The 72,089-nt window shown below is 40.3% G+C and overlaps 1 protein-coding gene across 3 annotated transcripts; it reads left to right on the top strand.

Moving 5' to 3' along the window:
* The first annotated feature begins 31,191 nt into the window (after positions 1-31,191).
* Positions 31,192-53,203, top strand: LOC111146663 (mediator complex subunit 30). Of its 3 annotated transcripts, none has more exons than XM_022502307.1 (4): positions 31,192-31,538; positions 40,421-40,579; positions 42,540-42,644; positions 52,820-53,203. In XM_022502307.1, the coding sequence occupies exons 1-4, from the start codon at positions 31,362-31,364 to the stop codon at positions 52,913-52,915; spliced, it is 537 nt and encodes a 178-aa protein (XP_022358015.1). In that variant the 5' UTR covers positions 31,192-31,361; the 3' UTR covers positions 52,916-53,203. The 3 variants fall into 3 exon arrangements, with proteins under 3 accessions (XP_022358015.1, XP_022358016.1, XP_022358017.1); XM_022502308.1 differs by lacking the exon at positions 52,820-53,203 and adding an exon at positions 51,931-51,974; XM_022502309.1 differs by lacking the exon at positions 42,540-42,644 and having other exon boundaries at positions 52,820-53,187.
* The last annotated feature ends 18,886 nt before the right edge of the window (positions 53,204-72,089 follow it).

Below are 72,089 nucleotides of genomic sequence, written 5' to 3'. Positions count from 1 at the left end.
TGGGCTTCCTGGCAGCTTTTCTGAACGACATTATTCAATGCTCTGTTGGTTTAATCTGCTGGGTGGGGTACATGCAGGAAGGGGAACTTTTTGATGGAAGGTAAATAGTAGGCAGAGGCTTTAAAGCTTAGACTCCAGCGGAGGGAGCTCTTACTCAAGTACGAACTTGGCCTTACTCTGAGGAGAAACACGCTCACACTTGTAAGGAAATGCCGGAGTCTGATTACCTATACTAAAGAAAAATATAGCAAGCACTAACCCAGAAGGTTACCCTAGCCTATGTTTATATATTGTTCGATATAGTACAAGATTTCACTATAAGGAAAAGGAGATTTGAGAGAACAAAGTGTAATTTCTCTCTCTCTCTCTCTCTCTCTCTCTCTCTAGTGTGTGTGTGTGTGTGTGTTTGTGTGTGGTCTCAATGAGGGCATATTTGACAAACGGTTAGTTTTTTTTTACTATGAATTATATGACTAATAATTAACTCTACAAATATTTATTATCGCAAGTGAAATCAAGAATTAACTCAATTATCCTGAGCGTGGAAGCATAATGAAATGACCGCATTCGCTTTGATGAGCTTGATTATTACAAGTGTTTCATTGTTTTAGGTTTAGAAGCAGTTTCACTCCTTTTTCCGTTCGAGAGTATTTTCAAGCCCTCTGGAAGTCAAACACTTTAAAGAGATTCTAAAGGAGCTGCAAAGAATAAATAACATTATTCTCTAAGGAACTTAAGAGTCCTTTATAGGCAATGTAGTACTTACAATACGCAGGTAGGAGCTCACTGTAATGAATTTCCCAAGACATGCAATTTGGTTGTAGTGGATCTGGTAGTAATGAAGGCTTTGATAGCAATGACTTTCCCCGTCCTCCGGAGCAGGGAGTGAAACAGCAGCTTTGCAGCAAACTAACAAGCAAGAGAAAAAAATGAGCCCCGAATGAAGCAGGGACAAAATGGGGCGTCTGATGCACACAGTCTCAGTCTCCTGCCGCTTCTCCTCCCAAGACCTAGTTAAGATTAATGTTTTGGATGTGCATGTTTAAGGGGAGAGGGGGAAGGAACAAGAAAATGTAAAAACTTAAATTATCCTCTTAAGAGCATCCAGCATCCTTTACTCCATCCTGTACATGGAACCTCAATGAAGTTTCTCTAAAACTTCTATTGTTAAGCTATACTTCTACAAAACAAAACAAAACAAAACCAAAAAGAAGGGATCCCAATTGCCCACAGGAGAAGGCATACATACTTCAGAGGAGCACTGAAGTCTCCCCACCTTTGACTCCAGCCCATTCTCCTATATCTCTCTTTCCTGCCTTACTTCCTTTCCTCACCCCACGAGCTCTCAGCCCCAGTGAGACTGAGTTCCAAAGGGCCGGCTGCCCAGGGGGCTGCACCCTGCACCTGCTCCAGAGTCCTCTCCTGCTCGAGGCCTCATTCAAGGTGGACAGCTTTTCTTGCCACTCACTCTCAGGATCCGAGCAGTATTCCTGGGGACAGAACGCATTGCCTTCAGAACCTGAAGAGGGCGAGCAGACACTTAAGAATTTTGAGAGCCGCCTCTGGGATGGGAGATGGATGCCAGCTGCCACAACTTACTTGGAAAGGGGTGACCCAGCAAACTGTGAGCCCCGGGACCCCTAAAATCTTCAGTGAACGGCAAGTCCATGAGTGTTTCAAGGATTTCTCTCTCACCCTCTGGAGTGTACGTGCCCTTCCCTGCGTGCCGGCCCCTTCTTGTTCCTCCAGCTTGATCCACATGGTGCCACCAGAGTGACGGACGGATCCGTGTGACTCTCTGCGGGATGTCCACAAACTCCAGAGCTCTCGGGCTGTGTCGGGACTGACAGTGACAGAGTTTTGTCTCGAGGCAAAACAGTAAAGAGTATTCTTTTTTCCGTGTGAAGGGAAATGGTTTCTGATACTTTTTCCCAATCTAAATAGAAAAATACAGTTGCCAAATCGGTAGCTCCGTGATGTACCTGAGCTCTTACTAACCTGCAGCAGCAACAAAGCCACATCACGCGCAGCAGCTAAGACCAGGGCAAAAACCTGGCTGATCTGGGCACGGTCTATAGTCATTCTCCAGGATCCACCTGCTTTGTGCAAGGGGCAAATGCGATTAATGTAGATATGACAGAAACTACCACCACTGAATCCTTTAGATTTTTAAGAGTAGCTGACTCTCTAGCATCTCCCGGGAAGCTGTTTTCTCTTGCCCATCCTGAACAAAGCGCGGAAGGCAGTTTGAGAAGCTCTCCACTCCGCTATGATAGCTGCCATCTCATAGAGCCAGCATACAGTGTGGGAGCTATTCCAGAAACCAGGCATGTTAATGGCCAATAAGCAACCACAGAATGGGGAAATGACCAGTGGGTGCACCCACAGACCTGCTGCCCAACCAGAGCTGGAACGTGGCCAGAGCCCTTTTTATTATTCTGACTCCCATGTACGCCCCGCTCTGACGGAGAAAGCACGGTAACACATCAGGTCGCTTGATATCAGTGTCAACAAATCCTGGGTCCAACAGGCCTCTGTGTGTTTGGGTATCACCTGTTTCCCAACACAGAGGCACTGGACTAGGCTGTTGGCTCTTTTGGAGAAGGACTGGGGGAACCATCACAGGGTATAATAGAGTCTTTTCCCCTGAGGATCCCAATCCTCTCGAGTCAGTGGATCCTAGTCTGCAAATTGGCTCAGATCCAGAAACTGGGCAGGAGAATGTGGCTTTGTGTAGGCAACAGACCTGACTCCTGTTCATCAATTCTGGTTTTCTTTTGATTGTGTTGGCAATTCATGTATTTTCCCGTGGGACAATATAATAACATTCTACAAACCATCTTCATAGTTCTCTGGGGGTTAGGCTCCCTTGGCTGCCACTCTGATCTTATCTGTGCTCCGGGAAGCAAAGATCTCCCAGGTCTGGTGTTAAGAACTATTTCCTGGCCTCTACTGTGTTAGAACCCAATTATCCCCGTTGCTATTACTAAGCTAGTTTCTCTGACAGTCTCTTCTACCTTTATCTCTGGTCCACAGAGAAGTGACAGCACCGAACACCATGGTGATACTGATGTTCTCTTCAGTGAATTCCTGGTGGCCTCGGTCAAAGTTTGATGTGGGGAACTCCCCCACACGGAACATAAGAACATCTGGTGATTCTTCTTGCTTCATGTAATATGACCATTCCAGCACACCTCCCTCACTCAGTCTTCTTTTCCATTCTCTCATGTGTATCACTAGGCACTGTTAAGTATTTCAACTTCACTCGGTGTGAACCATTGCCTTATCTAGGCTCTAGCAGCCATTCAGGCCACAAGTTTGCACCAACTCCTTGGGCCCTTGCCAGGATATTACCCCCAAACAAGCGTCCCAAATCAGTAAACTCTCTGATAAGCAGTCTTTTATGTTTGGACACCCTTGATCAAGCACCCTCGGCCTCCAGCACAGAGGTTCAGCCCAGCGCCTGCTGATCCCTGCTAGCAGGCTCTTGTAGCTCCTTTGGAGTGTGGTCCCTGTGTTCCCCTTTCTAAGGTAGCTCATCCCTAGCTGGGTTTTGCTATTACTTAACTCTGGTTGTAGGTCTGGAGTCAGGAAAACATGTGGGCAGCTTCTGAGGTGGGATCCCTCCTTTCACATCTTCTGGCTTGGCAGGGCATGGGAGTTGGGGAGGCGGACACTAGCTCTTGAGGGAGGAGTGGGGACAACTTCTTCAAGGCCAGAAGAGCAGATAAGTCTGGGAAATCAAACCTTCAAGCCAAATGTCCCCATCCTGTGTATAGGGTCCTAAGGTTTTCCAACTAGTCATGACTTTCACATAACAGATCTGCCTCATTTGAACATTCAGTCATCTTTGAAGTCAGCCACTCTATCATATCTTGTGCTTGATTTCAGCTTTTTCTGCTCCTCTACTGCCTAAGGTGCGGGCTTCTTTAAAAGTTAGCCAAGAGACTCAATGCAATTTAGTAATAATCATCCAATTCCATTGTCTTGACAATTATTTCATAGTACATTTTAAACCCTGAATGACTGCACTGGCCAGTATATGGTCCATCCCAGCTCAACCTCCCAGCCCACTGTGAGTGAGCACTGTAACGACTAGACCACCCCCTCGTACTAGGAGCTGTCTGTAAAGGATGGGATCCTCATTACTAGCCAGCCAGTGAGTGGCCCAATTCCAAAGCCCCATTTGACCACCTGCTTTTTCAGACCACTCCTGGTACAACTGTACCATTTTGGATTTGCCAGAAAGGAAGGGCTGAGTCGGACTTTGATGTGCAAGTAGTTTCTTAGAAAGTGAACTCCTGTAAAAGGAAAAGGAAGGAAGCAGATTGGGCAGGGGGAGCCAGTAGGCTGTGATGCAGATCTCACAAGTCTGTCTCGGCCAAAAGGAAAACTCCAGAGCAAGGACTGCTCACTGGGGGAGCCCTACACTGGGTAGAAATGGTCAGGCGTCATACAGCACCTTGCTCAGCCATTGGTCTGAGACCGCCCCGAGAATAGCAAGACCTTGTTTCAAAGGTCAAGGTGGGTCAGGAGGAAGCAAATGGTTGGAGACTGTCAGCTAACCACACCCTTTGTAGTGAGGCCAGGAACGCCTTCTGGAAAGGGGAATAAGCGGCACTTCTCCATGTCTGCTGTGTCCAGGCAAATGCCTTGGGGACTGGACAGGTCGAGCTCAAAATCACAAGGTGATTATTGTACTGTGTTTTCAGTAGAAACTAAAAAAAAATCTTTGACATTTTGATCAAAATGAGGAGCAAGAGAAGGAAGGTTGGGGCTATTTAATCGTAAGATGGTGTTTCTCAGCGAGGGCTCTCTGGAATCCTAGGGCTCTCAGATTTGTGGCTGGGGTTCCACAGCAGACTGTGACCAACACCCCCAACACACACCCACCCACCCACCCACCCACACACAAATACACATTTTAACTTATGTGCCTCTCAATGCTTACAGATTAAACAGCAACTGTCTCTGGTAGGTATACTTTGATAGCAGTCTTTCAGTCCTGTATGACAGGGCTTGGTAGGACCACGTTCATTTGCTTGAGCCAATTTTCAGTTTTTGTTGTAGGATTAAGGAGATCATTGATAACTGGTGAGAATTTTGCACAAAAGGAAGGACAAGAGTGTGCGACAGTGATACTGTCGGCTTACTACACCCAGCCTCCCATTGTGTACTACCAACTGATTGATGAGAAATTTCTATTCTAAAGAAGAAATTTTTCCATGCCATGGTTTAGCTGCCTGCCCCCCTGCCACTTAGCTGTTGCTTGTGAAGGTTGCAAAATATAAATTGTGTAAATTCAAACTCAATTGTGCTGAGAAGTTTTGATACTTTGGGTAATTTTCTCATTTAGTTCTTTTTTCTACGCTTATATTTTATAGGTTGTTAATGTTTGTGTGTTAGAAACACATCTAATGATACAATGTCGTAAGTTTCTAGGGCATGTATACGATGGAAAAGAAGGATTCTAGTCCTTGGCCTACAAACAAGTCTGATATGTTTACTGATGAGCTATAAGCCTCTCAGTCATTTCACTGTGCTAGTGAAACACACAGATACACACATAGTCTGGCACTACAGTGAAAGCTACTTATCAATGATTTTAAATGGGCTGGTAATCCAAATTCTCAGATTTTTTCTGCCTGCTCTATAGCCAGAAAATTAGAATTGCAGCAAAGTGAAAAAGTCACAACTACAAATCATATCCATTTGACAAATAAAAGGGACAATTATTTTAAAGGGCTACTGGAATTTCAAAACAGAATAAAGCTTTTATTTAAAAAGAAAAACAAAAACATAACATTCAGAGAAAAGGCTTAGAAGCCAAATTATTTAGCAGCAGAAATTACTGCCCAGAAAAGTAAAGGTAACACAATTGCTAAGACCCCAATAATGCCAGCATGTTATATTCAAGTGAGTAAAATGCTAGGATATATGCAGGACCAAACTTGAAAGGCTCTACTAGTTGTGTAACAAGTCAATATCTTAATGACACTATCAATAATTTTCACATCATGAAAACATCTATTCAAATCTATTTGCAACTTTCATTTAAACTAAATCTACCAAGCCAATCTTTGGTAGCCTACCAAACCCTTTTTTTGACTTTGTCATTTATTTGACAGAAATTTGTTATCTTTGCCTTAGGAGCTTTAAGATTTTGTTAGAAGTAAAGAAGGGAACAATTTCAAAAAATGTAAGCTGAGTTTACTTAACTACCTGGCTTTTTAGAATTTTTTAAAAATGTTTTTAGTAGCTCTTGACCAGATTTTTATTTTTCATGAAATATAATATACTAGAATATAATGGAAGAGAAAACACCCGAGTTTCATCATAAGGATGTTTGGCAAAAGCTGCATATTGCACTAACTGCAATGAATGGGGATAGAGAGGGATGTGATGAATACACTGAGTTGGTTAGGATTGGGTCATCTGAAGTTCTGTTACCTGGTCTATGACGATTGATTTGAATACCTGGCCATTTTTTTTTTTTTTAAAGTTTGGCTACAAAGATGTGGACATTCCTCAAAAAATTAAAAAAGAGAGCTACACTATGACCCAGCGATTGCTTTAAAGATACAGATGTAGTGAAAAGAAGGACCATACCCCAATGTTCACAGCAGCAATGTCCACAATAGCCAAACTGTGGAAAGAGCCAAGATGCTCTTCAACAGACGAATGGATAAAGAAGATGTGGTCCATATACACAGTGGAATATTATGCTTCCATCAGAAAGCATGAACACCCAACTTTTGCATCAACATGGATGGGACTGGAGGAGATTATGCTGAGTGAAATAAGTCAAACAGAGAAAGTCAATTATCGTATGGTTTCACTTACTTGTGGAACATAAGGAATAGAATGGAGGACATTAGGAGAAGGGAAAAATGGAGGGGGAGAAATCAGAGTGGGAGATGAACCATGAGAGACTATGGACTCTGGAAAACAAACAGAAGGTTTTAGAAGGGAGGGGGATGAGAGGATAGGTAAGCCTGGTGATGGGTATTAAGGAGGGCATGGATCACATGGAGCTCTGGGTGTTATACACAGACAATGAATCATGGAACACTACATCAAAAACTAATGATGTACTGTATGGTGACTAACACAAGACAATTTAAAAAAAAAGATGTTCTTAGTTTTAAGTAGGGACTAACACTATTCTTGTACATGTCATCTATCACATACTATAGATCCTTAGCAACTATGTGGTAGAAATTAGTGATCAAACCTACTTGGATGGGCTTTAAAAAAAGTCAAGCAAGAATTTAAAAACCAAAAGAACTGATGTTTCCTCCCCCTTCACTACTGACTAACATTAGCATGTGAGAAGGAAGAAACCTACAAAAAAGAGAATCTCAGAAGCTGGCCAAATACACTGATCTAGAGGAAAAAATCTTTTTACACGCAAAAGAGCACTGAGAGTTTAGTTGGATTATTATACTCAAAACTTACAAATTACACCAATGTATAGAGGACTAAAGATATAATAATGTCATGCAGGGATTTCCTGAGACCCGAAAATTATTTCAAGGGTTCTTCTGGGATAATAAGAGTAAGAAAGGCTGCTCTGAGGTCTCCCTCATCCTCCCTCCTTTCTGCCATATATAACTTCCAAATCAGGGCAAACATTTCTAAAAACTAAATTTTTTTTTAATGTCTTGGGAACAATTGTCTTGATTCTTAGCTGAAATAACAAACATCGTTCCTTCTTAACTATATTAGAGCTTAGTCTGAGACCCAAACCACTAACTCAAATACTAGGAAGATAAGAAATATGAATGGTTAAAATGGACAGTTCTCTAGTGAAAGAGACCAAAATATACTCAGGAGAAAGATCTTGGAATAAAATTAAAGTCTAAACTTGGAAAAATAAATTTGGAGGATTGCCATGGCTGATTTAGAGGCAAGCAAATTAAACTTAGTGAAATTCAAATTAATTTCACAGATGGTATCCAATTCTGGCGTGGCTGGCAGGGATCCAGGTTATATTGGAAACATAAAGAAAAAGCAAAAATCTTATTTCAATTTTCTTTGGGGATGTGAGATGCCTGATCTTTATAATTGTGTGTTTATATGCATGTTTGTGTGTGTTTGTGCATATCAGTATATGTGTTTTTGTGTGTATCTAGTCAACATGAGACAAAAATTAGTGAAGGGAAAAAAGTAACCCAGTCTACTAGATGGGTAGGAAATACATTCTCAGACACATGTCAAGGGAAATATCAAGTAAATATTTATTGGGTCTAGTTTTCAGAACTGCCAGATTCATCTTGTTATGACATTGAAAAAAACCTTGAACCTTACTTGAGGGGCAGGATTATATACTAGTGGTGTATATATTAGAGCTAAAGTCTTGAGCCCAAACTTCTTACATAAAAATGTTTAAAAACCCAGACACTTGAAATAGATATATAATGTCTTATATTTAATATGCAATATTTTATGTATACACATTTTACTATCCTAGGATATTATTTATCAATAGTTATGTATACGGAGAGTATTCACCTTCTGATAGGTTCTTGTCCTCTGAGACACTCCACTCTTTTTAGATATTAGCAAGCATGTCCATGTCTGTTATGAGACCTTCTTGGTCACCCAGCATTCTAAAGTTTGGAGGACCCCACCCGATATTATTTCAAACATATAAAAACACATTCATATCACATGTTAAGTATGACTTCCCTAAAATTTTTTGGAATTTTTAAAATAATTTTTATAAATATGAATTTTCTTAAAGATAATTTATTTTGTTCTTAGGATTTAAACTTACTGTGTTAACATTTAGGTAGAGTTGGATTGAACTGTGCTTAACTATTTGACATGATATTACATCCTACAGAAACTTATTTATACTTTTATTGATTCTAATTTTCCTGGAATAACTTTTTTTCTCATTTTTAAGCTTACAATTTTTTTTTCCCAGATCTTAAAAAAAAGCCTTTGGCAAACTCACCGACTAGTCTAGACGCTAAGCCTACAGGAGGCTAATAGATAAAACTGCTGTTTAGATATCACTAATAATGCAGTCTTCTCATTGTACTTGGTAGAAAACCAAGTTTTGTATTATGACCTATAATGCTCTGTGTGAATTTTTCTATGTCTTCTCTGGTCCCACTTCATGCACTATTCCCTTTTTACTATGTCCAAGTCATAAGCAATCTTTTTGTTCTAAGGACCCTTCATGCATTGAAAAGAAAAAGGATAGTAGTTTGAGAAAGTATCAGTTGTTGAGAGAAGGGCTTTAGGGTTTTCGTCTTTATTCCCATAAGATACGGATGACCTGACCATGCCTGTAGGGAGACAGCAAGTAACTTTGGAAACAACGACAACTAGTAAATAAGAAAGGGCCTCTGTCTTTTTTTTTAATCTGAACTACTGCCTAGCTTTGTACCTGGGTAACACATGGTAGGAGACCTGAAATAAACTTTTCTGGAAGGACAGTGGGATGCAGTGGATATCAAAGACAGCATGTTGGTTTTCGACTGCTGGGGAAGAATCATTTTTCCAAGCTCCCTTACATGGTTGCTGATAGGATTCCGTTCCTCATAGGCTACTGGGCTTAAGACCTCACTTCCTCACTGACAGTTTGCTACAAACCACCCTTGGTTTCTTGTCATGGGGGCCTCTCCAGAGGGCGACTCATAATAAGGCAGTCAGTGTCCCTCAGAGCAAGAGAGAGCTAATAGAAGGTGAGCGTCCAAGACAGAAACCAAAGTTATATGTAACTGAATTTTGGAAGGGACAACCCATTATTTGGGCCATACTATTCTTTAGAAGTGAGTCCCACACTCAAGGAGAGGAGCTACACAGGCATGAATGTGTGGAGGGTAAAACTCACTGGAAGCCTTCTTACAGCCAATTCACTATCTAGTAGATGATTTGGACACTAAACAAATAACAGCATAGGATCCTGAGGAATAATTTTAAAAGCAAATAACCCACAATATTTATCCCTATCTGGAGCAGAGAAGAAAATCTTCACAAAAAGTAACATTTGAACCAAGACTTGAAAAAGAATAGAGAAAAAAAACATGAGCAGAAGGACAGATGAATAGATGTTTACAGAATGTTTCTGGTACTTCAAGAATTTCTGTGAGCTTAGGAGTGCCTGGGTGGCTCAGCCAGTTGAGTGCCTACCTTTGGCTCAGGTCATGATCCCAAGGTCCTGGGACTGAGCCCCATATCAGGCTCCCCACTCAGTGCGGACTCTGCTTCTCCCCCTGCTCATGTTCTCTCTCTCTTTCTCTCTCTCTCAAATAAATATATTTAAAAATGTTTTTTAAAAATGAGAATTTCAGCAAGCTTGAAGGATGTGTTGGAGAACATGGCCATTGATGAGAGGGAAACAGGTAGACTACTATAGTGGGGTTTCTCATCTCTTATGCTGAAGAGTTTAGACTCCATCTTCTACTTCAGAATATTTCCAAAAGAGAAGAGGTAAAATTCTTATCTTGGAAAAGTAACTCTAGTAATACAGTGTAGAATGACTGAAAATAGGGGAAAAGGGAAGTCAAGCGGGCCATTCTGAAGCATGCTGTTCCAGCCTACACAAAGACAGGATGCACTAGCCTACAGCAGCAGCCATAGATGCGGAGAAGTGGCAACATGATTTGACAGATACGACAGGGGTTGTTTAAAGAGAGCAAAGAAAGGGTGGCTTCAAAGTTCCTTGCTTACATGATTAGGCAGATGTTAACCACATGAATCATGGATGGATGGATGAAGGAGGATGAGTTCTAAGTAAACCACAGGACATCGTAGATACAATACACCTAGGCTTTACTTCACAGACAGGAAAAGAGGAAGGAAATAAAGAACAATCATTATTCAGACAGAGACTAGCAAGATCAAGTTCAGTTTCACCAACATTTGCTGAACCTACTATACTCTTGGCACCATAATAAATGTGGTACCATAATGAGTTATGCCTGAGTACTAATACATAGATTATATTTTAAAGAAAACGTAAAAGATCTTATGAATCAGTAAGTCATTAAGTTCAGATTCACCGTTCCAAGTATACTATTCCCAGAGTACAAATTCTGGACTTCCAGAATAAACGCAGAGATCAAGGGGCACATGAAGAAGAAAGTGCACAAAGTCCGTGCACACCAAGCAACTAGATTTCAATCACACATATCGTTTCCCAGAGTTTGCCTTTTATTGATATTTATTTTCTCTCGATCCAATTAGAGGTTTAGCCTGTAATTTTGGAGCAATTTTACATTTTATGCAGCTGAGTTTCACAGAAACCATTAATAAAATGTAGGAAAGGACAATACTCAATGAATCTCTTAGGTATTAACTTGATTACTAGAATTAAGTTGGCTAGCTCCATTCTGTTTAACATATAATGCTGATGTAGCTTTGAACAGCTTGCATTTCACAGCTTGTTAATTAAAGTTTGTTGTTGTTAAAATTGTAATTGCACAGTGCCGTGACTGGGGGTCTTTTAAAAATCAAATTATTATTTACCCAAGTGACGCTGATTTTTAATGTGTGTGTGTATGTGTGTGTAGGGGTGTGTGTGTGTGTATGTGTGTGTGCACACACACTTGTGGGCATGTTTTTAACCATACAATATCTAAGACTTTTTGTTCTTCATTAATATGTTTTTGAAAAAATGTATTTGCTATAGCTATTTAATTTTGGTGACAGGCTTGTGTGTTCTGTTCCCAGATGTTCCCCTAATTTACTTTTTCTCACTTCTAACAAGCATAGCTATAGGGTTTTTGCTTATTTTTAGGTATCACATGTTTTCAAATGTATCTATCTTTTGATTGACTTATCGATTGATCCAGATACAAAGACAGATAGATAGATAAAAAGAGAAAACACCTTAAACTATGTGAAGTGGGATAACTATAGAATGGCAGGGGAAGATGAATTCAAACACTTCCCAAAGTTTCATACTTTATCCAAAGCAATTATGAAAATGTGTACCTTTTCTTATGTTTAGACCTGAAAAATAGAATAATAGTCTTAAAAATGCATTTATTTGGGGTGCCTGGGTGGCTCAGTGGGTTAAAGCCTCTGCCTTCGGCTCAGGTCATGATCCCAGGGTTCTGGGATCGAGTCCTGAATCGGGCTGGGCTCTCTGCTCAGTGGGGATCCTGCTCCCCCCGCCGCCTGCCTCTCTGCCTACTTGTGATATCTGTCAGATAAATAAACAAAATCTTTTAAAAAAATTTTTAAATGCATTTATTTAACTAGTTTTACTTTTACCTTTCTTATTTAGTTGACATTTTCACTTAGTTGGCTTTTTATAGAAATGTACTTGTAAGTAAAGTTTGCTTCCCTAAGATTCTCTATGAATGCTTGAAACACACCAGTATATATTATCATTTAGAGTCAACCTGATCAAAACTTTGTAGAAGTCAAAGGCTTTCATGAAGAAATGCAAGCACATCAATAGAGGAATTTCTCAACATTAGAAGAATCTTGTCTATTTTATTCCCCAATATATACCTTGGACATAACAAAAGGCCTGGCTCCTAGAAGGCACTTGAAAACATATAAATGAAGGGTGGGTGAGTGAGTGAATGAATGAGTGAATGAATGAATGAATGAATGAGCTGCACCAGTGAAACATGACTCCGTATTCAAAACATGAGAGTGGAGGAAGGGAGAGTAGACAGATGCTGAATTAGACCTATGGAAGGCATGACATTGGACACATAGAGAGGCAGGGCAAAATGAAGAGATTAAGTGTTGAGATGTTAAGTAATTTACCCAGGGTCCTACAGCTAGTGAGTATTTCTTATGTGACTCTGCACATTCTTTCATGGGTTAAGGACTTAGGAAAAGACTTGGAACTCTCTTGCTTTTGTGAGAGAGACCTTATGAGAAAAGTTGGAAAGAGAGGTACGAGGCTGACAATGAAGACTTTCTAGTAGTTAATGGTGTCCTTCTAGCTAGAAATCGCCATAGACCCGGCAGGTAGATTCTTACAACAGGGCCAGCAGCTTGAGGATGCACCAAGAAAGCCTGGAGTTTTATTTGCATGGCCCCATCTGCAAGTTGAGAATCATGGTTTTGAACCGATGGATACTTCAAACTCACTTTGCTTTGTCATCAATGCTTTAATAAAAATGAAGACTAGGAAAGAGAAGTCCAAAATCAAATGATTTGGGTTCTATTAATGTCTTAAATAGTTCACTTTCTTATCGCCTGAAAGTTAACTAGTTAACCCATGCTGACATGAACTGTAACATACTGTTCTTATCTCTTTTCTGTCTCAAACTGAAAGAACTGTGTTGGTTTCCTTGACTCTGAATGTCAGTGCTCAAGTAAAGTGGGACCTTGCCCTTAGGTCCCCCACTCAGAGGTACTTGTCCTTTCTTACCCACTGGCATTGCAACCAGTCTTACATTTGCTTTTCACATCTTGGAGTGTCTTCCAAGAGATCCTGATGCCGCTTGGGTTTTCAGGTTCGATTCCCCATTCTTGTGCAAGAGACACGAGTCAGCAGCTTCTCTCAAATCGTGTCTCTCAAATATCAGCTTCTCTTCCCACCAACAATCTCAAAGTCTAAGAAATATGAAAAACATTTCTATATCTCAAAGGACCAATGACTTTAAACTAGGTTGTCTGATGTTTAAGTGGTACTCATCCCCAAAAGTTTTATTTTCATCAGCTGCCTGCTGACCATCTGTTCTCTTGTGTTTGCACGTTCATCTGTCCCCAGGAAGTAAGGAGTTCTGAGGAGTGATGTCTTCAGACAACTGAAATGTATTTCCTAAAGTGTTAAAACACTTACTTGAATTACATGTAACTTAATTATTTCCCTATCTTAATAGAGGATATTGAAAATAAGTTAATCTTTTGGGCAACTCAGAAGCATGATTTGATATTTCACTACTAGTAACGATATATAAGAGATTATATTAGATTTGAGTCAGGAAACCTGGATTTCCAATCTGGTTCTACCACCTATGGCTCTGTAACCTTAGATAAGTTACTTAATTGCTTTGAGGTATCAATTTCTTCACCAGCAAAATGGGTCACAGCCCTGTACAACTCATGATTGTCATGATGGTTGGAAGAAATAATGTGAAAGACTACAATTCATGATTTCCTATTACTATATGCTTACTTGGTAATATACTATTTATTGATATAATTTGCTTTCATAGAGAGATAGTCCATTTAAAATACTGTGTTTACCAACTGGGATGATACCTTTTTAAATAACCAAGTAACATAACATAGTGAGCTAAGGACAGGATGATTAGATGGAAACCTTGAGTTCTGGCATCAGTTCTACCAACAAGTAGCTACTAACTTCCTGGCCTTAGTTTTCCCATCTTGAGAAATGAGACACTGAACAAGCTAACCCCTTCCAGCCTTTCTTTTCTTCTCAGTAAAATCAAGAATTTTTATTGTGCCCTTATGTCAGATGCCAACATCATTTTAATTTTTTTTTCATCTTCCCTTACATCAACCAAAAGTTTTGGCAACTGGAAGACAAAGGCCAGATGCACCTGTATATCTGCCAAGGGTGTCAGTCTTCCTTCCTCTTTGCTCTGGAGGAGCTGTCCATCCTCGCATCTAAGAGCAGCCCTTCCTTGGGGCACTAGCCTCCGTCCCCTTCCTGCTTTTGTCAGCATTTCTCCCCATTGTCTCCTGCATCATCACTTCTTCCTCTTTATTGGATCACTTCCAGGAGCACCCAAACAATCATCTGGCAATATCTCCCATCTTACTAAATTACAAAAAAAAAAAAAAAAAAAAAAAAGAGACAAAAGTTCTTAACCCTGTACCTGCTTCTAGCTACCCCCAGTTTCTCTGCCTCTCTTTTAGGGGGAAATTCTTAAATAGCCTTCTCTACACTCACTGTTTACAGTTCCTCTCTCCCAGTTAACTCTGAAATATTTTTGCAACCAGTCTTTTGGCCCTTTTGCCCTTTTGCTCTAATAAAACTGTTTTTAATGTGGTCACGACCTCCAGTGACCTCCACATTGTTATTCCTCAACTTACTTGACCTGTTAGCCACAGCTGAGGTATTGATTGCTCCCTGCTCTGAAATATTTTTTTAAAGATTTTATTTATTTGAAAGAGAGAAAGTGAGTGAGAAGGAGAGCATGAGCAGGGGAGAGGGGAGAAGGAGACTCCCCTGCTGAGCAGGGAGCCCGATGCGGGGTTCGATCCCAGGACCCTGCGATCATGACCTGAGCCGAAGGCAGACTCTTAACTGATGAGCCACCGAGGTGCCCCCCTGAAATATTTTCTTAATTTGAGTTCCAGGACAAGCTACACCCCCAGTGTGCCTCCTACCTCACCGACCCATACCTTCCCATCTCTTGTTCCTATTGTCCTTCATCTCCTGGATCTCTTAATTTTATAGCACTGCAAGGATCAGTTGTAATCTTGATGATATTCATGGTATTAACTATTATCCATATTCTGACAACTCACAATCATGTTTCTAGCCCAACCTGTCCCCTAAACTCTGTTTAGGGACATGTAAATCTATATTCTTATTCTTTTGCAACATACCCTTCTCAAGGCCTGCTCTCCCCCAGTTCATGACAACCACGTTGTTCCTGGTGCTCCGGTCACCAGTTGGCATTCATCCTTGACTTCCTCTTTTCTCTCATTCCACTCAGCAAACCCTGTTGGCTCTGTCTTCAAAATGTACCTAGAGTGTGACCACTTCTCTCCTCTTCCCCGTCACTACCCTGACCCAATCCTTTAGGATCTTGTCTCTGAATTACTTTCATTGTCTCTACTATTTTGTTCCTTTGATCTTGGTCTCCGAGAGTCCATTCTATTCAGAGAAACCTGTTAAAACAAAAGACCATCACTCTCCACTGCTCAAGCCAACCTTCCACTCCCATGTCTTCCTCAGAAACAACGGTCCATGTGACGTAGCGACCTCAGTCTCCCTGCGCCCCCCCCAACTCCCTTGCGTGCAGTGAGCTGGCCCCACTAACCTACAGCCTACTTGCTGTGCCTTGAATGTGCCAGGTAGCTCCTTTTTGGGGGCCGTCCTACACAGAGCCCTCAAACCATTGCTATGTAAGAAAGATAACAAACCATTAAAGACTCTCAAGCTGTCTGGCCTGCTCTGTACTCAGTAACCCAGAGTGGGATCCCGCATCTCCTTCAGGTTTGGGCACGAGGATTATCTACCATTCTCGGTCTTATTTAAAACAGCACCATCTCCTTCTCTTACTTGTTTTTCTCCACAGCCCTTATCACCACTGGCATAGTATATATTTCACATTTCTGTTTGTTATTTTATTAATTTATTAGTCTATCATCTGCCCCCCGACTAGAAGATTGAAGCTCCTGTCGCCAGCAATGTTTTTCTTCTCTTTTCTTTCTTTTGTTCTTTTTTATTTTTTAATTTTCTTCACTACTTTAGCCTCAGGGCTTAGAACAGTGTCTGGCACATGCTAGCTACTAAATAAATGTTGGTGAAATGAACACTGACTGAGTCATAGGGAAAAAAAAAATCCCTACCCTTTCCAGAAATAACCAAGTCCAAAGACATAAACAGAACTATAATGTTATAGATAGAAAAGAATTTATGAGTAACACCCCTGTGTTTTTTTTAACTCTGAAAGATATTAAGAAATGCTGAGAAACTTCTTAGGAATGTATAAAACTTCTCCGATTTTAGTATGTACATCCATTAGTCCTCATCTCTTCTTTTGAGAAGCAGAGCAAGGGAAAAAAATCTTGTAAGTGAAAGCAGACAATTGATCATACAAGACAGAGAACAGGCTGTTAATGAGTTTCAAGTTGTTACAATGTATGTGTTAAGTACAACCAAAGGTACTATTAGATCTTTTAAATTCTATATGATTTTGAACTGTCATCGTTATTTCACTGATTCACTTGATCTCACTAAACACTTTCCCAAGGACTCAATTCATTTCAACAAGCATTTATTGAAGGCTTTTGTGAGCAAATACCTGGAGTGTACTTTTTGATAAAGAAGGGAACTATCTAGAGAAATGAGACTGGGCTTCCCTTTGTAATGCAAATAGAATTCTTCTTCTTCAGTCCCCGGTTTTTGTGCAGATCTGGAAACATTCTGCATAGGTGGTAATACTTTGGGGAGGGATCGTCAGTCTCCTAAGTCAATAAAAGTAAACAGTGCCTATGTCAAAATAATATGGAGAGGCAGAGAGACACTGGCATAGAATTCGAGCCCAAGACGTAGAGCAATAAAGGAGGAGGACCTGAGTGCCCAGCTCCACAGCTTATGAACTATGTGACATTGCATGTGGTGTTTAACCTTCCCGAGACCCACATGGTGTTATAAGAAAGTGATGGATCTCTAACTTCTACCCCTGAAATTAATAATAAAATATATGTTAGCTAACTTGAATTTAAATAAAATACAATAAAATAAAATAATTATATGGTAGGTAGAGTTTCGCTTCCCAGCAAGATGGTATAACTCCTTTCCAGACAATCCTCCCACTCGTAACAACAACAGACCCTAGAAAAGAATCCAAAGGATTTTGAAGAGTAAACGAAAGCAGGCAGATTCTGCAGGGAAGTAGAAATTTGTAGGAGCAACCAGCAATGGGGGTAAGTTTTGTGTTTTCCTGTGGTTTTTGCCCCACAGCTGGCCCGCAGCTACAGACCTCTACTGTGGCACAGGAAGCTATGAGAGAAGCGCCGCCATCCTTCTGGATGGAAGAGCCAAGGGAAGAGCCTGGGCAACCACAGCTGCCCCTGGAAAGTGAGAAGGAAAATCCCAGAAGGAAAAAGTAAAAGGAGTAAACCTCCTACTTCTTTGTATGAAAACTTAAAAAGGTTCCATTTGCTGTCTTAACCATATACAAGTGACAGATTTAAAACAATAAAACAAGAGTGTAAAGAGTTGAACTAAGATTTATAGCACTGCCCACAGAAAATAATAAAATGTTATAACTTATGTCATGCCTGGTTAATTGATGGTAAAAAAAAAAAGGAAACATCAACAAAATTCCTCAAAGAATATAACAGAATGTAGTCTATGCAACAAAATTTTCAGAATGAGCATGATAGAAAATTACTTAAAATATGAAGAACCAGAAGAATAGAATCCATCCTCAATGACCTAAAATTCTACCTCAAATGTAAATATTTAAAAATGATATCAAGCAATGGACTTGAATCCAAAATATATAAAGAACTCTTTATACAACTTGCCAGTTTACAAATGGACAAAAGATTTGACGGATGTTTCACTGAATAATATATACAAATGAATAATAAGCACATGGAAAAAAGTGTTCATCATTGGTCATCAAGAGAAAAAATTAAAGGTATACCTTTAAACACCCTTCAAAACAGCTAGAATTAAAAACACTGGCAAATACCAAGTATTGGGAGCAATGTGTCCTCATAAATTGTTGGGAATGTAAATGGTACAACCACTTTGGAGAACAGTTTAGCAGACTTGAAAAGTTGAACATACACCATCTATAACCCAGTGAGTCCATCATCTATAATCCTATTCCATTTGAAAACATATGTCCACATAAAGGCTTGTTCATAAACATTCGTAGTAATTTGTCATTTGTAATATTCTAAAACCGGAAATAACCCAAATGTCCATCAGCAGTAAATAAACAAGATATGGTATAATCCTACAATGGAATGGTATTCAACAGCCAGAAGGTACTTAATATATGGTAGTAATCTTGAAAGCCATGGAATGACTTCCAAAATTATCATATCAAAAAAAAAAAAAGAATTCAGGCAGTAAAAGTGTATATATTGTATGTTTGCATTTCTGTAAGTCTCTAAAGTGTCAAGTCTCTAAAATGTAAATTTGCTTATAATGCTAGAAACAGGTCAGTGGTCCCATGGCACAAGGAATGAAGTGACACGTGAACAGCACAAACATACTTTTGGATATGCTAGAAATGTTTGGTAGCCTGACTGCAGTCATACTTTAGGAGTATAAGTACATGTCGACAGTCATCAAATTGTATACTTTAAATATGTATCTTTTATTATATATAAATTTTATTTTATTTTTTTTTTTTAAAGATTTTATTTATTTATTTGACAGAGAGAGATCACAGTACACAGAGGCAGGCAGAGAGAGAGAGAAGGAAGCAGGCTCCCTGCTGAGCAGAGAGCCCGATGCGGGACTCGATCCCAGGATCCTGAGATCATGACCTGAGCCGAAGGCAGCAGCTTAACCCACTGAGCCACCCAGGTGCCCCTATAAATTTTATTTTAATAAGGAGTAAAACTAAAATAATAAAGACCATTTGTTTTTTAAAAAAAAGATAGGGTGTCTACTCTCAAAGATTTTTATAATCTAGATCTGGAGATGAGATACGGATGAAACAATAAAATAAAATAAAAATTAAGGCAGAATAGGACCAAAAAGTAGAGCTACGGACAGTAATTTTGAATTTAATGCTAGTCAATCTAAAATCTAATTTTTAGATGAATAAGCAGGGCCCATTTACCATTTAATGACTTTGTTCATGCAAAGTTAATCCTGAATCTGATTATTAGTACTCAAAGCACAAAGCAAGTATTAGTTGTCTAAGTTTTAACTGAAAAACATTTCAGAACTATGTTTGAAAGGGGACCTTAAAACTTCCCCAGTACTTACTCCAGAGTTCTGCACCTGAGGGCCTTTATTTCTCAATTATCAGAACAATGATGATAGAAAGCACAGCTTCTTCTCCTGAAAAAGCATTATTGTTAATAAAAGTAAGTCTACAACTTCAGCACACCCTGTATCTAAATCTTTGAGTGAAAGGAACTTTGTTTTAGGTGGTAAAGTATTTACTAAATTTTCTTAACAAGTCTGGTACTACACTAGGCACTTTGGGGAAGGAGGAGATAGGAGAAAGGCTTGAGCCACTGTCTCTGCCTTCACCAGTGCAAACATTAACCCCGCACACATAAAACAACTAAGGAATAACAGATAATATAATAATAAATGTCAAGTGTGCTTGTAGTGGTCAAACTATAAATGCAAAAGATTAGAAAAGAAATAAACAATGAGACAGATAAAGAAGTGAAGGACTTGAGAAATGTATATGGGAATGAGCAGAAACGAGGGAACCGTTTATTACCATTCATTCATTCATTCAATGGACAGTGAAAATCTACAATGTTGTAGGCACTGCACTAAGTGCTAAGAACACATTGGTGAACAAAAATGCGCATAATCCCTACCCGACATATTGCTTCCAGACTAGTGGAAAGAGCTATTGTCAAATAAACACACAAATAAAAGCATAATTGAGAAGTATGACTAATGCTAGGAGAGAATGGAACATGAAGTGTTAAGAATAAAACAGGGATAATATTTCAGATGGGAAGGTCCAAGGAAGTGGCCATTTCACCTGAGACTTAATTGACAGGAAGTGGCCAGGAAATTAACAGGGTTGAGAGCGAGTAGGACAAAGTAGAGCAACTCATACAGAAAGAGGAATAGGTATGAAAACACAGAGGAGGGAAAGAACTTGGTACCTTGGAAAAGCTTCCAGGACAATATGACAATGGGCAGCGCATGACTGGAAGAGAGGCAAGAGCTGAGAAAAGGCAGGATATGAACAAGACAGGCAGGACCCATTGGCCATGGTCAAGATTCCAGATTTTATGAGCAAATTTGTGACCAACTGGTGTAAAACAGCATTCCCTCTGAGCTCAAATAAATTAGTGTAGATAGATGGCACCCTAGGTTATATGTTCTGGAAAGGCAAGATCCCTCCACTCATCCCTCCTAAAACCACTGAGCTTCTCTGTCTCTGCTTCTCTTGGGGTTCACTTCTCTAGCTCCCAACCACCCTGTTCCCTTTGACTGTCACCTGATTCACTCTTTACCCCTTCAAAGTCCTGAGAAAGACTACCTGACTGACACAATCCATTACTTTCAGCCTTGTCTGAGCAGAGAGTTTTGTAAAAGGCTGTATGATTCATTGCTGGACAGCTTATGAATTGGTTGCCTTTGGGTCACACGTGCACCCCCAATCCAGTGAGCTGTGACCAGCAATTATATGGTACAGAAGCGATTCCCGGAGACTGTCACAGAAGTAGGAAGAGCAGTTTCCTTTAGGAAGGGCCGTGAGCGTGGCAAGCGCTGTGATTGATCTGCTCCCTACGGTGAGAAACAAGGCTGCTCAAGTAGAGTAGGAACAAAAAATGGGAAGCCTTGAAAAGTCAAAGAAATGGAGATTTTTTAACAGCAGTGAAATCATGTGAAGAAATAAACAAAAATTGACATGATAAAAGCAGTTTCAGAGAGACAGAAAGTTTATCTTAATTTTCTGCTTCTTCTCCCATTAGACCATCCATTGAGATTTAAAGGTCATATAATATTGCCTTTCTTTTAAACTCTCCGATCAAATGTGATAAGAAATATATACAGAACTCAGAGGGATGAAGATACAACACCGGTCTTCTTATTGATGAAGCTAGAACATAGAATACGGCTTAGCTTTGCCTTCCCCTAGAATTGCCTGCCAGTCCCAGACCCGGTGGGGGCATCGCCTGAGGGAGAAGACAAGGCACCACTCTGTGGCAGGGTTAACCTAAGACCAAGGGAGAGAAAGAGAGATTTTAAGTTGGGTCTCATCACACAATCACCTCTCTGACCTTGGGAAGGTGTGAGTGAGAGGTGGGAGCTGTTTGTCATAACCAGTACATTCTGAAAATTTGGTGAGTGGCAAGTAAGTTCTTTCCCCCAACATCATCTCCCTCCTGAACACTTAGGATTCCTCATCCCTGATTTTTCTGTTTTGTCTTCCGCTAACATACGTGATGCCTTCCTCTCCCACCTGACCATCGTTTGTTACCCCTTTCAAAAATATGCTCAAAATTCAATCTGTGTAGGATGTCCCCCTAAGAGAAATGTCTTGACTTAGCAGACTTTTATTATTTACCTCAGAATGTGTGTAAATAATTTACAACATAGGTCATTTCCACTTTATATCATCACCCTAACTCAACAAAATCAGTTATGATTCTCTCTGAAGCAATGACATTTTTTTTCTAACAGATGGTCTACTCTGTCTTTTAGATCAGAGGTTCTCAAGAGGATGAGGTGAGAGGAAGGAGAAAATTTTATTAGCATACAAATATATATTTATATATTGCATGAGGTTAGGGGAGGCTAAAGAAGAGTCTAAGGGAACGAGAGAGAATGGATACCATCTGAAATAGTTTTTCAGGCATCAGCCCATTAGATACCAAAGCAGGAGATTTTGTGTGGCTTGGAGCAGGAGAAGTAGGGGCAATATTGGCATTTTTGAACAAGTATCCAATCATTCTAATGTATTAAAAATTCTGAAGACTACTCTTCAGGGCATTAACAAAAATGCAGAAGATATCTCCATGTAGGGCTCTATGAGAAAGTTTGGGGAAAAAAAAAAACTTCAAGAGAAGTTTTAGCAGAGTAGGGGACTGGAAATTCTGGCATTGGCTTTATTTGCTTTTTTCTGCCTCGCTTACCACCCATCCTGAAGTGTCAGTAATCACAAAGGTCTTGTAATAATTTTAATTAGCTGGTTTGATGACTACAAAACCTGAAAAGGTGGAATTTTCTAGCACAACGTAGGTACATCCATTCCTGGGACATGTGTTGTGAGAATCAATCCCAAACAATACACAAATTCCTGTATAGCCTGATTCCTTTCATCTCACACTATGTTTCTTTAATTAAAGTCTCATGTTTTCATTAATGGTATTTACAGATGTCTCCCGATCCTGGCTGAGTGTTTCTGAATACTGGTCTTTGATGCCTAAATAGTCCAAAACAGTTTACCAGGGCCTACAAATTCTCCAGACTTGGGGGAGGAACCGTTCTTAAATGTGAAGTTGTGATTTAATTCATGCATTTCTTAAGTATGGTATTCTAAGTGAGCATTTGTGAAGCAAAGGAAACCTTTACTAATGAACCTTCAGGGACCAGTTAGCGCAGTTTGTTAAATTGGAATACTAATTAGGTGTAGGCAATAGTCTAAATCAACCTAAATGCTTGTTAGTTTGACCAATTATAGGTGCCCAATAAGTGTTTGCTTAAATCCACTAATCTATGTCCAGAGGGAATATCCCTGACATGCATGGCTGAATTGAAAAATATAGGCCATTAGTCATGAATAAATTGTGCATAAACTAGGGCATTTCAACATAGCTCCTGGAAGGCCAAGGTCATGGCAGTAATAGTTTACGCACATCCCGTTCCTCTGCAAGGTCCTGTGTAAAGATATTTCCAAATGTACCTACGTTATCCTGAAGCTTTTCCATGCTTGTGCAATATAGTGAAAAGTGCAAGAGTCTTAGGGACAAACCTGGATTATAAGGCAGTCAAAGACCACCCAGTTCTTTAAAGAAAAAGTAAGACTGGTACCCATGGCACCGACTTGAGAGAAGTCTTTCTTCCATTATGTCCCACTACATCTTTCTGTAGTCTTTATTTCTCCCTTTCCTACCCCAAAAGTCCCACACTGCTTTCCACTCAGTGTCTTCTCAAATATTGACTTTTTTAGGTTCAGACTAACAGCTGTGGCCTATAGCCTTTGATTCAACCACCACAGTGTTCTAACTCCACCAAACCAACCCAGAACGGTTCCCACCTCCCAGATGCCAGAAAACGGAAAGGACGGTATTTTCCATGACAGCATGAACAAAGCTAGCTCCAAAGCCACAATTACACAAAAGCCCAGGGCATGGCTGGGGATGGTAGACAGACTAGGTCAGAAGGGACTCCAGTTTGCCTTTGGGGTCTTTTAAAACAGAGGTGGTAAATCACTGTGTTAGGAGAACCTACTCTGCTGTGGTTTCAGAAAGAACCACATGAAATGTAGGGCAAGCTCCAAATTGTCACTTCAGCATGAGTACCAGATTCAGTTGCATGTGACAGAAAACCCCCAAACAGGATCTTATGGAGCTGCAGCCATGAAAACTACATCTCAGCTATTGGAAGAGGAACTGGAGGGTCTCCTTTTTTCCACAGATTTATTGAAACATAATTAGTTTACAAAAATTGCACATAATTAGTGTCTCCATGTGGTGAGTTTGGACATGTGTAAACACTCATTTTACCATCACTACAATCAAGGCAATAAATGTATCAATCACCCCCCAAAAGTTCCTTGTGTCCCTTTGGGGGTTTTTGTAGGCATGGGGGGTGGGGGGGGACAAGGACACTTAACATAAGATCAATCCTCTTGAGGAACCTTGGTGACACAGTCATTAAGCATCTGCCTTTGGCACAGGTCATGATCCCAGGGATCATGGGACGGAGTCCTGCATTGGGTTTCCTGCTCAGTGGGAAGCCTGCTTCTCCCTCTCCCACTCCCTCTGTTTGTGTACCCTCTCTTGCTGTCTCTCTCTCTCTCTCTCTCTGTGTTAAATAAATAAATAAATTCTTAAAAAAAAATCAATCCTCTTTAAAAATTTCTAGGTACACAATACCTCACTGCTAACTCTAGGCATTATATTGTACAGCAGATCTCTGGAACTTACCCATCTTGCATAACCCTAACCATTATCCATTAAACAACTCCCCAAATCTCCCCTCCCCCATCCCCAGTAACCAACATTCTATTGTCTACTTCTATACATTTGATTATTCATTCTACTATACATCTGACTATTTCAGATGCTTCATATAAAAAGAATCATGCAGTATTTGACTCTCCGTGACTTACTTCACTTAGCATAATGTCTTCCAGGTCCCTCACAAATGATAGGATTCCTTGTTTATTAAAGAATGAATACATACACACACCCCACACACATTTTCTTTATCCATTCATCTGTTGATTGATATCTGGGTTATTTCCATATCTTGGTTATTGTGAACAATGTTGCAGTGAACATCGGAGTGTAGATAACTCTTTGAAACCCTGATTTCTTTTTTTTTAATAGGGTAAATATGGGGGTACTGATTTATATGTTTTAACATGTAAATAAATTGAATCAAACACTTCTAATGACAAATACATAAAATAAAGTAAATGAGTGCAGTTACTCAGGTTGACTTCTGGTTAATCACTCCTGCCATCTGGGCCCAGCAGTGAGTCGCATCTCTGTAACTCCTTCCAACTATGAGATGTTGTACACTAACTATCAATCCCAGAGACAGCTTTAAGATTTCAATCCTTTTGGGTGTATCCTCAGAAGTGCTGGATAATATGGTAGTACTGTTTTTAATTTTTTGAGGAACCTCCATACCCTTCTCTATGGCAAAATTTTACATTCCCACCAACGGTGCACAAGCGTTCACTTTTATCCACATCCTTGCTAGTGCTAGTTATCTATCTTTTCGACAACAGCCATGCTAACATGTATGAGAGATATCTCAGCATGCTTTTGAGTCGCATTTCCCTGATGATCAGTGATGCTGAGCATCTTTTCATGTGTCGGTTAGCCATTTGTGTTTTCTTGGGGGAAAAATGTCTATTCAGATCCTCTGCCCATATTTTAATGGATTACTTGTCTTTTTGTTATTGAGTTACATGAGTTCCTTATATATTTTGGACACTAACCCCTTACCTGAAACATGATTTGCAGAAATTTTCTCCCATCCCATAGGTTTCCTCTCCATTTTGTTGATTGTTTCTTTTGCTGTACAGAGGCCTCCCTTCTTTTAAAGATAACTGCCCTTTGTCTCATATTACTCATACCTTGGCCCATTGGCTAGAACCTACTGAAGTGGCTTTGCCAACATGCAAAGAAGACAGAGATACACCTATGGGTGGCTTTCTAAAATAGCAGAAAACCAGATGCTCTTTCGCAAAAAAAAAAAAAAGAAGGCAGAGCAAAGACCAGCTAAAAATTATGGTCTCTGTTTCACTCTCTCACTATCTATGGGACTTTGGGCAAAAAATTTACTCTGATGAATATTCTCATTCTTTAAATTAAGATAATACTTGATTTGTGTGAACTATTTTGCTTTGCCTCTCTGCAGCATCTGACATGGCTTGCCACGAGCTTTTTCCTGAAACCATCCATGCTTCCTGAGACTTCCATGGAGTGACACTGTCTTGATTCTCCTCCAGTCTCCCTGGTTATTCTCCACTGTAGTTGCTATTATTGCCTCCTCTCCCTCTGTCTCTTAGTGTTCCTATTGGCTCTGTCCTGGGGCAACTTCATGCCTCACTTTCCACTTTACCCATTCTTCTCGTGGTCCCACCTGGTGAAAGAAAGTATAACACACATTCATTGAGTATCTACTAGATGCCGGGAACTGTAAGCACTTCATACATAGAATCTAGCTTAGTCCTATCAACAACCCCAAAAGTAGATGTCGCAGTTATTGCCATGCTTTACATGGAGGTCGATGGGATTTGTCCACACTTGGATTGTGCTGGGTATGCATTTTAGTCCAGGATATCTGTTTTTTGAGCTTACAACTACATCCTACCCATCAAAAACAAAACAAAACCCCATATTCCATGTATATACTCAATTGCTTACTGCACAGCTCTGCTTGGTCCCCTTGTAAGCATTTCAAACTCAGGATGGCCCAGAGTAAACTCACAGTTCCTTCAACTTACTGGGCGTCAGGTGCTGCTCTGGGTGCCGAATCTACCAATGTAACCTAAACAGTCTCTGACTTCATGAAATTTACTGTCTAGCTGGGGAGACAAAGAGTAAAACGAGCAGCATCTGTTGTGATCAGCACTGTAAAGAAAAATGAAGCAGAGTAAGTAGATGGAGAGAGACGGAGGGGGCCATGTGGTAGGAAGAATAATTGCCCCACAAAGATGTTGACCTCACCCACTAAACTCTAGAAGTGGCAAATATGTTTCACTATATGGGAAAAAGGGATTTTGCAGATGTGATTAAAGTTAAGGACCTTTAGATGGGTAGATTATCCAAGATTATGTAAATGGACCTAGTAAAACTACAGGTCCTAGTAAAATCACAGGTGAAAGAGGAAGACAGAATCATGAGTCAGAGAAATGTGACAATGACAATGGAAGAAGAGTCAGGAGAGATTCGAAGTGTGAGAAGGACTCAACCCACTATTGTTGGCTTTGAAGATGGAGGAAAGAGCCAGGATAAGGAATGTAGCAGTCCATAGAGGTTAGAAATGGCCTTCGTTTACAAGAAGCAGGAAAATGGGGACATCAGTCATACATCCACAAAGAACTAAAGTCTGACAACTTGAATGAATAGAAAACAGCTTCTCCCCCAGAGTCTCCAGAAAGAAACACAGCCTTGTCAGTACCTTGATGCTAGCCTGGCAAACCTGCACCCACTGACCTATACAACAAGCTAATAAATGTGTGTGTGTGTGTGTGTGTGTGTGTGTGTGTGTGTGTGTTTTAAGACTTTATTTATTTGACAGAGAGAGCACAGAGGGAGAGGGAGTGGGACAAATAGACTCCCTGCAGAGCAGATGCAGGGCTCAATTCCAGGACCCTGAGATCATGAACTGATCCGAAGGGAGAAGCTTAACCGACTGAGCCACCCATGCACCCAAATTTGTGTTGTTTTAAGGCACTAAATTCTGGTGATTTGTTATGGCAGCAATAGAAAACAAATGCAGGCTATTTTAAGTAGAGTGGTCAGGGAAAACCACTCTAGGCAGAGCCCTGCCGAGAACCCCGGGCGAGGGGAGGGAGACTTACTGGGCCAAAACGAATGACCCTGGAGTGAGACGACCTTAGAATATCTGAGGAACAGCAAAGAGACCGATGTGTCTGGAATAAAGGGAAAGAAGCAGGAGCTGAGATGGCAGGAGAGGCCAGGGGTCAGCACATGTGAAGCTCTGTGGGTCACAGAGATTTGGATTATATTCTAAGCATGATGGGAAGGCGCTTTGGCAGAGGAGGGACACAGGCTGACTTCTACCTTTAAAAAGCTGCCTGTGGGTATTGTAATGACAGTGTACTGATAGAGCAAGAGGAGAAGCAAGGAAGTTCACTGAGGGAGCATTTTTTTATTGCTATTCAACAATCTAAATAGGAGAAGAAGACAGCTTGGACTCAGGTGGAAGAGGAAAAGGCATGAGAAGTGATCACATCGAGGATATATGTGAAAGTTAGAGTCCACTGTATTTTCTGATGGTGAGGAAGTAGAGTGGCAAAGAGAAGTCAGAGGAGAAACTGAGCACAAGGTGGTGCCAGCTACTGAGATGCGACTAATCACAGAAGAAAGTTGGGGGGATCATGAGCTAGCTTTTGGACATGTTGAGTTCTGGATGCTAATTAGCTGTTCAAGTCACAATGTCAGATAACTGTTAGGTACCAGCGTCTGAAGACAGGGGAAGGGAGGGAAAACTGGGAAGAAATCAGAGAGGGAGAAAAACCATGAGAGACCCCTAAGTATAGGAAACAACCTGAGAGCTGCTGGAGGGGAGGTGAGTGGGAGGGATGGGGTAACTGTGGTCATTAAGGAGGGCACGTGATGTGATGAGCACTGGGTGTTACACAACTGATAAATTATTGAACACTACATCTGAAGCTAATGATGTACTATATATTGGCTAATTGAATTTAAATAATAAAAAAATGAAGTTCAGGGGCAATTTGGGCTAGAGGCATGTGGTATACAGAATAATGCCCTCCACCCTGAAGATGTTGATGTCCTGATCCCCAGAACCTGTGAGTATCTTATACTACATGCCAAGGGGGGATTAAAGCAGCCGACCAGCCTATTTTAAAACAAAAAGATATCCTGGATTATTTGGGTGGGTCCAAGGTAATCAAAAGTGTTCTTAAGGGATGCCTAAGTGGCTCAGTCTGTTAAGCATCTGCCCTCAGCTCAGGTCATGACCTTGGAGTCCTGGGATAGAGCCCCACATCAGGCTCCCGGGTCAGAGCGGAGCCTGCTTTTTCCTCTACCTCCGCACACCCACCCACCCCAGGCTCTCTGTTGCTCTCTTTTTCAAATAAATAAATAAAATCTTAAAAAAAAAAAGGCATTCTTAAATAGGATGAGAGAGGCAGAGGACTCAGAACCATAGAGAAAGCATCATGATAGATTTGAATGACCAGTATTGGCTTTGAAGAACGTGGAACGGACCACAAGACAAGGAATGCTGGAAGCCTCTAGAAACTGAAAAAGACAAAGAAAGAAATTCCTCCTGATAGCCTCCAGAAAGGAACACAGAGCTGATAACACCTAGATTTTAGCCCCGTGAGACTCATTTCTGACTTCTGATCTTACAGAACTGTAAAATAATAAACTTTGATTTTTTTTTTTTAAATCTTTCATTTATTTTTCTTACACAGAGAGAGAGAGACCACAAGAGGAAGTAGCAGAGGGAGAGCGAGAAACAGACTCCTTGCCAAGCAGGGAGCCAGATGTGGGACTGGACCTAGGACCCCTGGCTCACGACCTACGCAGAAGGCAGACACTTAACTGACTGAGCCACCCAGGCACCCGGAACATTGATGTTTCAAGTCACTAAGTTCACAGTAGGTAATTTGTTAGAGCAGCAATAGGAAACTAACATAAGTCATAATTTCACTGAAACATGTTTTTTTCTGCAGTGTACTCTATTGGTAAATGGCATAAACATCACCCATCTGTTCAAGGCAGAAACATGTTATCTTTAATTCTCTCCTCACTTTCACGTCCCAATCCAGCCAACATCAAGTTCTCTAGATCCTATGTATAAACATTTACTCAAAGTTACCCACTGTACTATTTCTCTAATACAGCTCATCATCATCAACACCATCTTTCTTTGGGAGGGAAGAAGGAGACAGAACATACCACCACTCTCCATTTAGCAAGCCAGAATAAGCCTTCCAGACTGAGTATTTCTGGTAATTATCCCTCTCTCCTGAAACTCTTCAATGGCTTGCTGTCTCACTCAGAATAAAGCCCAGCCTGTTTGACACGTCTTAGAACATCCTCCAAGGTTTGCCTTGGGTCCCCAGCCTTACTTCCTGACATTCAACCTCACACTAAACTTCAGACCCTAGAAAGCATTTGGAGGCCTCCTCACTTGCCACTGGCCTTCCCTGTCCCATGACCGCCTCATAGAAAAAGCTCCAGTGTTCAACGTCCTTCCCCATTCATCATCAGGGCCCAACTTATTCCCTTTAGATTGTTCCTGATCTACTAAATTGTTAGCACCTTGGTATGAGACCTTGAACATCTGCTTCAAAATACTCATCATAGCAATGAGTGCTGTGCTCCTCTCAAACAGGGCTTTGCCTTACTTGTCCACTACTGCTATCTCCATTCCCAGCATGCAGCATACAGCATACAGAATATTTGCCAAATAATATTTGTCAAATAACAATTGCTCACTAAGGAGCTGAAAATCACTATCTTTAAAATCTCGACAACGGTTCTTGTGTAATTTTTATAACCATTTCTTTTATAAAGTCCTTACTAATAGAATGTTCAGATACTTTTTAAAATGCAATCCTTTTGTGCCTATCACCATTTTTCACATTCTTGACTTGCCCCCTACTCCCACATTGGAAATGGGAAGTAAAAGATAGGTGGGAGAATGAGTTTATTTTAATTTTTCTTACATTTATGTCACTCAACATGTAGCTACTGAGCACCTTTTATATGCCAATCACTAAGCGCTGAGAATACGGGAAGTGAATAAAATACGCATAGTCTCTTTCTAAGGAATTTGCATTCTAGTATGTGTGTAAGGCGAAGGGAAATCAGAAAGTAAACAAACAGAAAATTATATAGAACGTGGACAGTAATAAGTACCAAAGTCAGAAAAGTAGGTAGGCAGGCGGGTGCGTGTGGGTGTGTGTGTTGCATTAATTCTACCCTTAGGGTAATCGGGAAAGCTATTCCAATAAACCTACCCTTAAGCAGGGACCAACAGCAAATGAGGAGTCCCTGCCGGGTCACAGGGAAGCAGGCAAGGCGAGGAATTTCCTTTTTTAAATTCAAACCGCAGCTTTACCAATTCCAAGCTGTATGCAACTAAACAAGTCAAACTAGCCCCTCTGAGTTGGCTTCCTGGCTGTAAAAGGATAATAATAGCGCAGACCTCACAGGCTTGTTATGAGGACTAGCTCAGCAAGCGAGCTAACACAGAACAAGAGCTCTCTCCGGTATTCCAAGCACAGACAGACTCTTGGAAAGCTCTCCGGAAAAGCCCATCCGCCTCACCGCACGAGCACCGCCCCCTGGCACAAGTGCTGGCGGGGATTGGCTACTCTACTCCTCCGTCCCGCCCCCACGGGGGCGTCCGGTCCAATCGCGGCCAGCTTTGTGCCGAGGTACGTTCCCAGGGGCTACCAAGTGGGCGGTCCCCGTGACGTTAGGATGACGCGTTACGTCACGGTGGGCGGAAGTCCCGGCCGCTGTTTTGAAATCAGGCCGCCGGAGTCTTTGAAGCACCTTTCATCCGGGAGGCCGGCGGCAGCCCAGCGCCGGGCGAGGCCCCTGACGCTTACTCTCAGGCTCCGCTGGCCTAAGGCCGCAGCGTCGCCATGTCCACCCCTCCGTTGGCGGCGTCGGGAATGGCGCCGGGGCCCTTCGGCGGGCCGCAGGCTCAGCAGGCCGCCCGGGAGGTCAACACGGCGTCTCTCTGCCGAATCGGGCAGGAGACGGTGCAGGACATCGTGTACCGCACCATGGAGATCTTCCAGCTCCTAAGGAACATGCAGGTGGGAAGGAAGGCGCGCGCGTTCCTGGCTGTGCGTGGAGAGAGCGGGATGCTTCTGGTTCAGTGGTTACGTGGGTCCCCTGGGCGCCCGCGGGGTTGTTCTGGGCAAAACTTAATTATAGGATCGCCTCATTTGCATTCAGAAGTGTTCCCCAGTGATGCGCCTGTCCCCACGATCTGTGATGTAAAGGTGTTTTCCAGAGAGGACTTCTCCAAGACTGAGGCCTCATTTTTTACATTCTCCCGGATTCTCTAGCTCCTAGGCAAACTCTTGTACCTTTCAGGGTAAAGGTGGGTTTCTCACCATTTAACCTCATTAGACTGCCTTAGCTTTCATCTTGTTCTCAAGCAAAATAGTTTCTGAGGGTCTCAGGATTCTGAAGAATTCAGATTCTGCTAATTTTTTTCTGCTAACATTTTTATTTCGGTATAAATGACATACAATTAAATATATTTACGTAGTTTTGACATATGTATATACTTAGGAAACCATCATCCACCACCACCACCCCAAAAAGTTTCCGCATGCCCCTTTGAAATCTTTACTTCTGGCCCTTCCATCCGCAGACAACTTCTGATTTGCTTTCTGGCACCATAAGTTCGTTTGTATTTTCTAGAGTTTTGTATAAATAGAATCACACACTATGTAGTTTTTGTTTTGTTTTGTTTTTTGGGTCTGGCTCTTTTGACACAGGATGTATCAGTAGTTCATTCCTCTTGATTGCTGAATAGTGTTCCACTGTGTGACTATGTCACAGTTTCTGTAACTGTTCATCTGTCGATAGGCATTTGGGCTGTGTCCCAATTTTGCAGCCATTATAAATAATGCTATGAATGTCTGCCTAACAAATGTTTGTGTGAACACGTTTCATTTTTCTAGAGTGCACAGATGCCTAGGAGTGGAACTCTTGGGTCATATGGCAAATAACTAACATTTTAAAGAACTTTTCCAAAGTGGTCGCACCATTCTAAATTCCCACCAGCAGTGTTTGAGGGGTCCAGATACTCCTTATCTTGACAACACTTGTTAGTGAATGTCTTTCTGCTTTGCGGATTCCTTCTCCCAGTCTGTGGGTTCTCATTCCCTTCACATGGCCTTTTGAAGAAAAGACATTTTAAATTTTAATGGAATTGAAATTATCGATTTATTCTTTTACAGATTTTACTTTTGGTGTCATACCTAAAAAATCGTTGCCTCACCCAAAGTGACAAACTTCTTCAATTTTTTTCTTCCGGATGTTTTATAGTGTTAGGTCTATAATGCACATTGACTTTATTTTCTTACAGATCCAAGTGCATTTTTTTTGCATTTGGATATCCACTTGTTCCAACACCATTTTGCTTATCTTATTACTTATCTTACTACTATGTGATGTGGATATCATTCTTGTGTTATGAGGGTTCTGCCAGAGAGAGGTACAGTGACTTGTCCAAAGCTACTCCGTGACGGGATAAATTTGAAACCAGGTCTTCAGATGCTTACAACTCTGATTTCAGTGGGTGCACTGTAAAAGTAATTCGGGTGCGTTGAAATCTTAACCGTATAAATATGCCAGTGTGAAACACAATACAAAGGGGATCCAAAGGAAGATATGAAATCTTTAGCAGTCATTTTTTAAATTAATAGATTAATATCTAAAAGTGACTAAAGTAGGATTAAATGATTTTTCAGAATTTAGTAAATATTTATTTTTACCCTGCTATATGCAAAGTACTGAATTAGGACTAGTAGATCTTACCGATAACATTTATCAAGTACTTTCCTTGGTCAGGCACACTGTTGTAAGAATGGTTCTAAGAAGTCTTTTTATCCTCATTTTACAGTTAAGGAAACGGGCTTAAAGAGAGAACTGAAGAGGAAGAAATAAGAGAGACAAACCATATAGACTCTTGACTCTGGGAAACAAACTGAGGGTTGCTGAAAGGGAGGTGTGTGAGGGGATGGGTTAACTCAGTTGGTGAGCATTTAGGAGGGCATGTGATGTGATGAGCACTGGGTGTTATAAGCAACTAATGAATCATTGAACATTATATCAAAAACTAATGATGTACTATACGTTGGCTAACTGAATTTAAATTTTTTTCTATTTAAATTTAGCAATACACATATAACTAGTGGTTCTTCCTACTCTCTTGTTTGGTTTGGTTTGGTTTGGTTTGGTTTAAAGATTTTATTTATTTATTTGACAGAGATCACAAGTAGGCAGAGAGTCAGACAGAGAGAGAGGGAAGCAGGCTCCCTGGTGAGCAGAGAGCCCAATTCGGGGCTCGATCCCAGGACCCTGGGACTATGACCTGAGCCGAAGGCAGAGGCTTTAATACACTGAGCCACCCAGGCACCCCCTTCCTACTCTCTTTTTAATACTAACTTGCTGTCCAACACTTTGTATGATTAACAGAGATATAATAATATTATAATATTATATATAATATACATTTAATATATATTAAATTTATATATTTGTATATTACATATACTATATATAATATATATATATATAAATTTATAAAAGAACCAAACTCTTTCAACAAAGTATTATCAATAAGTTGATTACATGTGGACATATATTCAAAATCAACTTGTAAGGGACTATGGTAGTTACTTCTTTGGGCCTCTTAACATTGTGAATTCTGTGGTTTAACTCATGTAAGACCATTTGAGGCATGTCATTATTGGCTGAAAAAGAACAACAGTGTGAGCCTTCATTTCTTAATACATTTTTAAACTATTAAAAATTTTTAAATTATCTTCTATATTACTCATCCAGAAGGATGAAGTGCCATAAATGCAAACCACTGAGATTATTTCTAAGTGTTTGTTTTAGAGAAATGGTTCTTTATTTATTAGGTCTCCATGAACCTCTTGAGAATTTGATGAAAAGCATAGATTCTCTTCTGAGAAGAATGCCCATGTATATATTCTGAGTAAAATTTGAGGGGGGGAAATTTTGAGAGTGAATTTTATTCAAGGATTGCTAGGTCCCAGGTTAAGATTCCCTGAATAAGAAAATACTGCTTTGGTTTTGTTATCCTTTAAATCTTAAAAAAAAATTAATATATAATCAGAATTCAGAAATTAAAAGGGGAAACATTACAGTGAACTTTATCCCTCCCATCCCTGTCTGCTGGTTGTCTAACCCCTTTCCACAGGCAATGAATGTTAGTGCTTTTTATTACTATTCTTATGTATCCCTTCAGATATTCTATGCACACTTAAGCAAAAGTGCATGTTTGTTCTTTCGTTTTTTTCCCTTTTTGCACCAATAATAGTGTATTATACACAACACTTTGCACCTTCCTTTTTCATTTTGGTTTATTTTGGAGTTTATTCCTATTTGTCCAGAATATATTTCTTTTTCCTTTTAAGGTATATATACAGTAATACACTGAATGGAAATACTGTAATTTATTCAACCAGTTCTCTAGGCATTTGGATTGCTTTTAATCTCTCACTATTAGACTGCAGTGAATAACCTCCTACAGAGTGTGCAATAACCTCCTATAGTGTGCAACTATACCTGTAGGATAAATTCTTAGAAACAACTTTGTGCTTCTGTAATTAGGTAAATTTCGATGAACTGCCCTCCATGGGGGTTGTATCACCCTCTGCTACCATGTCCTAACCAAGACCAACAACCAGGCTCTGACTAATAGAGAGTTATATTTCTGGACCTCGGATCATGTGATAGATGAAAATCTACTTTCCATTTCTTCTAGTTTGAGTGAGTTTGAGCATCTCTTCATATATTTATGAATCATTTATATTTCCTTTTCTGCTAGCTGCTTGTTCATATCTATATAGATAGAAAGATCAATCTTTTTATAAGATTTGGCTATTTCCATATCAGACAAACTTGCTCTATGTGATGGAACTTCCAAGTATTTCTTTTCCCTGGTTTGTTGTTTGCCCTTTGGCCCTGCTTATTTAAGTTCTGCCATACATAAGTATTTTTTAAGGCAGCTGAATTTATCAGTCTCTGAGGACTGTCATGTTCTCTGTCTAGTAAGGAAGGACTTTTCCCATTCCACAATCAGGAAGATTTCTGGGTTTTGTTTCAAGTTTTACATCTAAAACTTAGATCCATATGGAATTTATCCTTCTATAAAGTGTGAGGTATGGCCCCAGCCCTACTTTTTTTTTTTTTTTTAAGATTTTTTATTTATTTATTTATTTGACAGAGAGAGATCACAAGTAGACAGAGAGGCAGGCAGGGGGGGGGGGGGGGGGGGGAAGCAGGCTCCCTGCTGAGCAGAGAACCCGATGAAGGACTCGATCCCAGGACCCTGAGATCATGATCTGAGCCGAAGGCAGTGGCTTAACCCACTGAGCCACCCAGGCGCCCCAGCCCTACTTTTTTTTAAAAGGGTAATTCGCTTTCTTTCCTCCATTGATTTCAGATGCTACTTTATACAAAAGAATCTATTTCTGGATGCTCTATTCCATTTGGCTGCCTGTCTTTTATGTAGTAATCCCAAACATTCTTACATTTATTGTGACTCTGTAATGTGTTCACACTTGTTTCCAAAGTTTCCCTGAATGTCCTTATTTATTTTTCCACCTGTGCTTTAGAATCAGCTTGATTAGTTCTGAGAAAAACCTGTTAGGGTTTTCTTAGGTTGACTGAACCTAGAGAGACTTTACATCAGTGTGATGTTGAGTCTTTTTTTTTTTTTTTTAAGATTTTTATTTATTTATTTGACAGAGAGAGATCACAAGTAGGCAGAGAGGCAGGCAGAGAAAGAGGAAGGGAAGCAGGCTCCCTGCTGAGCAGAGAGCCCGATGCGGGGCTCAATCCCAGGACCCCGGGATCATGACCTGAGCCGAAGGCAGAGGCTTTAACCCACTGACCCACCCAGGTGCCCCAGTGTGATGTTGAGTCTTACTAACCAAGAACACAAATCTTTTTTGTGTCCCTGTGAAGTATTTTAAGTTTTCATCTATATTTATATAGATATTTATATAATAATAATTTATGTAATACCTATTCTCCTGAAGCTGTTTCAAAAAATAGAAACAGAAGGGAAACTTTCAAACTCTTTCTATGAAGCCAGCATTACCCTGATCCCAAAACCAAGCAAAGAGCCCATCAAAAAGTAGAATTTCAGACCAATATCCCTGGTGAATATGGATGCCAAAATTCCCAACAAGATCCTAGCTAATAGGATCCAACAGTACATTAAAAAGATTATCCACCATGACCAGGTGGGATTTATCCCTGGGATGGAAGGGTGGTTCACCATTCACAAATCAATCAATGTGATAGAACTAATCAATAAGAGAAGAGAGAAGAACCACATGGTCCGCTGATTGATGCAGAAAAAGCATTTGACAAAATACAGCATCTGTTCTGATTAAAACTCTTCAAAGTATAGGGATAGACGGAACATTCCTCAACTTCATAAAATCTATCTATGAAAAACCCACAGCGAATATCATTCTCAGTGGGGAAAACCTGACAGCTTTCCCACTGAGATCAGGAACATGTCAAGGATGCCCACTCTTGCCATTATTTTTCAACATAGTACTTCTAGTACTAGGAGTCCTAGCAACAAAAATCAGACAACAAAAAGAAATAAAAGGTATTCAGATTGGCAAAGAAGAAGTCAAACTCTTTCTCTTCACAGATAACATGATACTTTATATGGAAAACCCAAGGACTTGACCCCCAAACTACTAGAACTCATAAAGCAATTCAGTAATGTGGCAGGATACAAAATCAATGCACAGAAATCAGTTGCTTTCTTATACACTAACAATGAAAATACAGAAAGGGAAATTAGAGAGTAAGTTCCATTTACTATAGCACCAAGAACCGTAAGATACCTGGGAATAAACCTAACCAAAGAGGTAAAGGATCTGTACTCGAGGAACTACGGAACACTCATGAAAGAAATTGAAGAAGACACAAAAAGATGGAAAAGCATTCCTTGCTCATGGCTCGGAAGAATAAACATTGTTAAAATGTCTATACGACAGAGCATTCTATACTTTTAATGCCATCCCAATCAAAATTCCATCAGCATTTTTCAAAGTGGTGGAACAAACAATCCTAAAATGCATATAGAACCAGAAAAGACCCCTAATTGCTAAGGAAGGGTTGAAAAAGAAAAACAAAACAAAACAAAACAAAAACCAAAGCTAGGGGCATCACGTTGCCTGATTTCAAGCTTTACTACAAAGCTGTGATCATCAAGACAGCATGGTACTGGCACAAAAACAGACACATAGACCAATGGAACAGAGTAGAGAGTCCAGAGATGGACCCTCAACTCTATGGCCAAATAATCTTCCCAACAAAGCAGGAAAAAATACATAGTGGAAAAAAGGCAGTCTCTTCGGTAAATGGTGCTGGGAAAACTGGACAGCTATATATAGAATGAAACTCAACCATTCTCTTACACCATATGCAAAGATAAACTTGAAATGGATAAAAGACCTCAGTGTGAGACAGGAATCCATCAAAATCCTGGAGGAGAACATAGGCAGTAACCACTTCCACATCAGCCATAGCAACTTCTTTCAAGTTAGGTCTCCAAAACCAAAGGAAACAAAAGCAAAAATGAACTTTTGGAACTTCATCAAGATCAAAATCTTCTGCACAGCAAAGGAAATAGTCAATAAAACAAAGAGGAAACCCACAGAATGGGAAAAGATATTCAGGAATGACACTACAGACAAGGGGCTGATATCCAAGATCTATATTTTGAAACGTTTAAAGTCTACTAGATATTTTATCTTTATTGCTGCTTTTGTAAATGGCATCTTTTTCCTTTCTCGTTTTCATTTGTTTCCATATTTGAACACAAAGCTGTTTTCTCTGTATCAAATTTGTAGCCTCTCTTGACTACCTTTGTTGATAATAGCACCTTATCATATCATATCCATAAATAGTGATTATTATACTACTTCCTTTTTAATGTTTCAGCTTTTTCTTTTTTTTCTAATTGCTTTGGCCACTGCCTTCAGAACAGTGTTCACTAGTAGTATTAGTGGTCTTCGTAGACTTCCTGTTCCATTCCTGACTTCAGTGAGGATGCTTTTACTGTTTCCACATTAATCATGGTGCTGACTTTTTAACTGAGATAAATGTATTTTTTAGTGCTGAGGGATTTTTATTCAGTATTTTCTATTTAAGACTGGATATTGAATTTTAGCCTTTTGGTGTCAAGGGGTGTGATCATATATATACAGATCTTTATTAGGATTCAAGAGTAAGATGATTATTGATGAGCTTTTCAGCTAAACATGTATACTGTGGGTTTATATCAGGAGATCTTAGGCACTATTATAACTTATATTCTGAGAGGTACCTTGTCTCCCTCATGTTCATTACTGTGCTATAGCTTCTAGATCAGGGAATTTGGAAATGATAAAAAAGAAGAAAATAATTATTCAAGCTGATCTCCCTGTTATATCTCCTATCAACTATATGTAGGCCTTCCCCGTCTTTTTTTTTTTTCATGTTTACGGTTTATCTACTTGTAATGATAGTGTTTCCTGTTTCCTTTTTTTTCCAAGTACTCTACCATGCACCTTTGTTCACATTCCTACCCCATCTGTTTACAAAAAAAAGAGTAAACTGAAGTTTAGAAAAACAGGCTGATCTTCTAGCTATTGGATAGTAGTTAGTGTCTTGGTTTTAAGGCACTTTAATCCTCCAGTTAAGAATATGAGTGAATGGCATCAGGGAAATACAAATCAAAACCACAATGAGATATCACCTCACACCAGTCAGAATGGCTAAAATTAACAAGTCAGGGAATGACAGATGCTGGTGAGGATGTGGAGAAAGGGGAACCCCCCTACAGTGTTGGTGGGAATGTAAGCTGGTGCAACCACTCTGGAAAACAGCATGGAGGTTCCTCAAAAAGTTGAAAATAGAGCTACCCTACGACCTAGCAATTGCACTACTGGGTATTTACCCTAAAGATACAAACGTAGTGATCTGAAGTGGCACATGTACCCAAATGTTTATAGCAGCAATGTCCACAATAGCCAAACTATGGAAAGAACCTAGATGTCCATCAACAGATGAATGGATAAAGAAGATGTGGTATATATATACAATGGAATACTATGCAGCCATTGAAAGAAATGAAATCTTGCCATTTGTGACGACATGGATGGAACTAGAGGGTATTATGCTTAGCGAAATAAGTCAATCAGAGAAAGACAATTATCATATGATCTCCCTGATATGAGGAAGCTGAGAGGCAACGTTGGGGGTTTGGTAAAGGAATAAATGAAACAAGATGGGATTGGGAGGGAGACAAACCATAAGAGATTCTTAATCTCACAAAACAAACAGAGGGTTGCTAGGGGGAGCGGGGTAGGGAGAGGGTGGTGGGGTTATGGACATTGGGGAAGGTATGTGCTATGGTGAGTGCTGTGAAGTATAAACCTAGCGATTCACAGACCCATACCCTTGGGGCTAATAATACATTATATGTTAATAAAAAAATAAAAGCACATAGTCTCTTCAATGTCTATAACCCCAGCATCCTCTCCCTACCCCCACCCCACCCGGCAACCCTCAGTTTGTTTTCTGAGATTAAGAGTCTCTTATGGTTTGTCATATGGTGTTATTTTTAAAGTTATAATTACTTCAAAAATTAGAAGGGAAAGTATTTCGACTGGTCGGAGAGGCCTATTGTGAAGTTTTTTCTGGGGCTATCTTACAGCACCGAAACACTACACAAAAGAGCTAACAAATGACTGAGTATTACTCTTAAATCCTTCAAAAATTACTCTTGATTAATTGTAAAGAACAGTTTGCTTTTACGCAGTACTTAAAAAGAATTTCTGCTTTGCTAGCTTTTACTTCTAGAAAATCTTGATTGTCGTTACTTCGTATTTTTCTTGTTTTTGTTTTGCCTGATCAGCTGCCAAATGGTGTCACTTACCATACTGGAACGTATCAAGACCGGCTAGCAAAGCTCCAAGACCATCTTCGCCAACTTTCTATTCTCTTCAGGAAGCTGAGACTGGTCTATGACAAATGCAACGAAAACTGTGGAGGGATGGATCCCATCCCAGTGGAGGCAAGTTGTAGTGGGAGAGGGAGGGTGAATGTAAGATGCCAGACATTTGTAATTTTTTCCTTTTTCTCCTTCTCTTTTCACAATATTTTCAGATTTTGATGTATATTGGTTATTTACTTTTGATGAGAGAAGAGGAAACTATGATATATATGCATAGAATTAGTACTATCTTGTCACATTACTACTTTGTAGATTTGAACATCCAACCCTGTAGTGAATTTTTGTTGTAGGGAGGAAAGAGAGGTCTATTGCAGTTTTTATTATTGCTGCCAGGGTCTAATTAATTAAACCAGTGCATGATTTTTTTTTTTTTTTAGTAAGAGTTTTAATAGCATTGTAAAATACTCTTAAAATGGTTTTCAAGAAGTTCTCTACAGATGAAATACTATGTTTTCATCATTATTAATTTAGACTAGCTTGGTGGAATCACTTTTGTTTGAAAATATATTTCTTAAACTTAATCTTGGGTTTACAGACATGTTTTAGTTCACTAGGTATATAATATTTTTAATAGGTGGCCCTTTCCTGTTGACAAGTTCTGTCTCTGCCCACAAAAGTAGCAGGGAAGGTTTGGATGTTCTCTCACTACAAATGGAGGACAATTTCAAGTGACAAGTGCTTCCGTTCTGCGTGATCAGCATGTAAGGGATGTACAGAGGAAAGAATAAACTGCAAAATGGCCTGAAAAGTGGTCAAAGATACAGGAGAAAGATAAAAAATGTGGGCGACATTGTCAGATGCTGGAGAGGACGCAAGGAAAAAAGGAATGAAAATTGTCCAGTAGATTTTACTAGAGGAAAATTGTTGGTATATATAAGCAGAACTTTGTTGAAATGTTTGTTAGCAACAAGAAGTTAGGTTGCAATGGGTTGAAGATTACACAGCAAGGAACTGGAGCTAACAAGTGGATATCCATCTTTCAAAAAGCTTTCATAAAGAGAGGAAAACAGTAGATGGAAGGAGGGTTGGTGTCAAGGGTTTTGGGGAAAGGAAAGGAAAAAAAGGGGAAAAGGAGAAAAAAGTTTAAATGAGAAACCAGAAGTGTTTAGATTATACAGGAAGAAAATAGTGGGGAGACGTTGGGGGCAAGAAGATAAATATTTAAGACAGGAGGATGAAGAAATCAGAACACGGGAATGGAAATTAATCATCTTCAGGAGGGAGGATAGCTCTGCATCGACAGGAAGAAAGTGTGGTTGTGATGTGGACAAGTTTGTATTTGTCCCAAGAATTTGAAGAGGTTTGGCCGGATGACTCCTGCGTGTACCATTTGTTTACCTCTGGCCTGTTCCTGCACTGTCGATAAAAGATGGTAGAGACCAGATGATTCCTGAAATCTCTCTAACATTTGAGGGGCTTCAAATAAACCTTATCATAAACCATACATATTTCATTATAATTCTGCTAGATGTTCCATTGCTATATAAATTTTTTTCTCCTACAAAAAACTTTCTCCCAACTAAAAGAAGTTAAGACCTCTTAACTTAGAAATTTGCATGAACACTGAGGTTCTAGATAGCAAAGTAAGTGACATTTATATAATGCACATCCGTGAAGTTCTTTTCTTTCTAGTATAGATGAAAAGAAAAACCTGTTCTATCAATGGACTGTAAGTTTTTTAGGGGCAAGTATCACATCTCATCATTTTTGCTGTATCTCACCCAGTATCTGAAAATTAAATATTTGCTGATTAAGTGGATAGGATATTACTTAACTGCATGTAACAACTAATGTTACAAGATCTGTTTTGCAAAAGAAACTTGAAAATAATGTACAGTAGGTACTGAAATGATAAACTTGTAATGCTGTTATTTTAGGCCATCACCTGAATTACAATACATTTATATACTACTAAAAGAAAAGGATAAAAATTAACCTTAATCAGAGAGACTTTGTATACCAGTGTAATTGGAAACTTAGCATCATGTTTCTAACTTTAAGTCTTGTCTGTCACTCCCAGCAACTAATTCCGTATGTGGAAGAAGATGGCTCAAAGAATGACGATCGGGCTGGCCCACCTCGTTTTGCTAGTGAAGAGAGGCGAGAAATTGCTGAAGTAAATAAAGTGAGTTATTAGCCTGTGTATTTTATATTTCAGAATTATAGATAAAAATTACTAGGGAAACTGTGTAATTCAAAGACATAGTTTGGATTCTAGAATTACACGAAGTTGTTTCTGTGGCAAATGTAACCTAGTTAGAGTATAACCAAGAACTAAAAAGGTAAGCAGAAATGCTGCTTGAATAATCAAAAGAGAGATCGTAGAATCATGCCATAAAACTCTTAGCAAAGCTTCAGAGGCACTCAGACACAACTCATTTACTTTTTTCTTTTTCTAGGCAGAATTCTACCTTTCTAGCTTATAGCATATTTGGAGCAGCAAATGATAAAAATTTACAAATAGAAAGTGTGGATATCTCAACACCTGAATAAGAAATTGAGAGTTATCAAAGCATTAGCCAACACCACCCCTCCATCTTGCCAAAGTTCCTAACTTGAATGTATTTATTATAAATACTTTTGGAAATTTAGTAGATAATATTCAGAGAGTTCTCGTGAAACAAAGAGATATAAGGAAAGTTATCAGTTCATTCTATGGAAATATGGCCCACGCTTACCAAAACCTAACAAAGAGCACAATAAATTAAACTACCAGTCTCACTAACTCACTTACAAATACACACCCTTCTGCCACTGCTTTGATCCTGAAATTCTTTTTTTTTCTTCAAGATTTTTTTTTTTTCAAGATTTTATTTATTTGACAGAGATCACAAGTAGGCAGAGACACAGGCAGAGAGAGAGGAGGAAGCAGGCTCCCCGCTGAGCAGAGAGCCCAATGTGGGGCTTGATCCCAGGACCCTGGGATCATGACCCCAGCCGAAGGCAGAGGCTTTAACCCACTGAGCCACCCAAGCGCCCCGATCCTGATATTCTTAATTCTAGTTAATAGAATTCATCAGGGTATTAACAGTTAATCCAGGGCAGCTGAAAAGGGTTTTTGGAGGTAGATGAGGATAATTTAGTTTACGTATAATGCGTAATGTTAGTAGATCAAATTGGAAAAAAATTTTTTTCTCAGATCTAGAAGACATTTGATAGCATTCAACTGTTACTGATTCAAAGAACACTTAAAACTATTAGTCTTTAAAGAAACTTATTTCAGATAAATAGGCAACATTTTCATACAGGTGAAATAAAGAACTAGTTCTGTTAAAAATGGGCCTAAAATAAGATGCCTTACACCACTGTTTATTATTACTTTAGAAGCTGTAGTCAGAACAAAAAGACAGGAAATGGAAACAAACTTTGGGAAACAGGAGTTATAGTATTATTCACAAGCTTGTTAAATTTGTACATAATATTAGAACTCAAGCTGGTTTAAGCTCAAAGAAAATTGATTAACTAGAATCATTTAGAATTTGACAAAAGGGCTTGATATGAATGATACCACTTTCTTTATAATGCTGTAAACCAATTAGATTATAAGATGCTATTCACAATTGCAACAACAAATATTAAATAGGAATTATCAATGATATATGTGAACTTATTATGATACATAAAAGAACTTTTGAATAATTAAAAGAACACATAAAGTTTTTGTGTGGGCAATAAATATTCTAAAAATGCCAGTCTTGAATCTGAATTCTCTTGAAAGTACACAAAATAATAAGATTTTAATGCAATACCAATGAAAAAACAAATCCAAACTGGAATTTTTATGAGTGTGAAACATACTAAAATATCAAAGAAAATGCTCATGAGAGTAATAAAACAGAACCCTTTGCTTCAAAAATTAAAACATGTGGAGAATATTATAAAAAGCAATAATTATGAAATAATGGTATAAGAATAGACAGATTAGTAAAATAATAGCCAGAAAAATAGTCTTCCTCTTGCATATGAGAATTTATTATGTCCAAAGAGAGACTGTGTGGAAAATTTGTCTTTAAAAATGAAACTCTGTGGGGCGCCTGGGTGGCTCAGTGGGTTAAAGCCTCTGCCTTCGGCTCAGGTTATGATCCCAGGGTCCTGGGATGGAGCCCCACATTGGGCTCTCTGCTCAGCAGGGAGCCTGCTTCCTCCTCTCTCTCTGCCTGCCTCTCTGCCTACTTGTGATCTCTGTCTGTCAAATAAATAAATAAAATCTTTAAAAAAAAAATGAAACTCTGGGAGGATATTATCAAGCTTTTATATTATACCCTATGTCAAAATTAATTCAGAGTTGAAAATAGACCTGAAAAACAAAATACTGGAAAATTAAGAGGAAAAAATGTATATCAAAACACAGGAGAAAGGAAAAAGCTGGATTTTAGAAAATTTTCATTTTTTTCGTAAAAGGAAAAAATACAAAATAAGACTATTTCAAGCAAATTTGACAGTAGTGAATGAGCATAAAGAACTTACAGTAAGAAATCTGTAGGAAATGAGAAGGGAATTGGGAACTTTTATGTCTTGAAGAATAAATGGTGTTCGGTAGTCTAGAGAATGAGGCCTTCATTTCTTTTAAGTGTTATAGGTTTCTGTTGATAATTTATGCATTAATTCACAATAGATGTACTCTGTTATTTTTCTCTGTAATAAGGATATTTTGTATAAGACACAGTGAAATATGTATATAAATAAAACTGTTATAGTGGTAATTTTGACTTCAGAGCATGTGACATAGTTCTCTATCATAGAAGATTTTATGCTATTTTAGGGGAAAAAGTCTGTGTAAATTAAGAAAGATAAAATTTTTCTAAATATATGTTTCATTTCACCTTTTATTTCTCTGAGTTTTTCTTTTTTTTTCCAGTTTGATGTCTTAGAAATAACTATTTTCTTTAAAAGATCTTTCATAGAATCAGAATAGAACAATACTTTGAGAGTGTATAATAAAAAAAAATCCCATTAGCTATTGATTTAGAATTTTGTGAAGGGTAAAATTGGGTATAAGGGAAGGGTATAATTGATTCAAAGGATAAGATGTATAAAAAAATTTCTTTCCCCACTTGAGGATTTAGCTTTCTTTAAGTCTCTCTCTCCTGGACCCACCATATACTTTCCTTTCCCCCCATCTTTTCAATACAGTTATATCATAATTGGGGTTCAATAAATATTCTGTTTGTATTATTAAGGCACATAAATATTGTTTATTACTTAGCCACATAGTAAACTAGGGTCACATTTCCTTGAACAATTTTTTGTCCTCCTGGAGTTAATAATTTCTGTAATTTTTAAAAAAAAATTTTGGTTCTTTATGCATCTGGGATAGCATCTCAGTGCTTTCTTCTGACTTTTCCACAGAGTCAAAATTATCAGGCAATTTAGTCTCCCTAGACTTCCATCTTCTCACTAGGTCTGATTAAGTGCTCTCTAGGTGTGCTGTTCAGCACCGTCCTGGGGTTTCCTTCACCCCTTCTGTTGGCTTCACTGTTTCCTAGGCCTCTTATCTTCCTCTTTCTTGGTTTGCTGCTTTATTGGTAAAGGACATACATCAGCCTTCTTCAGAAGGAATGTATGGACTTAAATTGTAGTCCTCCCATAGCTGTCCATTTGATAGTTTGGCTGGCTATAAAATTCTATGTTGCAGATTAATTTCCCTCAGAAGTTTGAAGGTGTTCTTCCATAATCTTCTCATATAGGGTTTGGCAAACTTTAAAGGACCAAATAATAAATAGTTTAGGCTTTGTGGGACATATGTGATCTTTGCTGTGATGTAAAAACCATCCTTAGCTCACAGGCCTTACAGAAACAGGTCATGTGCCATAGACTGCAACCACTATCTACTTCATTTTGTTGTCTTTCCAGATGGAGGCTCTAAAAGATCTGATGAACTCTGATGCTTCATCGTGAGCCATTTATATTTAAGAATGAGACACTAGAAAGTGCTAATAATAATAGGCTTTGTGAGTAGACTTAATCATGTTGAGTTTGGGAAGCAAGTTGGCTTTTTGGGGGGGGAGACCCCCAACTATCATTTTCTGAGGGTTGTTTTTTTTTTTTTTTTTTTTTTTTTAAGGCTGTTCGGTTTCTTCAGTAAAGAATCTTCCAGTGCCCTACACAGAGAGATATGTTCTTGTCTTCTTGCCTTCTGCTATGCTGGGGGCACTGAATCCACAGCCATTGTGGTTAGTTTCACAGGAAACAAACCTTTCCTAATCCTTAGAGGTGAGGCAGGGCACAGGGAGAGAGCACTGTCACCTCATGAGGAGTAGGAGTGAGCACCTGGCGCTCTTGCTCATCCCTGGAGCACTTTCAGCTGTTCCTCCAGTTTTTATCCCCAGGCCTCCCTGGTGCTGTTGCCATGGCATCCGTCTTGTCTCCATGGAGGAGCAGCCCTGTTCTCAGCAGTACTGTCCCTGAATCCACCTGGCCTGTAGTGTCCCCCAAGTCATTTACCACTCCCCTTCTACTTTTCCTCTTCAACTACCACCTCACATCTGCTACTGTCTCCTTTCTGATCATTTTTCTCCACATAGGATTATAGGTTTTTCCATTTCTCTCCTGCCGTTTTATTAGGGTTTTGAGAAAAAGAAGAGATAAACACATGTATTTAGTCCACAGTGTTTATCAGCAATAAGTTGATATCAATACACAGAATACATAGACAGTATTTCTGAAGATTTGTCTGTTTACGGAATAAAAGCCCATATTCAGATTTTGTGTTCCCATTTATACTTCAGGCATTTAAGGACTCTTTCTTTGATTAAGTCATTTGAATCTGCTGATTTTGCTGTTACAAGTGCTTCTAAGTTGGGGGTAAAACTTGTTTTAGTTAACATATTGAATTGAAGGTTATTACAAAGAAGAAAGAATCTATTTAGATGTTTTAATTGAACAGACTTAAAGCTTAGCCCTATATTTCTATAGGATTTTTTTCTTTTTTAAGAGAATTTAGGGGTAAAGTATCTTGAGTGGCAGGGGAAGTCCTCATTTGATGGCCTCATAGCTCCCTCTTACTTCCTAGGAACTGTTAATATATTTTGAAACAGGACTAAAAAATTATATAGTAAACAAGAGGTTTTTTTTTTTTTAAAAAAGGAGGGGGGAAGACTAAGATTTGGTTAACACAATCTGAAATCCAAAAAATAAAGACAGAAGAGATTAAATAGCTAAAAACCATGCAAAGTGGATTTTTTTAACCTAAAGATGTTTTTAACTCATTCCTTAAATAAAACATTGTAAATGTGAAATGAATGTGACACATATTTTGACTCTTAATAAAGTTATGTATAATTATTGCTACTAACATTATTTATTCTTTTCTTCCAACTTTGTACTTCCCTTCTAGAAGATTAAAATATATAATTAGAAATTTTTATAGCACTGAGTAAGGTCATGACCAATGGATATATTTTTCTGCCTTGATGACTCACACACCTGAATGTTTCTCTGAAGTATGTTTTCTTAATAACTGCCTGCAGATGGTAAAATGTTGTCCTAATCTATTTAATCACACAGATGCTACTAAAAAAAAGTTTAAATTCTTTGATTTAATTTTCAACTACTTATCAATATCTGTATTCATAAAATTAAATTTTTATATTCCTTTTGTCTATTTTTATCAATTCTCTTACCTGTTACACAGATTTTTTAAATTATTAGGTGGTGGTAGAACTTTAAGGTTCACAGCAATCTGAGCTAGTAACACACATCAAAGTAATTTGATACAGAATATTAAAATGAATAATTTTTAAAGGTAGCCATATATATTTTTTTTTAATACCAACAGACCATATTTAACTGGAAAACAAAGAACAAGCTTAAAAATGATTGCTAGGGGCATTTTTTTTCCTTGTTTTTTCTCTTCTGGGATTTAGAAAGCTTTTGATTTGGCTCTTGGGGTTTTTTTAATTGAATATTAAAATATTCATATATTTGAGTACCTGCTCTGTGCCAACTATCATTGTAAGTGTGGGAGTTTCTGCCATGAATCAGTCAGATGTGTTGTCTACCACTGTGCACATTTCACACAAATGGGTAAGTGTCTTCTCTGAGGATAGAAGACACAGAAGACTCTCAAGCAGCACACTTTCATGTACCCATTCGTTGTGATAGATAGATATTTACCAAAAAAAAGAAAAACCTCCCTCCCAAAAGACACTGGAATTTAAATAAAAACTTTAAAAAAGTCAGACCATATTTTTAGTACATTGATATTTGCTTATTTTAAATGATTAAGTTGCTTTATGGATCTATATAGCAGGAATAAAATTGTATTCTTGGCATTCAATTAAAAATACTCAAAAATTTATTATAGTGTATACATTATTTTTATTCTAAAAAAGCTACATAAAATAAGTAGCTTTAGGTACCCCTCAGTTAACTTTCATTCATTTTCAAAATATCATCACATCTTTGTGTACTTAAAATTATACAGAACAACACACTGATAGTGTGTTTACTATTTAAGATATGGTCTGACTTATAACAATATACATACCACCAATACTTACCATAGGCCATGACATTTGGGGGCACAAAATTTTGTCATCAGTATTTGATAGAAATCATGAGATTATAGGATGTCCTAGTTCCAATAGTCAGATTTTTGGCTAATTTAAATACTTCTCATTTTCTTTTCATACATTCTGGAATCTATAAACCCTAATACTCAAAAAGACTAAATACTTGTTTAAGACTGTATGTTTGAAGGGGATCAGAATGAGTTCTGTTTTGCTTAAACTCTTTTGTTGATAGAAAAATGAAAGAGGTATGTGGGTATTTTGTACAGGGCTGACATATAATTGAGTCCCTGCACTTAGAAATTAAAGCATTTTTGACCAACAGTCACAGCCTTTATATGAATATTAAATTACATGGCATGATAACATAAATATATTTTTTAAGTGTCTGCTCTACTTACACATTCACCTGTTAATGTAACAAATTAGGCACAGCTGATGGATTTTGATAATAGCAGCTGTCAACCTCTGTTAAAATCAATCAGGGGCAAGACTGTATATATTAAATCCTGTATCATGTCATGAAAATTTATTTACAATTTAACCACTAATAAGCATAACTGTCAGCTTTGCTGTTGACAGTGTCATGATGTGTTTTGGCTCTAGGTATCTTACTTGTATGCTAATTTTTTAATTTAAAACTTTGTGGCATCTTTGAGAAAAACTTTCCAAGTGCTGCAAAATACATATTTTTTTAATTACTGTTACCTAGAGTTGAATATTACCTTGAAAATACCCTACATTTTTTTATTTCTCTTACTTAATTCTTTTAAGAATGAGGCTAATTTTTTTAAACAAGTATATTAGAATTTATATTTCCAAATGAGTATTACTTTAAAAGCAATCCTATTGGTTAAATGACCCATTTATGCCAGTGATACATCCATAATGGAAATCATTGGACCAGTTTTGATATTGACTTTAAAGTATATATATATATATATATATATTTTTTTTTTTTAATTTGACAGAGAGAGATCACAAGTAGGCAGAGAGGCAGGCAGAGAGAGAGAGAGGAGGAAGCAGGCTCCCCGCTGAGCAGAGAGCCCCACATCGGACCCTGGGATCATGACCTGAGCCGAAGGCAGAGGCTTTAACCCACTGAGCCACCCAGGTGCCCCTAAAGTATATTTTTAACTACCCAAAAATATAATTTTATTGCTTCTAATAATTTATACCAAAAATGTGACCATTGAGCTTATTTCACTAGATTTGGCCTTTGAATGGTTTTCAGTTTTTAAAACTTAAATCAATCCTCCTTCTTCTTTTCCATGGACACAGATTTTTTTCACCACCGAAATGATTCAGGAGAATCTTTCCCACACGTTTGTCCAGTTAACCTGTCTCATTCAAGATTAAATCATATTTTTTCTTTGAGAAGTTTAATGGGTCCCTATTGCCCACTACCAAGCTCAAGTTTCTCCCCCTTCCACTATTGCTGACGACCAGTTTTTCTAGGCCCTTTGTTTGCTGACATTACCAGTAGGAGGCAGTGTTTCTCTCTTTGGGTTACACAGCATCGGCATTACCAGGTTAGACAATCTGGTCATGTGGGCGTTCTCTTCCTCCTCCTCGATGCAGACTTTCTTCAAGGCAGGGACTGTTCCTTATTCATTTTCCTCTCCTCACAATGCCTAACCCAGAGCCTGGGACATAATATACCCTCAATGTAGAACAGAAAGTGTTACAGGCTTAGAATTCCATTCCAAAGAAAAGCTGTGAAACCTAAAAGTTTAAGCATATTCAAAGTATGTCAAAAGGTACTAATTCAAATAAGACTTTTTAAAATCTCATATTGTTTCTCTTCCTTTTATTCTTACTCAGTAGCTCTTTTCCATTCTCCCTAAAAAAGTTAGGTTTGACAGGGGAGGTCGCAGGAGCTGTAGTCTCTCTCTCACAGCTAGCAGGGCAAGTGATGGCTCAGTGTGACGGGCAGCTGACTCTGAACCGTGTTGACACCAGTAATTAGTTCACTCAACTAAACGTAACTGGTTTTCAGCACATGTGTCTGCATAACTGACTGTCCTCTTCGGTCTGGGTGTACAGAAAGTAGAACCGGCAGGGGCCCCGTAAGTTATATACGATGCCATCTCATGAGAAAACCGAGGAGGAATTTTAGAGGCCAAGTTAGAACTGGGACTGAGGTTTCCAGCCTCCCAGGAAACCGTAGAGCACCTCCACTCTTCTAGCCCTCTCTGTGCGGGTACCCTTGCCTGCTGGCAGAAGGATCCGTCTCTGGCTCTCTAGGATGCAGAGAACCTCATGGGCTTGGTACTGGCCATCTGGTCGTCCCTCATCTCACCCAGCTATGAGGGTCCATTTGATGACCTTCTGTACACAGTGACTTCAATAACTGCCACATACTTCTGACAGCAAAGCCCAGAAGATGGGCCATCTGAAGGCTGAACAAGGAGACTAAGTCACTAAAATTCCAATGGTACCTTCCTCCCCCAAACAGCGTTAAAGGGAGCTTCATGAAACGCTAAACTGCACAGGCCTGTTGTTTTATCTGTGTTGTACTAGTTCCCTTCTCAAATAGGAATTAAATTTAATACTGAACATTACAACTTATGTAAATTGTTTTTCTGTTTTCCAGTAAGAGTTTCTCAGTCCTCCCTTTCAGCTACTTCCTATTACTTGTCTAACTCTAGAAAAATAGGAGTAACTAACTTCATCTTAGTTGGCTCTTTAATGAAATCAAAATGAAGATTCTTAGGCCTCTCTATAATGAACATATATACTACTTTATCTGGAGGTATTTTAATATAGTATCTTTAGAATTATCTAATTAATGATATTATTTCCTAATGTAATGTTTCTAAAAGATTAGTGAATGATATTATTATTCTAATAACTAGTAAGTACTCTGACCACAAGTTCTGTTTTGTTTTACCTAAGCAGACATTTGCCACATAGGATTTGAAGGAAGGATGCTTAAAGAGAAATTAATAAACCATGGTCTAGTAGCAGCCCAGATACAGAGACATGGAGCTGTGGGCCGCGGGCTGTGGGCCTTCAGGGGATCCAGCACGTCTCTGTTGTGAACAAGACTATGTGCAAGACTGTGCCGCTGGGTCTGTAGTTTTCAGAGTCAGAAGTGGATCACACTTCATGCTGTGGCCATTGACTTCTGCCACATTTTTGAAAGCCCAGTTGCATCAGGAATTTTCTTTTCATTCAACTTTATTTCCTATACTGACAGTTTTTTTTACATTCAGTATCTATAAGGAACATTCACTGAATGCTTCCTTATATGCCAGGTCCAGTTCTCACAGTTCTGTCATTCAAATTTTTTAATCCTCTTAGCAACTCTTGTGAGGTAGGTTCAGTTATTATCCCTTTTCTGATGTGGAAACTGAGGCACAGAGAGGTTATGTAATTTGGCCAATGTCACACATTTAGTTACTGATGCAGAGGAGTATAAACACAGAGAATCCGACTCTAGAGGTTACGCTCTTAACCATTATGTCACACTGCATCTTGGAAAACCTGTATCTTGGGTTTTGTAACAATGAAATGTTTAGGTTACTTTCTTTTGATGGTGGGAGTGGAAGCAGAAAGGAAGGGTCAGGGTCTGGAGCCAGAGGCCTCTGTGGGCTGAATTAGAATTCAGCATGTCTTTCAGAGAGGGTTTCTGGCCAGAAGAGGATCGAGACCTTCCACGTTAAGGAAATATTCAACTTAATTTCTGTCTGGATCATTAGAGTTCTAACTTATGACATTTTAATCTTCATAACTTCATGGTCTATAATTCATGAAACATTTTTGATAAATTCTTTTGTTTCTACAGAAACTCAAACAGAAGAATCAACAGCTGAAGCAAATTATGGATCAATTACGAAATCTCATCTGGGATATAAATGCCATGTTGGCAATGAGGAACTAAACTGATATTTAAATTTCCTGCTTTACTTGTTATGCCATTCCCCACCCCCAAGTGTTTTTTCCCTTTGAAGATTATTTATCTGCTTCTATTCTACTCACTAGAATTAAAGTTCCTGTTTTTACATTGTAATTTTACATTAAAGTATTCATTGGCAGTTTTTTTTAAGCTATTGATTCTATGAAAGATTATTATAATAAACTTTGATAGGGCTTATGTTTTGGTTAATCTTCATGAATTGAATTTTTTAAGCAAAGTAATTAAGTTTTGTAAATAAATTTTTCAATTTGATCAACAGTTGTTTTGCTCATTTTATTACCCTTTTAGGAGACTTAAAGGTTTAAACATTTTTGCAAATGAAAATATCAAGTACAGTCTATCTGTGGTACAAACTAATTAAAATTAAATATGTAAGTCTCCATTTCAGCTCAATTTTTTTAAATGTAGAGTCCCAAACAGGGTAGAATGAGAAATTAGTTAACCTGTATATTGCTATAAATAGATGAAAATTACTTTTACCATGTGTTTCATGTGTTGGGTCTTAACTACAATGACCTGTCTCTAACAGAGCAGAACGAAACCATTTGAGTCTGGCATGAATTGAAATCACAGCTATATGCTTCTGTGCTCCCAGCTTTAGCCCAAGAAGCAACACCCAACCTGATTCTTCAGGTACACCCTAAACTAATTTTTAGTGCCTTTTGGAAACAGTAAATTTTTAAGAGTTTTAAAAGTGATAGCACTTAATGACAAGTGCTTTTGTAGACTGGTAGTTGGTCTATCCCACGCCCTTCATAGGTCTGTCTGCAGGAGCTAGTCTCTCTCATCATAATGCATCCTCACATAAGGGATTAAGATTCTTAGACTGATCCAGAAGCCTCTATCTCTCTTGCCTGGCTCTGACTTAACCATAAATACTGCTATTCAACTTCTCCTGTATAAGGACACAGTTTCTCAGGAAGGTTACACAAGCACCTGGAAGGAAACCAGCTTTCTCTGGGGAGGGGACCCTGGGTGGTTGAGGATGAGGGTAAAGAAGATGCTTGCTTTTTCACCGTATGCCCTTTGGTACCTTTGAAATTTATGTCATGTGAATACTGCCTATTCAAAAAATAGGTGAAATTTCATTTTAGGTTATAGAGATTCCCACTTACACCAAGTGGCAGAGGCATAAGAGAGTAAGCCTAACCGTGCGCAGGGGCGTCGTCAGACCCTCTAGCTTACATCTGTCAAAGCAGTTCTGAGTAAGCCCAGCGTTAGTCAGCTGAGGAGGTAACTGCCCACAATGGGACACACTGCCATTTCAAGCAAAGATAAAGGCATACGAAGCTAGGACAAGGACAAGAATTGCGACCGATCATTCGTCTACCTCAGAAATCTGCTGTATCTAAGGGTATTATATTTTATTTAGCCTAAGGCCAACTGGACATGCAAAGTTGTTACAGATGTTCATTACTAGTACACTCTTTGCATGGGAGTGTGCTGGTTACTGTCACAAATTTGGTGCTTGGGTATTGACTATAATAAAGCAGTTACAAAAATTGTTGTAACCAGATGGTTTTTTTGTCCTTTTAACTGTCACACTCAATGCCTTAGGTCATTCAAGGTGCCAGGAACTCAACTCTTGGAAGGAACGTGGAAACTGCGTCTTTTGGACCTCAGTTCTATGCAGCATATCTCCACTTTGGGGCAGTACTCAGTGCAGCTAGCTCAGCTACGCTCAGCTACAGGGCTGTGGCCCCAAATTCTGAGAGTGCACTTTCAGCCCTCAGAACTGAGGCTGGTGTACCCAGTCACTCACAAGTCTGCTTGGGACCAATGATGACTGTCTTAGGGATTATTAAACACTAGACCCCACTAACCCTGAGAGGTCCAGCTTTTTCTTGAGGCAGAGCAAGCCAGTAAGTAGACTGAAGAGCCAGAAAGCCACAATTCCTGTTGTGATATGTGGCCCTAGGCAAGTTAATCTCCGTTTTCTGGTCTGTAAAAGGATACACGGCATTTTCATCTGTGTTAGAATTTCAGTCGCAAATGTTAGAAACCCAATTCAAACCGGCTTAAGCCAAAGGGGATTTATTAGTTCCTGCAGCAAAAGAAAGGATGCTAGAGGAGAGCTCACAGGATCCGAGAAACTGCAGGAACTCGGGCTGTGGGAATTAGAACCAAGGTTCGACGCCCAGGATTCTCAGTGCCTTCTCCTTTCTGCTGGCTTTCTGCTCCATTCTTGCTACTGCAAATAGGCTCTCTCCAAGTAGTGGGAATGAGGCTTTCCACCTTTACATCTTCTCTGTACCCCGACCCCCAAAGCTGGGCCACTTCTCCCACTCTATGTGGAGAATTCTAACGGACCCTGATTAACACAGCTTGGAGCCTTATAACCAGCCTTTGGACCAGCTGTTGCATACAGGGATACTAAGATTAGACTGACCCAGGTTATGAGCCCATCTCTGCAGCCAGGAACTGGGTGTGAGAGTCATGACAAAGTTATCGAGCAGGTAACAAATATTAGGGAAAAAAGGCACCAATCAGGAAAATTTGCCAGAAACACAAACGATGGCAAACACAGTCCACTGATTCTCACTCTTACTTAGTTATCCTACTACCTTAAATAATGAGTTATTCAACTCTCAAAAAACCCAAGAAGAGTCTATAGAAAACCAGATGCATTATTCATTTCCATGGGAAAACTATAAAAATGTTTTCTGAATTTGTGGACTTCTGTGTTGGCATCTTTCTCTGCAGCTGTTTTAATTAGTGATGGTATGATCTTGTCAGGTCTTGGTTAGCCTCACCTGGGTAAAAGCACAGATAGAAAGAACAAAGAAAATAAGATAAAATGAAAACTCCAGCATCCTGGTAATAAAATGATCTTTGAAATGATTTGGAAACCTAAGGCCCTGATCATTCAAACACTAGATCCCTTGGCACCATTACAAGCCAAAATGTGTTAACTTGACATTTTGACGTAGTTCCAGTTTGAGTAATTCATTTTATTTCCTTAAATTCCCAAGGAAGTTTAAGCCAGATAGAGGAGTCTTTCAGCCTTAAACTAAAATGTGTGCTTGTCCTACAGCTCATAGAGTTTGTTATCCTGAGTGTTCTTAAATCTGTCCAATGTAACTAGGTGCCTTAAAATTTTTTCTATTCCTAGAAGACATTTGTGGACCAAGGACTGATTTTTTTTTTTTTAAGCACAAATTGAAAGACATTCCAGATGATTCACACTTTTTTTTCCCAAAAATTCTTACTGTTGTCAATTTGTATTTGCATCCCCCAAACTAGACTATTTAGACATTTACAAAGAAAATGGGAACCTGTATTTTCTCCATACTTTGAGGTCTTATTCTTCTATGACACAGGGACATAAGACCACCAAAGGGCACACTCCTTGTTGGAACTACCACAACCTGTTTCAACCTACTTAGCTGTCTGTCTGTGGCACGATCGCTTATCTAGTTTTGTGTGCACAAGAATCACATGGCTGCACTGTTTAAAATGCAGATTCGGGGACTGACCACAAATGTACTGAATCAGAATGTCCCCAGGTAAGGTCTAAAATTCTGCATATTAAACAAGCTTTCCAGGTGGTCTACCACTGACACTAGAAAAATATTGTTCTATGCAGTCCAGTGATAGTCGTTAGGAGTATTTTTACATGAAAAACTGTTCAAAAATAGCTATATTAAGGTAAAACAAAATGTCTAATGCATTATTAAGACTTCTAGCCTTTTTGAGTATTTAAAACTAATACTCTATTATCAGCAATTCTCAACCTCGGTTGCACATTAGAATCAACTGGGGAAATATTAAAGTCTCCTGTGTCAAGGCCACACCCCAAAATCAAATCAGAATTCTGGGATGAAAAAAAATAATAATAATAATAATTGATTCAGGGATCGATGTGTTTTAAAGCTTCCCAGGTGACCCCTGAGTGCAGCCAAGGTGAGAACCATTGTGAGACGTTGATTCATATGTGCCATATGTGGAAAGGATCTGGAGCGATTTGATTTTTCTACCAATAAACATTTGGAGCAAAGTACTTCCAGAGGTCAAAATCCTAAAACTCACCTACACTCAAAGGTATTTTTGCAAGGATACCTGGATGTCAGAGGCAAAGAACCCTGACTCTCATCGTCCATAAGCACACTGCCACTCAGAGAAGAACTGGAGAATGCCATCCAGTCAACAACTTTGATGCAAAGGGAAAGATGGGAACTGATGCATGGCCTTCCACCCTCATAGGTCATAATACTTCCAAGACCTTGACCAGATGGAGTGAAGTCCAGAGGAAGGCAACGTGTCTCTTTATTCCCTGTTCAATGCTGAGAATGGCCATATCTTCTTTTAGATTGTTAAAAGTAACCAACCTGGGTTTATAATTTACTCATCTAACAGTCATTTATTGATCACCTCCAGACTCCTCACACCAGGGTAGGAGCTGGGTATCAAGATGGAAAGGACCCTTCACTCAAAGCTATGGACTATAAGCTAGAAGAGAGCTGTTCATGTGAACAAACTCCAAGCTAGTCAGGGGTCTTCTGCACATTCACAAGATGGACAATCACCAACCAACCTAAAGAACCAACAAACTTTGAGGAACCCTTATTCCACTGAGACTTGCATTGTCCTGATGCCTGTAGAGCAGATTACAGGGCTCAAGTCAGAGAGCTCCTTCCCATGGGATATCACACAAACATGATAGGTATAGGGTTAAAAAGTTCTATTGTTGTGTATGCCCAGAACTGTTTAACATTCTAACTTAGCATGAAGATACAAGAAGGGAACACTATAAAAATGTTCAACTCTGGAAGATGAGAATGTAGCACAGATTTAATTGCAATAAGGTGAGGGAAATAGTTTTGAAAACAGCTTTCAGAAGGGGAAGAAAAGTCATTTGTGAAAGCTCAGTACTTAAAATCTACAGATGGCACAGCTAACAAATAAATCAATTAAAGAATGCAAAGTGTGAACAGAAACATAAATGTGAATTAAAACCATACAAACTTGAAGTTATGTATGAAGTAAGTATTTTAACCACTGGCACTAAAGTTTTAAATTGAATTCTCTGATGAAACAGGAAACTGGTATAATTGCCTGAGTAAGGGTTGATTTGAGAATTATAGCTGGTGGGAAAAAAAAGTAAATGTGTTTCTGGGTTTTGAATAGACAGTAAAACCATGACAGATGAACAGAAAGGGCTTGCCAAGGAACCAACAATAGTCCAGGTGAGAAATAACTAAGGCATAAAGCAGTCATAGCCGTAGACCTTGAATTAAGTAGTAGCAAGTTGCTTTCCTATGATGCTCAACTTGATGGATTCCTACACCTTGTTTTTTCTTGCCCATCCATTCAAGGCTCTAGCAATACAGTCCACTGGCCTGGAAAGGTCAAAGAGGTCACTTCCTAGAGCTGCCAGCTTCTTTTCTGAGCATCTGATTTTGGGGGGCGGGGGAAGGGACAGGGAAGGACCTCTATAGGATTTTTGTACAAGTATTGGGTTATTTATTTACCTGTTCACAACACTCTCTGTATGGGGGCATTTTGCAAGGGAGGGAACAGGAGTGGAGAGGGAAAGGTCTTAGGCTCTCAGATGGCGGAGAATAGGATCACCTCAGGTCTCAGAGAATTCTCATCTTCTTCCATGACTGAGTCCTGAAGAGTGGGGGAAAGTGTGGGGCCTGGAGACAAACTGCCTACATCCCACCTCTGCTGCTTACCAGCTGCTCCTCAGAGCAAACTGTTCAACTCACTCAAGACTTGGCTTTCTCCTCTGTAAAAGGGACAAATAGTATGTTCGCATATAGATTTTTTTAAAGATTTTATTTATTTATTTGAGAGACAGAGCACGAAAGCAAGATAGACACTGAGAGAACAAGTGGGGGGAGGGGCAGAGGGAGAGAAAGACTCCCTACAGAGCAGGGAGCCCAACATGGGACTTGATCCCGGGACCCTGGGATCATGACCAGAGACAAAGGCAGACACTTAACTGACTGAGCCACCCAGGGCCCCTCATATCCATTTTTTGTTTTTTAAGATTTATTTATTTACTTGAGAGAGAGAGCTGGGGAGGGGCAGAGGGAGAGGGAGAGGGAGTCTGAAGCAGAGTCCGAGCTGAGCGTGGAGCCCACCACAGGGCTCCACCCCACAACCCTGAGATCATGACCTGAGCCGAAACCAACAATCTGACACTTAACCGGTCTGACACTTAACTGACGGCACCACCCAGGTGCCCCATACAGATTTTATTTTTAAACAGCTCTGAAAACAGTAAAGTTAATGTTTCCAGGAGCTAAATACCATCTAGCATGACCTCACCTAACAAACAACTCAATATTTTGCAAGGATGAGATGAGAGGGGCTTATTACTGTTCAGGGCTGTGCCCCCACAGGGAAGAGAGGGGGATCTGTGTCCCACAGGAAAGAGATGGGGATATGCCCCCACAGAGAAGGGACGGGGATCTGTGCCCCAAGGGAAAGAGACAGGATCTGCACCCAATGGGAAGAGATGGGATCTGTCCCATGGGGAAGAGATGGGGATCTGCCCCCACAGGGAAGAGATGGGGATCTCCCCCGACAGAGAAGAGAAAGGGAATCTGCAGATGTCACATTTCATTATCTCTACTTGGACTTCAGTCCAAAGGAAAGATTTTGAAAAATAAATTCATCATTTCGTTCTCCAGAAGCCATCGTCCCTCTAACTGCCATCAGCAAAGCAGCACTAAAGGTTCCTCGCATTCACAGTGGGATTTCAAAGATTGAATTAGAAGCAACCCCACTGCCATTGTCTGTCAGCAAGGCTCAACTCCTCACCCTACCCCAAGCTTTCCTGATCCTATCTGTGTCATTCTATCACCCTTGCCCTGTCAGTCTCCAGTTTCCAAGTTTATCTTTTATTCCAAATGTGTTTTCTAAACGCTAACCTCCTCCAGACGCACCCAGGTAACGACAACGGCTGCCGTTCAGGATGCTCTGAGCTTAGCCTATTAATCTCACGTGTTGGCAAACCCAGCGCTGGCTTGCCTCTTCCGCAGCCTCATGCCCTGTCCTCTCCCTCTGTCTGGTGACATCGTTAAACACACTTTGAGATTCATCTGCAAACCCCATCTTTCCGTACTGATTTCCAACATCTCTGAGCTCTGGGGGCTCACAGCCCGATCGTACCCTGCCTTCTGCTCATATGTTCCATTTTCCCATGTGTGCCCCGTGTGTCCGGAGAGATGGAAGCTCCCTGGGGTCAGGATTAATTCTCCCTCTTCCCCAACCCAGCACAATGCTACGACAGTCACAAATAATCAGTTAGGAGAGGCTGAGTTTGCTGGAGTCAAAATCCATTGCCATTTACAAGTTCCCACCAGCGAGGAAATGATCTTCTTACATTGCCTCCCACAGTTTTTTGTGTTGGTTTTTTTTTTTCATTACACTTGGTAAAAGAAATAATTCTTTTGAGGTCAAAATAATTTATATATGAATATATAGGTATATAATATATATTCATTGAAAAGTTCAAACTCATTTACTGAGAGACAGTATTTATGAACAGATAGTCCAGAGGGTAATACTTGACGTATATTAAGACAGGAAATCATTAAAACAATCATAGAAGATAGAAACTATTATTCTCTTTCTAGAGATCGGGAAGCTTAATACCTGCTAGAAACGGGGTGAAGACTGAATGCATGAATGCATTTTTCCTCCAGGACGATATCCCAGACGATCCACCCAGGTGAGAAACGTCATGTGCCATGCCCTGTACTACAGGGACTAAACCATGTTGCCCCAGTAACTTCATAAAATAACAACTATTATTGCTCCCACTATAGAGACAGGGAGACAGGGGCCCGGACAAGTGAACTCACTTTCCCTGGGGTGCTCAGCCACAAGGAAGCTGCATTGGGTTCAAATCTCACCCAGCGTGGCTCCAGGTCCGCACTCCTGACCAGAAGGCCTGTGGCACAGCTGGACTGCACGATAATCTCAGTGCCCCGGGAGACTTAAACTGCTCAGACTTCGAACTCCTCCTGGCAATCAGCTGAACCGTTACCCAAGGGGGGAAAATTTTAAATGTGATAATATCTATACATGGCTGAGCCTGGATCTGCTTCATCCCAGTGCTTGCTAAGGCTGCCACCATCCTCCCTTCCAGTGTTGCGGGTCGACCAGCACCACTTAAGAACTTCGGCTCCCTACAACATGAAAACAGCATCTCGCTTGCCTTCTTAGGGTCTTTTCACACAGAAGGATTTAAAACCTTTTTCTTATTTTCTCCTCCTGCAGTGTTTTAAAGGCCTCTTTGAACAAGGAGGGTCATGGAAAAGGAAAAAGAACATAATATCTGAGAAAAAGAGAGCTAACACCATCTTCCCTTATATTTTCGGCCCCTGGAAACCCTTTGTACTTTCTTTCATCTATTTTCCTTGTCTCTGGTTACATTCTTGCTCAGAAACCACCAGGCAAACTCGAGGCATTTCACCATAAGGGGATCCAAGTGCATCTAGCAAATCAAAGCTCTACTTCGGCGGCCGAGGAGAGCCCTTCACAAGGTGAGGCCTGTTAGGTACAAATCCATCAAGCCCTGTGCTCCCAGAACTCACAGCACATCTGACACACTCTCGGGGTTTGGTTAAAGAGCACAAAAGCTGGCTGAGAAGGGGCTTGACTCTGCGCTAGGGGGGTGGACTGCCTTCTTCAGCCAAGGCTATGCTTTTTGTGGGATGCTGCTCCCACAGCAGCTCCTTGGAAGAGAGAGGAGAGCTGACCAGCAGTGGGGCTTGTAAGCCACATGCTTTCAAGCAAACGCAGTGTGTTCAAACATCAGCAGAAAGGAGATAGTTCCTGGTAGAACAGTTCCCGGCACATAGTAGGCCCTTGAGAATATTTGTTGAATTAATGGCAATTCATCAGGGATTATAAAGAATTTATGAAAACAGTACATAAGAGGTGTGGATTTCTATGCCTTGTGATCTTTATCCACTGCTTCATTACCCACTACCAAGGAGGTAGGTTTCGCTAAAACCGTCATTTGACACATCACAAAGTGGAGGTGAAAGAACTTGACCTGGGGATTTGGAGCTGGTAACTGACAGAAGATTCACATTCCAGTCATCATCATGTAAAAGGAATGCTCTGAAGAACCACACTCCACTTCTGAAGGAGTTCTTCTGCTTGACCAGGTACTTTCTGGAAAGTGAGTATTGAGTCTCTGACTCCAGGAGTTGACGCCACTTGTGAAAGCTACCTTTAGTGTAATATTTGGGTTCTGGATTTAGGGAGATGTCACAATTGTATGACTTCTATCTGCATGGCAAATGTGGGTGCATGTAATGGGATTCCCTTGCCCAGCTCAGCACCAGCCTCTGCCAGACCAGCTGCCACTTTTACCAAAGAGATGGGTCTCTGCGTCTTGGAGCAGAATAGACTGCAGATGGAGGGAAACGCAGATAAGAGGGAAATATAAGAAGTTGTCCCTTCAACCCCTCTTGAAAATCTCCCAGTGAGGATGGGCCATTCTGCAGACTTTCTTGAGAAGAAAGACACAGGAGTACTTTACTCAGAGACATTAGGAGCAAAACTTAGACTGCTTTCTTCCCCTTTGGAACTGGAAGAGACCAACACTTTCTGAATTCCACTTGAGGACAGAGAGAAGGCTGCAGAGCCATTGTTGGCCTGACAATGGGAGATGATTTTCATAGACAAGTTGATTGCTTTCTAAGAAGGAGAAAAATAAAGCCAATTTCAGCAACCACCCAAGAATCTGCAGGAGCAGCCACTTCTGAAGGGACAAAGAGAGGGGAAACAAAGGAGAGGCAGCTTTACCAGCAAGTGCATTTCCCCCATCTGGGAGGAAAATGGGTTTCACAATATTTTCATATTAGATCAATGAGCATTCTGTGCAAGGTCCTAGTAAAGCCTGTGGCCTGCGGAAGCTTACAAAATCTTGGAAAACGTTACCAGGAAAATCTGATATGAGGAGGCTTAAACCAGTCTGGACAGATGTAGAGGGAGTTCTTTTTTTTTTCTTTTTTTTTTTTTAAGATTTTATTTATTTATTTGACAGAGAGAGATCACAAGTAGACGGAGAGGCAGGCAGAGAGAGAGAGAGAGAGAGGGAAGCAGGCTCCCTGCCGAGCAGAGAGTCCGATGCAGGACTCGATCCCAGGACCCTGAGATCATGACCTGAGCCGAAGGCAGCAGCTTAACCCACTGAGCCACCCAGGCGCCCTAGAGGGAGTTCTTAAATGGAGAGCTCTTGTAAGTAAACAGACTATTTTCTGAGCCTTTAAACTCTGCTGTGATAAACCTTCTTCTCCAGAGAAAGAGGAGATTGTCTGCTCCCCAGCAAAGCACTGAGAAAGATATAAGAAGAAAATATATATATAAATGTAGGCTATTATAACAACGAACAAATGCATAGTTTTACACACAATACATATTTTACACACAAGATATTTATAAATCAAGTAATAACATAAAACAATATGAAGCAAAAAATCATTGTACTGTTCATTCTATACATTAGAAGCCTCATCAAGTACCTGTGGGCAATACTCACATTCAGCCAAAAGCAGAGGTTCCCGCTCCCAATTTTTCTCCACACTTAATGAGAATGTACTGAGTACCTACTGGGAGGCAGCATGATGTCAGGTGACCTATGCAGATCCAAGTATTTAATTATCCCAGACTCTCCTAGGTGGTGCTAGCCTCACTTTTTAGATAAGAAAGTTTAGGTTCAAAGAGATTATATAACTTGTGTATCATTCAGGATGTTTTGAACCTCAAGTAACAGAATACCAAACAATGACTTCAACAAAGAAAAAAAAAAAACACGTTCAGTTATCACCCAGAACACGAAGTCCAGAAGTCTGGGCCCCAGGTTTGGGTCAGGAGCTTAAATATGACATCAAGGAACCTGGCTCTAACAAAGAATCCAATTAAAAATGGGCAGAGGACTTGAATAGACATGTCTCCAAAAAAAGACATCCAGTTGGCCAACAGACACATGAAAAGAAGGCTCGATATCACTAGTCATCAGGGAAATGCAAATCAAAACCACAAGAAGATATTACTTCACACCTGTCAGAATGGCTAAAATCAACAGCACAGGAAAAAAAAAGGTGTTGGCAAGGATGTGGAGAAAGGGGAACCCTCTTGGACCCTTGGTGGGAATGCAAGCTGGTACAGCCACTCTGGAAAACAGTGTGGAGGTTCCTCAAAAAATTGAAAATAGAGCTACCCTATGACCCAGTATCATGCTACTGGGTATTTACCCTAAGAATACAAAAGTATAATTTGAAAGGACACATGCACCTGATGTTTGTATAATAGCATTATTTACTACATCAAATTACGGAAGCATCCCAAATGTCCAGCAACTGATGAATGAGTAAAGAAGATGTGATGTACATACACAATGGAATATTACCCAGCCATAAAAAAGAACGAGTCTTACCATTTGCAACAACATGGATGGACTGAGAGCATGTAATGGTAAGTGAAATAAGTCAGAAAAAGACAAATACCATATGATTTCACTCTTATGTGGAACTTAACAAAACAAATGAACAAAGGAAAAAAAGAGAGACAAAGCAAAAACAGACTCCTAATTATGGAGAACAGACTAATGGTTACCAGAGGGGAGGTGAGGGGGATGGGTGACACAGGTGAAGGGGATTCAGAGTGCACTTATCATGACAAGCACTATGTAATATATGGAATTGCTGAATCACTGTATTGTTCACCTGAATCTAAGATAACACTGTACATTAACTATCCTGGAATAAAAATAAAAATAAAAATAGGCCCAGGTTCTATCCATTTTTCCACCCCTCCATTCCTGCCGTGTTGTCTTCCTCTTTGGGCTTCCTGTCTCGTGACTTCATGACGGCTCTTGCCATTCTAGGCATCACACGTTCACACTGCCAACACCACATACAAAACAGAGAGGGGCTGGGACAGGTCTTGCGGCAGCATCCCTTTCATCACGAAAGAAGATTTTACTCAGAATTTTCTACCACACTTCTCTTGAAATCTCATTTAGCAGAAATGGGTCACATGCCACCTGTAACCATAAGGGACACAGAGCAAGGGGATACATGGCATTTGGCTTTTCCAGGAAGGAGAACGGCAATCCGGCCAAGGCCAACAGCGGCCAGCACACTTAACGAAGATTTGAGCTTGACAGAGCTAACTCCCACGTCAAAACCCATGTACCTCCCACCCCCCAGCATGCAGAGAGTGAGGGATGCCCTTCTTCCGGTAGCTGTAGCCCACAGCTTCAATACCAGCGCTGTGTTCGTTAAGGAGCAAGAAAGGGCTACCAGGAAGACTGCTGGCAGCCGTGGAATGAAGACTCTTTCTTTAAAGCTTAGGAAATCTTACTCCATTTCCTGACAGTCTCTTTGAATTTGAGTTCTCCAGGGATCCAAGAAGACCTCCCCTTGGGTTGCACAAAGTCACCAACCTGCCCTGGTGTCTTAGAAGGGCACTTCAAACCGGGCTCGACTCAGACTTCTCACTAGGTCAAGGCACTTGTCAGGCTTTTAAATGTACTTCAGTGCTGTGCCCACTGCAATGAAAAATGTTTCTCCAATTCCATTCTGCCGTTGGGTTTGTTGGTTTCTCCCTGAGTGTCCAGATGCGTTCTCATACCACACACATACTATCAGTTATCAGAATTCTATCAGTTACACACTGAAAATTATACACAATAATTATAAAATAGTATTGGAATTTTTGCAGCGTATTGACTTGTACGAACATATCAGTATATAAGCAATGTGGCTTTAACATTTTTATTTTATTTTCATTTGCACGGTTATCAAGCCCCAAGAAACAAAGCAACATGTATAGACTTTATGTGTGGATAAACACAGGCATACACACATCACCTACCTGGGTACTCAAGGATGAAGTAAAAGCAAAAAGAAAGGGCGTAATCCTTATTCTCAAAAGTTGAGAGGTAAGAAGAAGCAAAAAGGTCAAACATCCACAGAAAATGCAGAAACAAACTTGGGTTTAAATTCTGGCTCTACCACCTACTCATGCCTTGGCATTAGCCGTGTTCTATCATCTCATGGTGCCTCAATTTCTCACTTGAGAGTGGGGAAGATAATATCCACTCTGCCTGACTGGTGGGGGACTCGGAGAAAAAGCAGATAAAACATCCAGCACAACGCTTAACATCCAGAAACACTCAAGAACACTCTATTGTTCAGACAGTGGGAGGAGCTACTTATTCAATAACAAGTCTGGTTTTCTTGGCCCCCAAAATCAGTCCTAACCCTTCCATGATGCTTTAGGAACCTTAAAGTGGTACAGCTAAAAGAGGGACATAAGGCAGAACCCCCTCCTTTTAATGGATATCCCTGGTCCTCCAAAGTCCTTTATGGCCTCTCTGGGCAATCAAGGTAACATGTTGGTAACCATCGCTAGTAAAGTAGATTTCAGAGTCAGCCTTTGCTTAAAGATGCCCATTTTCAGACACCCACCCAGGCAGGGGACTGCTCTTTGATGCTGGTCTCTAGGAAGAGAGGTCTTCTTTTCTACTCCAACCACTCCATTCCAGAAGAAGAACACTGTGGAACTGGACATTCTGAGAAGCCCAGCCCAGGTCTATAAACTGTGCACTATACTGGGATTTGGATTAAATTTCTACTTGATTAAAAAACAACAACAAAACCAGTATTGTTCCTTTCCATAGCAATGCCATCATTCCCTGCCCTTCAGTTACCCTCTGGGACTGCTGCATGAGGGGCTGTCGAGTGGGTGGGAGCCTGCTGGCACAGGCTAGTGACAGCTGTTTGTACATGGTCCTTCCCATCTTCCCATTCAGTGAGGACACGCTGGTGGCATGAAACTGGCAGGAGTCCGTGCACCATGGAACTAGCAAAACACCACAAACAGGAGCACTTTGCCCCAGAGAACTGGGTTACAGCACCCATCTACGCCTTGTCTAAGTCAGGGGGGCTCGCTCATTGGCATAACGCCATCCTACATCTCAATCCTACTGGTGATTCCAAAACATTCTAAATCTCTGGCAATAGATCAAGTGCGTTTCTGTTTACTTTGTCCTCAGCAGACATGGAGAACAATCAGTTACCAGCTAACATCAGCTCATTCAGATGCTATAGCTCCACAATTTTAATATACATAAAAATGATCAGGGGTGTCTGCTAAAAGTGCCTTTTCATGGCTTCACTCCCTGGTTGCTATTTCATAGATTTGTAATCACCCCTGAGATTCTGCATTTGAAAAACATATGGTAAGTCATTTGAAGATAGGATGTCTTTAGACAACACCTGGAAAATTACTCAGTTCTGGGGCGCATCCCCAGGGAAGCAGGGCACCACATCTACCTGGGGATTCTGTGTAATCCTGCTCCCTGCCACCGCTCACCCCCAAAGCCCAGGGTCTTCCTAGACAAATAAAACTCCTTTAATCAAACACCTCCAATCTGAACCCAGTTACAGATCACCGAATTGCAAAGCTTACTGTAGCCCACCTGTTTGGACAGTAATGCATGGTTAGGCAGGGTATTTTTTAAACCCTTGGATTCAGCACTGGAAAATCAAGATCCCATTGGAAAGCTGCAGGCTGCCAGCCTTCCACAGATATCAACTCCAACTGAAATCAGCAATGTATTCTCAGAGCCTTTGGTTCATGTCTCCTAAGCACATCATTATTTTCTAATGGATTTGGGAAATTACATGTTCTCTAATAATAACCCATGAAAGGAACACACAAATAGAAATGCAGAGAGGGAAACTGACTTGCCATGGGCCCTTGTAAGGAGCTGGTGACTAAGTAAACTCAGCTGTTATTAGCTGATAGCATTAGATTTAGTTTACTGACCCTCACTGACTTGCCATGGGCCCTTGTAAGGAGCTGGTGACTAAGTAAACTCAGCTGTTATTAGCTGATAGCATTAGATTTAGTTTACTGACCCTCACTGCATAAAAATAGAAATTTTCCACTCAGATGTATATTCTGGGCTTCTAAGAAAGTCAGAAGGTCTGACAACACTGGGCCCATGTTTCCATGTGGCAATGGTCCAGGTGGAGGGACGGGAGCTGGCTTAGAAAGAGGCATGAATTTTCTGGTTCGCAGGGCTCTCATCCTTCCCGCATTTGTTTACCTCACTGGCCTTGTCCCTGTCAGTATGTGACTTGGCAACTTCTGCTAAATTTTTCTTCCTCCCCTGCTTCTTCTTCACAAAGGGCCCATGGTGTAAGGTCCTCAGGAATTTTCCTTCTTGCTTTCTGTTGCAAAGTGGCTTACGCCCATGTCACACTTCACAATTACTGGTGTGTTTGTTTTTTGGTTTTGGTTTTTTTGGTATCCACAAATATTTAAGTCAGAGGTAGAGGAAGGCTGCAACAGAACTCCTCAAACTTTAATGTGTGTATGAATCGCCTGGGATCCTATTAAAGTACCGAGTCTGAGTCAGTAGGTGTGGGGTGGGCCTGACTCTGTATTTCTAACCGACTCCCAGGTGCCGCCTGCGCTGCTGGCTGCACACGCCACACTCTGAATAGCAAAGGTGAAAGTTTCTGCTCCCACAACTTTGATCCCAGGTTCTACTGGAAACAGACCTCAAAGCAACACTGCCCACATGTGAGAGTTTATTAGCAAAAGAACGAAACAGTCATTCAGCCTGCTCTAGAAACTAGATGGGGTCCCAGATCTTTGCCCTCTCCATGGTTGTCACCATACCTATGCATAAACCAACAGTGACAGTGTTGTGGGAGAGGAGAGTCAGTTAACCTCGGAGGATGAAATCAGATGATCCCAGAATCAACTGCCAGACAAAGGACGGTTCCAGAATCAAACTCCAGGCACTGCTGTGAAAGGTACAGAACACCGGGTTCCCCAGATTGTTACGCTCTATGCAAGTATAATTAGGGTTTCTATAATATGTTTACTATTTCTAGAACCCACATATTTTGAATACCAGCAATCGCCACCAATGCAAACCCATTTATAACAACATGCTAATATCCGAGCCTCTGGCGTCACTGGAGATAAAGTTGGCTGGATGGTTGCAGGAACCATCCGTGCCGTGAACCAACACCACGACGTAGGTCCCCTTCAGGTGAAACTCGAAGCACCTATTTTTATGATACTGTCTTTGGCAACACACATTAAATTACAGACTACGTGACCCACGCCCAGCAAGAAATTGCTCCAAACTGGTCTGTGCCCATAAGCTGAAGAAGGAAGGATTAGTTCTGCATTGGAGAGAGATCGATGTGAAGAAGGCATAAGGAAACAGCCCCTCTGGTGCAGAACCTCTCCACTGCTGCTTCCTACGGAGGAACCAAGGGTTGCCTGAACCAAAGCCCTTGTATCCTGCACACCCTTGTCTTTTCCAATTTAGTTTTATCTGGGCCCTTTTTTTCCCACCACGTTTTCAGCACAATATATCCTCATGTCACCTCATGAGAAACAGAAACAGAAAATAAGAAGCCAAAGCAATCTAAAGATGGTGGAACCAATGGGTTTCTAATCCCAGCCCTGAAGTCCTTTTTAAGACGTAACATCGCCCAGAAAGCAATCGCATAGCTGGTTTAAGTAAGAGAGCTGTTCTGCACGAGACATAATTATGAGCAAACCTGAAACACAACATCTCCCCATGCTTCCCATCCCTTCACGCCTTTGTCCTCCCATGGCTTCCAAAGGACACCATCAATAACACTAACCTGATCTGAAGTCACTCTTCCTGTTTGGAGATAAGGCAGCTGAGTGCATGAAGGGATAAGCCATTTGCCCAAGTTCACACGGTGAGATGGGGCAGAACTCACTCTCTCTCTGTCGCGGGTCATGGAACACAGGCTTCAGACGTGTGAGACACACTCTTGTCCTCAGACCGATGGAGCTCGGCAGGGCTCAGGGCAATAAACAAGGCAGGGTCCCAGTCCTAATGGTCATCTCTCTACACCTCTCCCAGAAGAGCACTCAAGCTTCTCACTGCAGGTGTTGGTCAGTTCGACCTTTCTGGGTTTCAGATTCAACTCCCCAGTTCCAGATGACAACTTCTCTCCCTGGTATCACCTGAAATCATAAAAAGGATTTTCCATTCTCATCCATGCTCTCTGCATTTCAAAACAGACTGCCCGCCAGACCCACAGCAGCTTGTCATGGGGAGGATAGCGGCTCCCCGAAAGAAGGGGCATTTTCTGACTTTCCACGTGTGAGTGAATGCTCTGTATTCACATTAGCTGACGCTGTATCAACCAGTTCATCCCGTTTCCTAAAGGCTACCATGTTGTTCTCATTCTCCATTTCTCACTGCAGTTTACAACTTCCCAGCTTTTCTTGTGCCCTAGGAGGACTTATGCACACAAAAGAAAGCCTTCCAGAAGCCCACATTCACGTTTTAGGGCTAATCAGAGTAGCGATTGCAAGCAAGCATAAACTCCCCCCATCACAAGATGATAAAGCACTCTGGAAGATGATTGCGTCTTTATGCTCTTTACACCGTCGTCATGGTATGTCCCCCTTAAGGGCCGCCTGTGGCCCTTCTCACTCTTCTCTTCCCACCCTCCTCTTCCTCCCTCCTCTTCGCAATGCCTGCGCTCCCTTTCCCCCATCTCCATCCACCTCCCTTCTGGGCAAGGGCTTATTAAAAAGTGTGCTTGGGGCGCCTGGGTGGCTCAGTGGGTTAAAGCCTCTGCCTTCGGCTCAGGTCATGATCCTAGGGTCCTGGGATCGAGCCCCAAATCAGGTTCTCTGCTCAGCAGGGAGCCTGCTTCCTCCCCCTCTCTCTCTGCCTGTCTCTCTGCCTACCTGTGATCTCTGCCAAATGAATAAATAAAATCTTTTTAAAAAATAAATTAATTTTTTAAAAAGGCATGCTCAACCTTTTTATCACGCCTAGAGTACTAACCTTGACTGTGCATACCTCCCTCTTAACACCATACCATATCAGTGACCAAAATCAAGCAGGTCTACAGCCTATTAGGATATCGTAATAACAATGACATAATGAGGGTTAATGGTGATAATAAGGAAAAAGGAAGACATGAATAAGAAGCAAAAAATCTTAAGAGGAAGAAGAAAAGAGAAGGAAAGAATGAAAGAAAATAAGCAAACTATAGCCAATAACATTAATATGAATAAATAACACTGATTACAGAATTTTTGCATTGGGCACTATTGTATATTTATACAAATGTATTCCCATTGAGCTCTTACAAGCGCTCTATTTTACTCCCCTTATTTCATGAATGAGGAAATCTAGGTCCATCCAAGCCTAAAAAGCAAAAAAAAAAAGCTAGGATTCAGTGCCAAGATCCAGACACGGGCAGTCTAATTCCAGAGTCAAGGCTCTGCAGGCCCCGTGTGTAACGACTCAGAACGACGACAGAGAAGTACCCATGTATTAGGGTTACACCCATTGGTGGCGCAGAAATTCAAAGGTCCACAGATGTCCAGATCCGCGGGTTCCTCCACATCGAGGGCACCGGATGACGAGGCGTCTGAGATGTTAAAGACAGAGCTGTTTGTCATCAACCATCCAGAGGACACGTTTTTACAGCAGGTGGAGCAATGAGGAGGGAAAGGGACGTTTTTAACACTGGCTGGCAAGGCTTTCCTGGGCCAAACACTGGGCTCCTGCCTCCTTTTTCCATTACCCAGTCATGAACACAAATTAATTTTTATATCCACAGCTTCTCAATGATTTTCTAAGACAGAAGCCAAACAAAATGTCTGCTTATTCTCAATTCTGTGTCACATTCCTTCTCCTTCTCCATGCCCACAGCTGAGAAGGGCTGATGGACAGCTATGTTACTGCGCTTTATTTTCTTTAATATTCGGCTAATTTATTTGACAGAGAGTGTGTGAGACAGCACAAGCAGAAGGAGGAGCAGAGGGAGAGGGAGAAGCAGGCTCCCCACTGTGCAGGGAGCCCAATGTGGGGCTCGATCCCAGGACTCTGCAATCATGACCTGAACCGAAGGCAGATGCTTCACTGACTGAGCCACCCAGGGGCCCCTCACTGTGCTTTAAAGGAGACTCCTAATGTGCACAAAAAAACTTTCATTTCAAATTTGAATGTATATAAAACCCAAGGAGGAGGTCCTCCTCCTCTTCACAGGGTCCTTTTCAGCACTGTCGGACCAGTCCTTTGAGAACATTTAGGAGCTCAACATTCTGGCCTTCGTCTTGGATGAAATAATAC

This window comes from Enhydra lutris, unplaced genomic scaffold, assembly GCF_002288905.1.
Source record: "Enhydra lutris kenyoni isolate GAN:26980312 unplaced genomic scaffold, ASM228890v2 scaffoldscaffold14, whole genome shotgun sequence".
Classification (NCBI taxonomy): Eukaryota; Metazoa; Chordata; class Mammalia; order Carnivora; family Mustelidae; genus Enhydra; species Enhydra lutris.
The sequence above is the reverse complement of the archived record's forward strand: the minus strand, read 5'-3'. Positions and strand labels throughout refer to the sequence as shown.

Coding starts and splice junctions, on each gene's coding strand:
- LOC111146663 (XM_022502307.1), top strand. CDS start 31,362: ATGTCCACCCCTCCGTTGGCGGCGTCGGGAATGGCGCCGGGGCCCTTC. Junction 40,580..42,539: donor TGGATCCCATCCCAGTGGAG/GCAAGTTGTAGT, acceptor TGTCACTCCCAG/CAACTAATTCCGTATGTGGA. Junction 42,645..52,819: donor AAATTGCTGAAGTAAATAAA/GTGAGTTATTAG, acceptor TTGTTTCTACAG/AAACTCAAACAGAAGAATCA.